Source organism: Micrasema longulum, unplaced genomic scaffold (genome assembly GCF_059751315.1).
Source record: "Micrasema longulum isolate JH-2025_06_02 unplaced genomic scaffold, ASM5975131v1 h1tg000219l, whole genome shotgun sequence".
Taxonomy (NCBI): domain Eukaryota; kingdom Metazoa; phylum Arthropoda; class Insecta; order Trichoptera; family Brachycentridae; genus Micrasema; species Micrasema longulum.
The window spans coordinates 228,227-300,315 of record NW_028277424.1 but is presented as its reverse complement, the minus strand read 5'-3'; the positions used below and the strand labels follow the sequence as shown (position 1 = coordinate 300,315).

Here is a 72,089-nt window from a genome sequence, read left to right as displayed (position 1 = left end):
ACATACCGATGAAGATAGGCGTTCATAATCGCGGCCCTGGGCCCGATTACAATGGGAAAATAACAGTCATCTTCAATTTTATCTACAAAGTAATATTAAGTTTTCTGTGTGAAAAATAGAATGCGCAAATATTTTTTTTTCTCCTTTAACATATTCCATCACAGGCTACCGATGAATATTTTTTAAAAATATACAAATATGCACAATTTTGTCCATAAATTTTGATTTATAACTCTGTGAACTTTCCATTTTAATCGGGGCCCTGGGGTGCTATTCTGAACCACTCTCGTGGCACGAGAAAACGAGTATTTTGTATGTAAATACTCGAGATAATACAGCCACGAAAGCGTTTGGAATACCAGCCTTGGACCGCGATTACAAACGCTATCTTCATCTGTACAGAAAAAAATGATGTATGCACATATTATATTTATCATACAGAAAACTTAATTTTATTTTGTAGATAATATTAAAGATAAATGTCAACTTCCTATTGTATTACGGGCCCTAGGGTGCTATCCTGAATCTTCTCTACCTTCTATAATGACTAATTTAATGATGTTTATTTTTTGCATGCGTTTACAATTTGCTTCATATATTGCCACACTGATGATTAAGTCAAATAAATATGTAAACTGAAAAAAAACTCGATGGTTTTCATTTAGAACATTGTTGCAACCTTAAGCAGGTAATTACGCAAAACACTTAATTAGGTTGAATTGACCAAACTGTATTAGTTTTTTTCCATTTTTTAAACAGTTTTACACATCATTTGACGTTTAATCATCGTCGTGGGCAATGTATGAAGCGAAGTGTACCCACATGAAAAAAAAAATCTAGTTTATTTCACAATTCCACTTCGGCTCAGTGCATATTAAAATCTGAAAGAATTAAAAAACAATATACCTCTGGGAATTGACATTAATACATAGACATACCCTGAACCCTAAAAAATTATGACAATTAACTCATGCCCAAACGCTCAGTCATGCGCAACGCGTAGTATTTAACGTATTTAGTCGTTCTTCGACCGCCAGTTAGGCAGGAGGTTTAGAATCGAAACAAAAATGCCTACTTGTGTCATGAAAACGTGTAAAAAAAAAAATCTTTCGGATAAACATCGTAAAAAAAGGATTGTGTGACTTTTCATTGGTAAATATTTGTTCATGAGTAATTAATTAACAAAGCTTAAAACAATTCATATTCAAATATAAATATTATTTTTGTAAACGTTAAACTACGCCTAGCGGCGCAATTGCGAAGCTCTTCTTAGTTACAGTGATGCACTGGATAGAAACACGTTTTCAAAATATAATAAAAGTGAATTAATACTATCTTTTCGTACCCAAAAGTCTTGTGAAAAGATATAAATGGGTCGAAATCATAAAGAATTTAAGGAAAGAACCTGATTGGGATCCACCAAAAACGAATGTTGATAATGTTAAAATACAAAGTTTTTAAGTAGGAAAAAGACGAATTCAACCCCTTAAGAGTTATTAAGATAAACAAATAACAGAGATGGAGAGAGGGCAATATGGATAACTAGACATTAACAGGGATTATGACCTGTCATTGGCTGGTTTAAATTGATACCTTGTACACTGTATAACAGTTACCTTTTTTCTTATGTTTGGGCATCCGTATTAATTCAATTGGTCGATTTTAGTGGAGTACACTAAAATCAATAGAAGGAAGAAATATGGATGTTCAAACATAGGTAAAATGGTGAATGTTAGTTTGTAAAGTAGCCACTTAAACCAGCCAATAAGCATAAAGATATTAACATTACTTGGTTGCGAATTCGCTATGAAAAAAACTACCGGCTATGATGACTCACACTGTCAGAATTTTTTATTTAAAAAAAAGGAAAATTCTCCGAAGTCATTTACACAATTTTCAACCATAAACCGATTCCTAGAGGGCCCCGTTCCCCATGCTAGAAAAAATTGTCTTATTTTAAAAAGCTGTTATTACAACCAAAATACGTATACATAGTTATTTATGAAATGTTTTCCGAAGCTAAAACACGGGTAGATAATACCAATTTACGACAATTATACCTACAGATGTATGAGGGATATAAATAAAGCAATGACTATGTTTTAATACTTTATTTTCAAAACAACTTAAAAATTATTCCGTGTGCCTTGGAAGGTCAGACAGTGCTGGAGATCGTTTTTCAATTGTTAATAGGAGTGCTGGAACTTCGATACTAGAGTCGTCTTTAACTGGTCAGTTCAATGGTGTTCTTCAAGGTGAATCTTTACTCCTGGAAAAGGACTCAAATCTGGTGAATTAGTAGGCCGAGGAAACGCAAGGATATTTTTGCTTACCAAAAACACATCCCTCCCGTTTTTCTCTAGATCCTAATAAAAAAAAAAAACAGGAGCTGAAGTTGAACTCTTTGCTGATCATTCTGTCAATTAAATCATTTGAATAAATCCGTAGCACGTGACAACAAAATAAATTATTTTAATTAAATTACAAATTTAAAAGCTTCAATTAAATTAACTTAACAATAGAATCACCATGTAAAGCGCCCTTGAGGTATTTTATTACGAAAATGGCGCTATATAAGTTATCCACAATAAATAAATAAATAAATAAATAAATGAAAGTTCAGTACTATGGGAAATTGTATATAAATAATATTTTCTTACACGCGGTAAAAATAAGAGCATTTAATTGTAATTCGAAGCCTCTCTGAAATGTATGAAAAATTTATAAAAATAATTTTAATAAAAACTACTTTAAATGACGTCACAAGTTCATCTAAATTTTTAAATCAACCAATGATAGATTTCCAGTTTCCAGGAAACCAACCCACCGATCAGGTGAACTCCCCGAAGAGAACTAGTGACGTCAAGCACTGAGTAATTAAAAAACTTTTGTCGGCCTGGTGGTGTAATGGTCAGCGTATTTGCCTACGACGCAGAGGTCTCAGGTTCGATTCCTGGCATGGTTAATTTGAAATATTTATTTGAAAGGGTGTTTTCACACTAGAATATTTAATAGTCCCTGGACTGGTACCTTAGGTGTAGGACTGATCATCTTACCTTTATATGACAAAAATGATTAAGATACGCTGTGATTAGAGTACCAATGCAGTGCCTTACGCACCATTAGGTGCGGAAAGGGAATGATGACAAAACTTCGACTTAGTCTATTAACAAATCCAAAAAAAAAACTGCTGAAATGCCTTACACCACCTGAAAACCTGGACCCTTGACAACACACCGTCTCCATAGATCTGTAGAAGTTTTTAAAAAGTTTCAGTGTCATCGTGCCAAAGTCTGAAACAAAACTTGATAGCACACCTTTTTGAAGATGTTTAATGTTCAAAACACATAAGAAAGAACCAAGAAAATAATAGCTACAGGCCATTGCATGTTACTAGCATTCAAACTCAATCCTGACGGCGCATGAAATGTTAACCTTCATCCCTTTCAAATGGAAAACCACCAGTTTTGCCAGATCAAACATAATTGTGAACTTTTTTTACAAACCTCGTTAACCTATATCGGCACACATGAAATTGTATTTCTATATATCATACTTTGGAAGACTCAATAACTCGTTAATTAGGAGAAAAATACCTAAACAAATTGATTGCACTCGTGCTGGCCAGCAACATTAGGTAAAATGAAAAGTCTGGCATGATGTTTTTGTTATTTTTTTGTTTATTTTTCTGTAAACATTAGTGTAAGGTGTGCCAATCACTTGGTGGAGGGGGCACTGGCATTGGAGCTCTTGGACTCACGGAGAGACGCAGAGCGGCGACGCTGTTTAAGTTGTTGTTGACGTTTGGCCTGTAACGAGAAAAATTGGTATTTAGTTTCAGCAAAACTACAGTATAAAAGATTAAGACTTGTAAGATGTAAATATTTTATTGACAGAAGTCTTAAATAACTAAATGCTCTCATTTTTACTTTTTTTTTTCAGGTCACAAACAGTAAAAAATACCACAATGTATAAAATAAAAATTAATAATACTAAACACCTTTCTCCAATTATATGTGAACACCAATAATCACAAAACAAAAATTAAAAATGTTAAATAGGCCAAAATTAAATTTACAATATGTATATATAATTAAATGCAATTTAAAATAATTTTAATTCAAAATAGATGTAATTTAACTAAAATATTAATAATTTATAAACTGTAATAATAATGTTTGTAAGGCATTTTGTATTTGAAGGATTTGGCACATTCATTACATTTTTTCGATTTTAAAAATATTAATGCCATTTTTTTTTCCTGAATGAGTTCAATAAACCGGAATATTAAAGACCAACTAAATATGGCCCACTGTCTTATAAATTGTAGGAAATAAATATGGGGTCAACTGGCAAAAAAAGTCAAAATGCGACAATTGACGCAACAAAATCATTTTTGTCAGTTCAGTCGAAGTATGCAGACATTTTTGTTTCTTTTTTTGGAAAACAATAAGGAATACTGGCAGAAAAATTTTCATGATAAATACTTTTACTAATTTTCTATGATTTCATTAAAAATATTTCATATTTATTAAATCAATATTGTTTTTTTTATTGAATAAAAAAAATTACACATACTTAAATTAATAAAAGAGCAGGAAAATTAAAATTTGCTTGAAGTAATTTTTCCCCTAAATATTGGAAAAATGTATTTATAGGGAATCATTTTTTTTTACTATGGTACTACGGAATTTCAGCTGTTATATACATCTTGGAAAAGGTGTTTTATGTAACTATTTACACCATATTTTTTTCACATTAGGTTTATAACTTCAATTAATATTTCAATTGCCACATTTTTACACTTTCTGCATCGTAATTTATTGATATAAAGACTTTATTCTTCTTAACCATGCGTCAACTGCCTGTCACAATTTAGTTAAATGTCAATATGACATTTTTGTTCAAAAAAACGAATAAATTTACAAAGATATAATGAAAAACTAACCACAAAGGACATCGGAATGTTACTAAGAATGTATTTGCTTGAAAAATGTATCAAAATACAATGGAAAATTACTGCACCTACCTTCAATTTAGTTTGAGATAATAATTTACTTTTTTTAAACTTGCTTTTATTCTCCATTTTGAGAAACACAGCAGCGCGGGGCTCGGTGTTTTTTGACACATCAAAAGATTTTCAAAACATTGATTGGGGGCAACATTTGAATGAGAATGTGTGGGAAAAAAAATAGGACCTGAATATTTCAGCGTAAAAAGTGTGAAAACATTTCAAAACAAAATGAGATTTTACTGTATTACATTCATTAAAAACCTATTTTATTAAATACATCATTAAAGCGTCTCTCAAATGTGGTTTTAATTCTTCTTTTTGCTTTCCTGTAAAATTCGTTATTTGTTAATGAGCCTGTACTTGCCACGCAGCCTTCGTTTATTTAGTGTCTTTTTGTTATAGTGTGTGGGTATAATCAATATCTATGTGGGTATAAAAATCTGACAGTATATTTCATCTGTGAATCTGAATTTTAGTATCTTAAAGTAAAACTCTTAATATTATTTAAGAAAAGAATGCATCAGCATGCAATAAAAATTCTAATACCTACACACTAATGAAAATTGGAAATATTTGGCATCGAAATACACATTTCACATTTTCCTCGTTATGTGACAGAACCAACGTGTATGTTATGTAGCTACAAACAATACCACAAGTTCACTGATGAATCGTGTGGGGTAAGAATGAGCCATTAATCTAACAGTTTAATTCATACATTGCTCTTGATTTAGTGCAAATGCGTGGTTAAACTGTAAACTAAATAAAAAATGTTTACAATAGTAATATTTTTGCATAAATATTGTACATAATCAATTCTATTAAAATGAAATAAGCATAGCTGTTCAAAAAATTCTAAAACTACTGCCTGCAAAAGCTCTAATGAAATGAAATAAAATAGGGAAAATGAGAAAACGTGATTAATATTATTATTACCTTGGCTTCCTTGGTCCTCTTGGCGATAAGTTTAACATATTCAGCGTGGGACTCCTTGCGGTGCTGAGCGCGCTTCTTCTTCAGGGCGAGACGGTGACGCTTGCGTTGCAACACTACGGGTGTTACCAGGCGCTGGATCTTGGGGGCCTACATTTACAATTATTATTACTAACTTGTAACTTTTCATTTGAAATGTTTACTCTTATGTCTTGTTAATTTGACTATGACTGTTACTAAACTGAAATTTTCTATTCATACTACACTGAAGCTCAATAGTTTAGCAATATGACTGTAGGCCTCAAAAAATATCACACATTAAATAATTATTAAAGTGTGGGGTAAGCAAGAGCCATTTTATCTAGCAGCTGATATTCAGATATTAGGATACAAAAACCCTAATCCTTGGTTAAAAACTGCATCAATTTTGGGAAAACTCTTGTACAATGTTTTTCTAATGCCTTCATCTTCAGAATATAACCTGAGAATGTTTCAATTGACCCTTTACAGGACACATATTTTGTTTTGATTTACGTCTTCCAAACCTAATAAAATATGTTCTTTTTGAAGATAATAAAAATATTGAATTTGAAAATCAGAGTGGTAGACTGATCTACCAGTGCACGCCATTACGATAGTCTTGTGACATGAAACTAAAACTTATTAGCGTATTTTTCGGACCATAAAATGCACTTTTTTTGTCTGAAAATTAAACAAAAAATGGGGTGCGTCTTATCGTCCGCAAAATACAGTAATTATAAAAAATATAGACCTCAATTCTAGTGTTATATTTATGTAACATTTTGTTCTATGTGTCCTATAAAGGGTTAAAGGGATATAGTATAAAGCCACAGTTTAAAAGGGTAGAATTCCCCTCCCCCGACCAATCATATAGTTCCATTTAGACACAAAACTAATTGATACAAATGATATATTTTCAATGATTTTATTTAGAAGACCTAAAAACCTGTATAGACATTAAAAAAAAAATATGTGAAAATGCTTGAAAACACAATTATGTATTTTTTCCAAAGTTATTATTTACAGTAATTTAACATAGGATATTTATTTGTATGGTGTTCTCCTATTTACCTGCTAGACAGCTGTGTTACGCATTATAATAATAATAATAATATCCCCAAAATTTTTAGAATTATTTTATAAAATTCATTTTATAAATTTATTAAATGAATTTTTTTTTTTAAAAGAAAATATTTGCGTTCTTATGATTTACCCAAATATTTAATTTTGAGGGCCATTTTCAACGAGTTGTAAATAACTCACTATTAGAAAATGATAATCAAGTTGGAGTAGAGTGGGATTCGAACCACGGACCTTTGATCCGTGAGTCTGAGACACTAACCACAGGCCACAACCCGGATTCAATAATATTTGACATTAAATTTAAAAATCACTATGACTATATTCACACCAGAACTCAAATATGTTTTGGTGACGACCACAAAACCATTTGCTACTGGCAAAAAAAGCACTGAAAAATATCCCGCTTATTCAAACTAGTATATTGTAAAAAGTACTCTTATTCTGAAGAATGAGGGTCGGTGCTATATAAGCTCCTGACATTACTGCGACCTGTGTAGGTAGATTTATCGCGACGGGTCCCCATAAATCAGTTCTCACCCCCCAAGCCCTGGTCTTTAAGGAGTGGAGGGTAAATATCCTCATATTACTAAATCTCCCCCTCCAAGCAGGATATATTAGTTAGGGAGCGAGCACTCCATCCTCAGGATAAACCAGTGGCCCGCCGAGGATGCGACGTCATTTGTGATATAAAGCATCACATTCACTTACATGTATAGGTGTTTCATTATCATGTAATAGTACTCAATAAAACATAAATATCCTGTTAAATTAAACATCTTCAGAGTATCTTGAAATGTACCTTAAACCTCTTGGGCTTGCCCTCTTTGACGGGCAGAGCCCTCTTGATGACGTACCGCCGGACATCGTCCTCCTTAGACAGGTTGAAGAGCTTGCGGATGCGGGAAGCCCTCTTGGGCCCCAGGCGACGGGGCACTGTGCTGTCAGTGAGGCCGGGGATCTCCTGGTCTCCCTTGCGCACCACTACCAGGGCAAGGACAGAGAGGTTGGCGTCCACGATACACCCCCTGACAGACTTGCGCTTGCGCTCGCCAGTGCGGCGAGGTCTGTAGCAGGAGTGGCCTTTGGCCAACAGCAAGCGCACACGAACTGTAATCGCAAATTGAACTCCATTATTAAACACTCCTCAATCTCCAGGCTCTAAATTTAGAGTTCTCACACAAAAACTATTAATTATTGATCTTACAAAATATATAACTCTTCAAAAATATAGGCTCCTGCAATGGTAGACGAAACATTGGAAAAAATCCAACTTACACGGGATCACCAAAAAAAGATACATATTGATAACAGTGACCGTGAAAACCTATGCACCTATCTATGTTTTTTTTTTAATATACTTTTTTACAGAATACTGTGTGGAACGTATCTATTATATAAAAAGAGGTTCCAGTATGCAAAAGTAATTAATAATTCATGTGCAAGTAGATTACATTATAAAAAAAATAACTTGTTTCTAATACACAAAACGAATAATTAATCTAGATTTAACACCTTTGCGGACACTTTTTTTCTAATAGGATCCACTCATATGGACATAATAATTGTGGCTTAAATCTATAAGAGCCAATGTCGTAAATCGCAACACAAGAATTTTCAGCCATTTTTGTGGCGTTATAGTAAACTGTTGAACGAGTATTGATAAAAAGAACATTACCATATATATATTTATGGTAATATGTATAAAATAGATAAACATATTTTTTTTAACTGCCCTATCCATACGAACATACGTAATATGTCCGCAATATTATTGCCCGAACGCAACAAACAGTATCCCATATATCCGGGTAAAGTATGCCTGCAACCACAAAAACGTCCGTGATCGGTCAAAGTCCTACTCGCCCTATGCATACGAATACATTATGCGGCAAGTTTAGAATTTCAACTCATTTCGAGGTCAGTCAATATTAGCGGATGTGTTTTTGTTTTGTTTGTATGAAGAAGGAATCGGTAAAAAGTAATAATTTACAAGCCTCTACGTATTTAGTTATTTACCTTGAAAGTGTAATGAAAAAATGACAGAAGGAAAGGTGTTGGGTGTTCATTAATGAACACCAAAAGCGCTGGCTAACTCATTTGAATTACATTTGGTACAAAATATATTTGAAAAAATATTAAATAGAATATTATAACAAAAAATTATCCGGCGACATCTTATGTTAAGAATCTCTGACTCATAATGAGTCTATTGTTTAAAAATGTTGTCTAGTACATTGAAAATAAGTATTGATATTGGGAAATAAACCTGACAATTTATACCTAATTTTTTAATAATAACCCTGAGGAAAAAACCCGATGATTTTTAACCTACTTTTTGAATAATAACCCAAAGGTAGGGCGGTTAATTGACATCGACTCTCTACAAAGAAATGGTAATTAAAAAAAATATCTGACATTGGCCAAACATATCTTAACTTTCTTATTTTTTTTAAATATATCACTTCCGATTGGACCGTAGCTGATGGTTCGTGGACTATAGCAGTCTTTTCACTACCAATGTCTTTTAGACTGACTGTGTCAGGAAGAAAATGACGGCCATAGCCGGCATAACCACGAAAGTGTTAAAATATTTCACATCGATCTTTTCTAGAATCGAACACTGGAGAATCCGGATAAAGATTTGTAATACGAACATTCTAAATTATTTAACAGAATAAATTATCAAGTACAAACGATAGAAATAAAAAACAAAAATAATACATTTTCAGATAATAATACAACCAATAACCAAAATATATTCAGAAAATAATAGCAAGAAGCGAGAACTTTCATTGTGAGTTTAGAAACATACCAGTATGAAATATTTTAATTGTCATCTCCAAGAAAACAATCGCTAATAATCAGCACTGTAATTGTGCAACCAATTAACTATTGCTAGGGAAATGTTTGTGTGACAGAAAAATTGTATTCTATTCTTGGGATTATGTTAGTTCCAGCAATGTATTAGTTTGAACGCAGTTTAAATCACTACACCAATGCACTTCTGATCTTATTTGAATTGATTATATCAATTCAGGAGACATTTTAAAATATAATTTACTCAGCTCAGTTGAGAAAGTACAAATTAATGTCGATACTAAATTTATTGTGAATTTGAAGTAGCTATTTATTTTGCATGACAAATCACGGTAATATAAATTAGCACGGACACAAAACATAATTTTAATGGTAAAACATGATGAATAACTAACCGGTTGACAGGACTCCCTGCTTCATGGGAAATCCTTGCTTGTCATTTCCACCAGAAATACGCAGAACATAGTTTTTCCATTCATCGCCAAGTGCATCGGCCTGAATTTCGGCTCCAAGACGTTTCTCATAGAAGATACGCAACTTGTGTTCATCGACAACTTCAAAGAGTTTTTGACAACCCGTTGCCGGGTATGAAACGTTGAGCTAAAATAAAGAACGGAACAATATTATACAAAATCCAATCAAAAATATGAATATATCACACACTCGGGCGAAAAATAACAGTGACATCGGCCTCATGTCACTTCTAACCACAATATTAGAGAACACTCCACAATTTCATCAACGTATACAGAAGCCATCGGCACACGAAAAAATATATTATCACTCCAAATACACCGCAAAAGATTCTAATAAATGAATCGGTCGATTATTTAAACTGAAATCATTTAACTATTCGATTAAACCCTAAAATAATTATACCTTCATGTCTGCGACGGCCAATTCAGATGGTCGGACATGTAAAAGAGCGTGTTCATGCACGCTACGAAAGAACTCTTAGTGAAATTGTTCGCAAATGGCACATAACTCTTACTGAACAAAGTACCTACTTTATTTTATTTTATCAACACCATAACCAGCAACGACTAGATGATAACTATTTTTATTATTATTTCATTTTTAGAAATACAGCAAATATTAAAATAAAAATTTGAACATTAATTCATCATCATCATCGTTCCCTTTCCGCGTCTAATGGTGCATAGAGAACTGCATTGGTACACCAATCGCAGCGTATCTTGATCATTTCTGTTACATGAAGGTAAGATGATCAGTCTTACGCTTCAGGTACCAGTCCAGGGACTATGAAATATTCTAGTGAGAAAACACCCTTTTAAATAAATATTTCACATCAACCATGCCGGGAATCGAACCCGAGACCTCTTGCATGCCAGACTAACGCGCTGACCATTACACCACGAGGCCGACATTAATTATAAAACAAAAACCTTCTGGAATACATATGAAATGTCGGATAACTTTTTTGAGAAGCAAATGTGGAGGCGGCCTCCGTGGTGTAGTGGCCAAGACGCTTGACTCACGCACGGAAGGTTACGGGTTCGATTCCCGATGAGAACACAAAAATTAAAATGTTATTTTTCTAAAGGCTGGGTATTTTGTAATGTAATTCACCACTGTAATTGGGCCTCCTGGCCTGTTGTGGCGCAAAAACAAATAAATAAATAAAAAGTCTAGACATTTACAACGTTTATTTATTAACGGATATTGTCCATGTATACAATTTATAGGGTTTAAATAATACAATAAAAAAATAGTTTAAAACATAAAAAAAATAAGAAAAGAAGCATTGACAAACATAAGGGACATTAAGACAAGATCTGGACTATTTATTTAGTGCTTTTTATGTCGTTGTAAACTCAAACCAAAAAAGTCCAGATCTTGTCTTGAGTTAACATTACGACAAAGACGGGTCATTGGAGAATTAAGGCCATAGTTTGTTTTATGCTGATTGATGAACAGTGCTTCATTGTTTCTCAACCTACGAGTCGGAATATTGAATTTTTCTTGTCCCAGTAATGATGGAACATCGATTATACCATTTAGTATGCCAAACATATATATGGAATCAATATTAGTTCTACGTTTTTGTAGACTAGAAATATTGAACATTGACTATATTTCAGCATAAAAATAATACTTTTCGAAGCAAGCGATGTTGGACTGATTCAATGTGATTTATGCAATTGACATAGAATGGAGACCAGACCATGGAGGCATATTCAAGAAGAGGGCGAACAGTTGAGCAATAAAGAGTTTTGATTGTACGGACATAAGTAAAATCAGAGAATATTCTGTTAATGAAGCCATGTAATTTCAGTGATTTATTTACTGTATTATCTTTATGCTCGTTGTATGTTAGTTTATAGTCCAAAACAACTCCTAAATCTCTGATGGACTTAACTACATCAATTTTGGAGTTTTCTATTAGGTACTCGAAAGAAATCGGATGTTTTGTTCTATGAAATGACATAATTTAGCATATTTTAATATTTAGTTCATATTTATTGACTTTACAACATTGGTTAAAAGAGTTAGTATCTGATTGAAGAAGAAAACAGTCTTGTAAAGTTTGAATTATTTTGAGAATTTTGTTGTCGTCCGCAAATGACCTGTCTCATAATTCTATTTCATTCTGAGTATGTTTGAAAATTTCTACTTTTGTTGATTTTTGTAAAATGGGTACATTATTTATTGATGTGGGTGAGATTCAACCAAATTATTTTACATTTTTATTAGTGTTTCATTTTAAACTAAGCATTGGTAACTCAATTTTGAAACTGTTCAAAAATACGGTTCGAACACTTTAACATTTCCCTTACTAAGCATCCAAAAATTACACATGATCCGAACGGGGGGACCAAACAACCCCAGTGCCTACTTGTATATGGCATCAGGAAAATAAAACGTTGGAAGTGTTTATGACCGTGCAATAATTTATTAATGTTTTCACGTACAAATATTTTTCTCATTCGTGTATTTTATTCATTTTTGTTAGTTTTCTGAATGCTAATGTACATAAAGTGAAATTGACCAAATCGGTCTATGGGAGATTCGAATCCCCCCCTTTGGTCCGGCTAGGTTAAGGTGATTCTAAAGGAAAATATGAAACTAATTATTCATAGGTGGCGCTTTTATCATTTTTTATTGAAAAATTTCATTTTTACATTTATTTTCAATGGATGTTTTACAAAACTTGGTTTGCAGAAACTTTAAACTACCTACATTGATTGTAACAAATACCATAACAATATAATTTAGGCTCTTTTCACAAAATGGTGTACAAAACAAAAAATAAGATAATTCATTTTTTGTTTTGTACACCATTTTGTGAAAATGACCTAAATTATATTGTTATGATATTTGTTACAATCAATATAGTGTAAAGTTTACACAAACCAATTTTTGTAAAATATCCATTGAAAATAAACGTAAAAAAAGAATTTTTCAATAATAAATTATAAAAGCGCCACCTATGAATAATTAGTTTCATAATTTCGTTTAGAATCACCTTAAGCTGCTGAGCTGCAGCTCAAACATCTAATAGGCAGCTCACAGCGGTTCATTGTGAGTTTTGTTTGAATTGTACGTGTACACGACACTTCAGGTCAGCTAAGTCAGCGCATTAGCGGTGATTCGGTAATCCATAAACTTATTTAAGCCTGTATTGTATCGTATAGCTCACTGTTATAGCCGTTTAGCGCCTGAGCTCGCGACTTGCGACAGTCGCATAAAATAATTTGAGCTGACTTGCTAGCCGGTTCAAAACTTCTGCTTAAGTACTCAAGTCAAGTAGTATGACTTAATTATTTTTTAGCTGACCTACAGGTCAAAAAATATTTTTGAGTTACCCATGCCTATTTTAAACCAGTAAGTTTTATATTATAATCTTTTGAGTTTGTAGGTAAGTATTGATTTTTTAATCCTCTTACTGATTTAAATACTCTGATAGTTAGGAGAAAACTATTCCCCTGGGAAGTATTGAAGGGACAAGGTCGCAAGGTCGCATGGACGTGAACCGACAAGATGGAGCAGCCTAGTCACTGAATTATCACTGACGAGTGCCTACACAAGACCGTTCCAGATGGAGGGAGACTACCCACAGACGAGCCATGCCTGGAGTCAGGCGTAATAAGGCACGAATTGAAGTAACTGGTTTAAAATCTATCATATAATAGTGTAAATCGAAAATAAACTTCTCTAGAACACTATCAGCCAATGGTACTTTGAAGAGGTTTTCATACAGAATGCATTATTAGTAACTCTAGCCTTCCAGACCCTCAACAATATTGCTGACTGCCCGTACCTCGGTATGTTATGAGCTGTTTGTACCAGACAAATATATCAGAGGCCGACATTATAATTTGCTTACAATACCTAATATTAGAACAGACATAATGGCAAACCACACCAGGACTCAAAAGTATGGGTATCTTTTATGAGATTTAATGAGAAATTACTTAATAAATGCAAACTTAGAGCACTTTCTTTTTTTAATTTTTTGAAAGAGCTGTAAAGGCATTCAAAATACAGGACCCAATGTAAAAGGGACACCTATATAGTCACAGAAAAATTAGTATCACAGTTCAAAGTAGAAGTATCAGCGCCTTGCCGAGAAATACAGTTTAAAAATCTTTGCCAAAAGGAATTACATATGAATAAAATAAAATGTATTGACGTTAAAAACTATTTATTTACAACTATGTATATGCGTGTATTTTTTTTTTCACATACGGAATAATTAATTTTGACTTCTTTGTGACAGCAATCCTGGAACTCTATATAAAAACCTTCCATCATCATCATAAAAGCAGTCATTTACTTTATATGTTACTCCTTTCTTATAGGCTTTCTTAGGTATACGTATTCTTTCGGGATATGGTTGAATTTGATCGGCTTTTTCAACACCATGTTTAACTTGTGTTTCAGATCGTGTGACATGTACAGAAGTATTTGGAACCTCAGGTATTACAGCGTTGGAATTAAAGTGATCTTTTTTGTAGTAAGGAGAGATGATTAATTTCTCTTGAAGAGAAATCTCCATGTTGTTTTCGGCACCTTGAGTAATTTTAGATCTAAGATCATCTAGTGTTATTGGTTGAGAAGTTATGTTTGATTTCATTCTTATAACATCTGTACTAACATCGGATGACAACCCTTCAATTTGTAATTGATTATTTGAAGTTTTATCACCTTCTGTGATTTGAATGGGCTCTGTTGAATTCTCATAGCGTGTTAAAATACTGCTGTATTCATTAAAACCTGTATTTTGGGATGAGAGTACTTTTGTCTCTTCTATATTAGACTTGTGTCTTGGAGGAATAACCCTTTTGGAAAATTTTAATATGTGAGCTTTTAGTTCTGGAGTGATCCCTTCGAGTGAGTTTTCTTTTAACTCTTTCCAATTTCTTAAAGCAGATGCATCATGGCGGTCAATACGGGATTGGGAAGCAGGTTTCCATACTACTTTCAGGAGTTTCTGAAAAATTAAAAATACACATTTTAATTAAGTAATCATTCTTTTTTCATAATACAAAAATCTATAGGAAGTAATAAACATAAAGCATTATTTTAAACCAAGAAAATAAATTAATTTAACAATATTCAATATCACAAATCAAACTGTCTACTCTAAGAAGGGCTAAACCGATAATTGGTTTGCCAGCCTACCGGATCAATTTATAAAAGACATGAATATGTACTGTTTTTTAAATATTTTTTTATATTGATCAGGTTCAGTTTAGTTATAAAAAGTTTTTTTAAATTAACTTATATAGTAAAGGACTAAATTAAGTAAAAAAAAAAAAACGTTTTTTTTATTATTAAGCTGAACCCAACCTATCCTAACCTAACCCGGCGGGTTTTAGTTCAGCCGTTTCCAAAGGCCTAGCTTTTAACCAGCCAACACGTTGAGCTATCTTACTTCATTGAACAAACGGCCACCGTGGCGTAGTGGTCAAGATGCTTAATTCACTCGATTCCCGGAGAGAACACAAAAAAATAAATGTGATTTTTCTCAGCCTGGGTGTTCTGTGATGTAATTCACCACTGTAATTGGGCATCCTGGCCTGTTGTGGTGCAAAAGAAATAGAAATAGAAATAACGGCCTAGCCACTGAGTTGAATGCCGGCATTTAATGAACAGTTTAGCCACCCAGTTGAGTAGCCGATTGAACTATTCAGCAGCGACATATTATACACAATTCAAAATATGTGCACTCAAACATATACATATCGAATCAACGTGTGGTTATCTTTAATGTACTGTAAACTATGGTTATCATTCTAGGATTAAAAAGTCTTAAAAAAAAATCTTAGTTAAAAAGATACATTAAAAATAAAGAATTAATCAAACCTTGGCCCCATTCAATGTTGTAGGAAAGCTATCAGCAATTATTTCTGGAGTCCATTCTTCTGGATTTTTTCTATTCAAGTAACGAATATGTTCTTTTTCACTCCATGATAAAAAGTTTGGAACTTCTTCCTTAAAATATTTCTGTTTTACAATTTGTAATTTGGTCAACTCATCACGGGCGGCTAGTTCTTTGGTAGCTCTGCGGTATGCAGAACCGACCTGCAATATGAGTATAAAATTTGAATATTCGAACATAGCTTACATATATTATTAAAAAGGCATCAAACATTGTACAATGTTTCCTGGTGCTTCTATAATCAGCACACATTTTGTCTGTGATGTTTTTCTTTTAAAAGATATTTCAGACTGAACCGCTCTGCTAAATAAGAAGTTTATTTTGGGGTTGAGGTGGTAGTAACAATAGTTTCCAGTAATTAAGTTGATCTCTTTATTATTTTTAAATAAACTTACATTAAAAAAATCTGATTCAGAGTTCTCAAAAAAATCCATGTCAGGAGTTGTATCCATTTCTACAGAGTCATTCTTCATAGCTGTCAATCTGTGTTGTACTCCAGGATTAGATGAGATATTTGGTCTCCTCCGAATGCTCCGAATTTGTTGAGTTCTTCCATCTCGGGATGCCCTTGGCAATCTGTATAATGTAGCACAAGTATTGACAGATCGCCGAAACGATAGTAACATTTTTTGGCTGAAATAATAATACAACCGTTAATTTAGTTAACAAGAAATATAGAAATCCAGGCATTTTCAGAAATTGTTGTTTTGTTTTTTTCTATTATAGTATATTTTATTCATATCATAATTTCTTTTTTTTTTTTTTTTGCACCACAATAGGCCAGGAGGCCCAATTACAGTGGTGAATTACATTACAAAACATCCAGGCTTGAGAAAAATCACATTTTATTTTTTTGTGTTCTCACCGGAAATCGAACCCGGAACCTTCCGTGCGCGAGTCAAGCGTCTTGACCACTACACCACGGAGGCCGCCAGTATATATTTAAAAAACACATGTATAATAATATAAAAAATGTTAAGAGCAAGAAAACCTATCATTGAAAAAACTCTGTCAGAGACGAGAAAAAAAAGTGCCTAAAGTAACAATATTCAACATAAAGTAAGCTCTTCCAACAAGTAATCAATACATCATTGATAGGTTTAAGTCATCACTTGACAGAGTAAATCATTTAACTACGTATTTATTTTGTGTAAAATCATTGAATTTCAATTAATATGCTGACTGATTTCAGAACAAGTTCCTTTGTCAAGGTTTAAAAATAAACTAAATATTATAAATGTTACTAAAGCTGGACAATTGTATTTTCAATATGCATTCGATAGATGTAATATAATGATGAAAATCTTTATTTCAATAAACATTCCTTTTTCCTTTACTCTCTTTACAGAGTGCCTAGACTTGTAGATATTTAAAGTACTTAATTTAGTTTAAATTTATTTTAACATAGAGGGAAAACATTTTTGAAAAGGTAATATGGAAGTCTAGGCATTTACAGGGCTTATGACGTGTCATTGGCTGGTTTAAGAGGCCACTTTACAAACGTGTAACATTCACCATTCTGCCCATGTTTGAACATCCAAATTTCCTCTACTCCCTAGGGAAGAAATCCAGTCAGTCTGCAAGCATTTGGACATACTCAAACACTGTTGAATTAACTACCTGGTAAAAGAAGAAGTATAAAAATTGGAAAATTGTTTTCAGGCGTTGCCTAGTAGGTGATTTGGTTCAGCTGGATGAATCTCACCCACGTGATAAAGGTTTCAGCTCTTTTACTTCACAAAAGTCAACAGATGGAAGAGTTGAGGAAATGTGGATGTTCAAACATGGGCAGAATGGTGAATGTTACACAGTGTGTAAAGTGGCCACTTAAACCAGCTAATGACCGGTCATAAGCCCTGTAAATGCCTAGACTTCCATATTCCCTTCTCAAAAATGTTTTCCATGTATAATGAAATAAATTTAAATATGAATAACTCCCTAGGGAGGAAATCCAGCCAGTCTGCAAGCATTTGGACATACTCAAACATTGTTGTACCTAATTTAGATTTACGGCGAAATCAATTTCTTTTCATGTTCCCAACCGTGTCACCAGAAGTCTGAAAATCTGCTATTTATCAAATCTTCTAAGAGCAACTTTTGTATTTATGCCCTAATGTCCAGAATGTGTAGATTAGTCAATCCGTCACACAACTTGGAATTCTTCGGGATAGATCTTCCGGCTTTTCATAGATCTCTTCGCCACTAAAACAGTGTGGGATGAAGATGGGTTGGCATAGTTTAGCTCGAAGTCTTACATGTTTATCGTCTTTATGAATATATTGTATACCATTATTTTATTGCCCTTGTTTGTCTTTGTTATATAGTTTTACATTCTTTTTGTTCAGTTTCTTGTATATATGTTTCTTCAAGTTATAATTGCCTTAGGCCGTATATTTAATAAACAAATATATAGCTAAATAAAATTTGCTCCGTAAAGCCTTTAGACAGATCAATTCTGTTCCATTTTACAGGAATGTACAATAATGTCCATAAATTATAAACATATAAAACCAAGCCTTTTCAGTTTAACAAATTTTCAGATTACTGAAATTTCAAAGAAAGAAAACAAGCTTTTTGTTTATACAAATATTAAATTATTTTTTTAAATAATTAACTTCTTAATTGTAAATAACAAGTGTTATAAAGAAGGTAAGTATCTAATTGTTGAATGTGTATTTGAAATTTTAAATTCAATTTAAATCTGAAACTGTTTGTTGATGATCACTTTCTACAACGTAGTGATATGCTTTATCACGCAATTAGTAAAAAGCCATAAGCTGGTTAGATTCCATATTGTTTTCCTGATGGTTCTGATTATTATCAGTTAATAACTGGTTTGAATTACATCGACTAACTATTATTTAAAATCATATAAAAAAAATTCAACTTCTCAAAAATCATGTATTTTAAATACAATAATCGTATTCAAATATTACTCGCAGTGTTACGGCCTGCTCCACTGAGCCTGATGCGGTAGACAGCCGTCGTAACGTCGACTAGAGAGTGGTTTCCTAGTGAAACGGTGTTAAATGGTGTTGATAGGGTTTCCTAGGACAGCGGTGCCCGTATTTTAACGGCCGTAGTGAACGGTGATGCGGTGGATAACCGTCGTAACGGTGACTAGAGTGTGGTTTCCTAGGAAAACGGTGTTATCAACACCATTTAACACCGTTTCACTAGGAAACCACTCTCTAGTCGACGTTACGACGGCTGTCTACCGCATCACCGTTCACTACGGCCGTTAAAATACGGGCACCGCTGTCCTAGGAAACCCTAGCTTAACGCGCGGCGCTTTAAAGGGGCGTTTTACTTAGAATTAATAAATCAGTTCAGGCTCTGGTCTCTAAACGGTAAACATCGCGTTTTATTCCGTCTCTCCACCCTGTGTGTGACCCTCCCAGTAATCGAACCCAAGACCTCAAGCATGGTAGGCGAACACGTCACTACGAGGTGAACTTTATCCACTCAATTTCCAATTTCAGGATTTTTACCCGAGAGTAGCCACCGAGTCGAAAACACTAGTTCAGGATTCTGGTTCTATTTCAAACACAGAACTGTATTCTTCATCCGGCCGAACTCAGACTTACAGAAACACAACTTTATATTTTACAAAACTAATTTTAAAATTTGATAAAATCGAAATAATATACTTTTTCAAAAACATTTTGTGAGTTGTCATTTCTTTTTTGATAATTTGCCTTAGTAAACGCACCTTAAGAATAAATGAAAATAAAATAAAGTTTTACAAAGTTCTTGGGAAAACAAACACGGCGAAACTAACCTTAAAATTTCCAGGAGCACATATGCGAAACGCGAATGTCAAGTCAAATGTCAAAATTCAAAATGCCTTTTTCATAGACTACTACCGACGCGGATTATGGGTTGAAAAATAATAGTTAACCCTTTGACTGCGGGTCTCGAACAAAGGGGCTTGTTATCGTGTCACCCGCTGACCCATAACTATAATAAATAGACACGTTATTCTTTTACTAATATAAAATCATACTTACCAAATATTGGGTTACCATTAGCAATTTGAAATATAGAGGTAGCGACCACACAAATTCAAACATAAGTGAGAAAAAGAAATATAGTCCAGACGTCGGGTAGTTTTGCCTAGAAATAATTCAAGGCGTTTAAATAACTAGAATGTTAGATAGAGCTGGGAGTTGCTAATAACATATTCTGTTCGAGACCTTGAATTCTTAGTAGAAGTTTTTAAAAAAATGCAAAATATGCTCAAAAAAATTTTTTTTAACAAATATACATTTAAAAAGGCTGTACCTAATGCTGTTAAAAGTATCAATAGATCTACATATTCCCCAACAATAATTACTTACTAAAAAAAATATGAATCTTCAAATGCTGTGTTGACAATTAATTTATCGGCATCCCGCACAATTTTTATTATATTTCAGTGTGGTTAGGGGTTTTTTGATACAATGTCACAGAGCAATTTAATATTTCACATGAGATATTATTAAATTAGATATTACCTTGGAGTAATAAATAATCTAATAAAGTCACACAAATGGAGAAAAACTATTATTTGATTATTGACCACGAACTTAGCTACATATTACAGCAACAAAATGAGCCGTAGGTACTTGCGTTGAGAATTGCGAACGCAAAGCGAAACCGTCCATTACACGTTTGTTGTTAAACTAAAAACCAAACTCAAACCAAACCAAAAAGTTGGAACGCTTTTTTTCTATGCAATAGAGCTTCTCTAGGGAACTATTTCTCTGAGGATATTACAGTGGGGAGTAGCAGTTTATGCAGTTTATCAAGAGGCATCTGAATAATCACAAAAAGGTCAGTCCAATCACTTCATTTCCTAATAACTGTCCATTTGCGCTGTGACAATTTTAAAATTCAATTTAATCTGATGCCGTGAATCAGCATACGCTTCGCCAAAGTGTTTTATAATTATAGAAAATATAATTAAAAAGAAAACATTTTTCATTTTTTTATTTATAAATCATATAACACAAAGTATTTTACAAATATAATACGTTGAACTACATTTCCAGGAGTTACAACAACTCAAAAAATATAAAAACCTTTTATTAAAAAAAAAAATTGTAATTATGATTTTTTTTATGAAATAATTGTAAATGTAACCGCGAGACAAAATGATGATAGGTGGACACACAAAATAATAGGGTGCCGACCATGGACAAACAAAGGGTGAATTTGAATGTTCGCAAAAAAGATGAGCCGATGACATTGCCTCGATAGCCGGTAGAACATAGATGAAAAAAGCAAGAAATAGAAATACATTGGAAATTTTTGGAAGGGGTCTTAATCCAGCAGTGGAGAAAACAAGACCGAAGATGATGATTGTATTTGTAAATTAAAATAAAGACACACCTGTTTTGTTTTGTTGCTGGGCAATTAATATTTTTTTCATCACACGATGGTTTTTTTCGCTAAGCGTCTTTGATCATCAACACAGGATCATGGAGCGGTAGACTATTTACTACTTGAAATACTATGTGGTTGTAATGTGTCTAAAACAAATTTACGTCTTATGTATTATGTAGCAACTAGCAACAGTGACTGACTCACATCAAATTTAATATGAAAAATGTTTCAAGTTTATTCAGAATTACTTGGATAAACAATTTTGGTTACCTACTCATTTACAATAACTTTAATATACTACTAATTTATTTTTACCTATTATTGAAACGAAAAAAACACTTTTGTATCTTTGGTATTGTGATGGTTATTATCTATGGAAGATAACGTAGAAAGAAGAAACATGGCGGATGTGTAAATTGTTCGTTGTTGCTTCTTGGCTAAAACTAATATCGGTGATTGTTATCAAAATACAATAATTAAATTTAGATTCAATAATTTCTTAATAAAATGGCAGAGGCTGTGGTTGAAAACAGAACTCTACCGGTCCGGTTCTTTTGTCACAAATGCAGTATTGAATTAGAATATGTTTCACAGGTATTTAATAAAATCAATATCCAATATATTTTACCTAAATTTGAGACGAACGACATGGCGGTTAATGTTCTTGTCACCCCACGTATCTGTGATCATTTTATCCTGCCGCATATTCCTTTATGCAAACCAGATATGCTACGCAATTTCGACAAAACATGACGATTTCAATTGACGTAACCTTGTGAAATTTGTCTATTTATTGCGGTACCTTAATCAATCCTTAATCGTGTGTTTTCAATATAATCTGGACGCGGTTCGACTTTGATTATTGCATTATTTGACAGTCACCTGCTTTATCAGCAAGAGAAAACTGAGAAAAATAATATACTTGATGGGTGTATTTTTAGAATCCTATTAGGTTCACGATTATCCGTATTACGTTTTCATTTTGTTGCCCATTTATTTGGCATAATAACATCGTATTTGGCTCTTTGACATTTCAAAAATGATCGCAAATTATTCATTTGGCTCTTCGATTCTGTAATTAGTATCGGAGTTGTTATCCTGTTGAGTTGAAGCAAAAATGGTGTTTGCTTTCGGAATAATTGACGTGAGCGAAAAGCTTATAAAAAAGGTGAAATCTTACTCATACCTCGTGTTTTATTGATTTCTTCATCTCTGCAATGATTAAAAATAATATTTATTGATATTTGCTCAAAACGAAAAAAAAAACAGTAAATAAATTGTCCATTAAAATTTGTCATCTTTAAAATGTTAAATTTTCAGTATTTAATCAATACACCCTTCTACCCATGAATCTTCGTGGTGAAGTTGTTATTACAATTACTGTAAAGTACCCACGATATTTATTATTCTTTAAATGAAATAGGTGCTATCATAATCTAAGTGTCTTTATGCCTTAATGTTATGTTGCATATTACTTATAAATTATGAAACAGAATTATATTAAATGCGTAGTTATGATTCTCGAGTAAATAAAAAAAATGTACTTGGTAACTGTTACTTATTTTATTTTATTTTTATTTTGAATCTTTAACACATCAACATATTATATTATGTGTGCTCTAATAATAACAATGTACATATATTAAGTTTATAAGTTGTTAAACACATATTTCTTAACCTTCCGTTTGATTTTTTTTTTTTCATAAATGATTTGTCCCATATCATAATATTTTTTACTGCCTTATATAAAATAGAATTTTGGACTTCGCTATTTTTCTAAATGGAAGTCTGATTTTTACATTTTCTTTGGTATTGTGATCATGTTTACTGTTTCTCGTTTATCGTCTGACTAACTTGCAAAACTCCAATCTCAAAAAAAAAAAATTTACAGGAGGGTGAAAAAACAGTATAATTTCAACAAATTATCCTGTTTTTTCACCCTCCTGTAAAAAATTTATTTCTGGAGATTGGAGTCTTGCAAGTTAGTCAGACGTTATGTTTATTATTGACCGCTGAGTACTTTCTCCATTAATGGGCATCTCAAACTAGTATCTATTATTCAATTTTTTATTAATATTCCATGTTTAACTGTTTATTTTATATTTTCAACCCTTTAGATTATTATTCTTGCTTACCCCTACAGAGAGACAGATGTGATGAATAGTTTGATAGTTGTTTAGTGCATTTATCGGTGAATCTATTATATGCTAATAGAGTTAATAAAATTTTGTTTTAAACCATTTCATTTGAATTGATTTCAGGACTACACATGTCCCATATGTTTTGGTGGATTTATAGAACAGTTAGAAGACACGGATGCCACTCGGGAATCTTCAGCTGCGAGAACTAATAATGCGCCTCCTAATCGTGGCCTCGGGTTTGAGGACCCCTTACTTAGTGGATTAGACTTTCCCGATGATGAATTCTTAGAACAGGTATAATACATAACTCATTTATGAGTATACTTCATATCCCCGTATCATTTGTTCACTGTTACTTATTATTTTTGCACAAAATTTATTTTTAAGGTTGTAATGCTTTTTGGCGGTATGAGTGGAATATGGTAGAAAGTCATCTAATTAACATTAATAACTATATGTATTAAGTACTAAAATATTTAAAAAAGTTAGTTTTCAACAGTTTTAATAAATATTTTAGTACATACACACAGAAAAAGAAACAACATCAATATTTAAAAAGGTTGTTAATTATTGAAAACTGGACAAAACACTAAAATATTTTAGTTTTCAGACTGAATCACGGTTTTATTTCATCTCCCCTCAACATTTTTGAAAATACAGATAGTCCCTTCTGTCACCTGACTACAGATTTCAATAAGTTTTTTAAAATAATACAAAAATACTTTTTCCATATTGTATCGATATAAATTAATTAATTTACACACATATTGCTAGTTCGATTTTTGTATTTTTTTCTCACGTATTTTTCAAAAGTAAAATTATATAAATAACACTGTAAATTTAATTAGTTGGTTGGAAGAAATTTCCATTTGGCAATAAGCCCGCCAATGTACGTGTTTTCAAAACTTTAATAAAATAAAAAAGAAATATAGATTCTTTTGACGGTATAAGCTTTTATGACGTACAAGATTTATTGGTGGAAGGCAAATGGGCGAAGTAGATTTGCTGGTAATGGCTTCAAATGTTCAAATCGATTTTGAGGAAAAGAAAAGTGACAAAGATTGTAAATGAAAAGAATCATCACAAAGATTGTAAATGAAAAGAATTGACTTCATAGAAATTACAGGGCCCAAGCCTAGCAAAAATCTAGATTATTATTTTTTTAAATGCAAACCCATCCGCTGAAAGAAGCTGAAAATTAAAAAAAGAGCTATAAAATTGCCTGTTTCTGTACCAGAAAACTTATGACTTTTTAGGAATAGCAAGCAAACCAAAATCACAGACTTTAAAATATTCAAAGAGCAAAGACGATATTATCATTTAACCAGAAAACATTTATCGAGCAGCGATGAGAGATAAAATCATTAAATAAGATTTAACAGATTAAAAAATGTAGTTTTTAGACACTGAAATACTATATTTTTTTTGTAAAATTTTTAATAACAAAAAACTGATTTGAATTTTTTGGAACCTAGCCTCCTTTTTTGTATTGGTTCTGAGTCTCATATAACACGGCATTTTATAGAAACCAATCTACCGTGTTATAGGAGAGTTACCTGTATTTATTTTTTAAATAATGATTACTTATGTAGTGAAAATCTTTAAAACAAATAAGCATACGTAAAGAAACGTTACAATTAGAACACCAACAGATTGATTCTTTCTGTATTCTCTTTTTCGACGCTTACTTCCGCACTATCCTATCAAATTATCTACATCAACACACTACTTTCCTACAAACTGTGTATCTTATCTTCATTAACACTACTACTTTCGTACAAACTGTGTATCTTCTCTTCAACCAAATATTGTGTTATTATTTTTTATGAAATAATTGTAATAATAGCAGAAAATTGTTAAAAATATGTGTCTAATCAGCACAAAATTCCACTAGACTAGTGATGCGCAAAAGCACGACTAAAGTATGCCAACATAATACCTAAATGTGTATTGTAAATACGTATAGTACACTAAAAAAATAAACGATAACTACCGGCCGCCTGTTGGAAGGATAATTTAAGAAATGATTTACTGAAATATTTATCATACCCAGGCTTTTGTCACTACAATAAAATACCTACTACAATCCCACTATAATTTAATATATTTATAATGTTTTTTTATTGCATCTTACTACTACTATTACCACCATCATGACATTTCACGTAGGGGTAGGCAGAGAGAATGTACCGCCACACACGTCTATCCCGGCATACATTCCTAGCTTCTTCCACATTCATACATCTTGTCCTACATGCACTTCGGTTCTGTCTGCTTTTGACATGACCAGACTTAAGATTTTGGTTTATCTGATCATGCCACATCTTCCTCGGTTGTCCTCGTCTCACGTTACTGTTCATTTTTGCCAAATATATTTGTTTTACCATTCTTTCGTCGTCCATTCGTTCTATTTGTCAAACCATGCATGTTTCTTTTTATATTTAATTTGCCATGTATGTTTTAATGATGTTTTTGTTATACGAGTATGCAGTAAATATGGTAATATTGACTGTAAAAAAAGTTTTTTTTACATATATTCGTCCCAACTCAACACAGGACTTTGGTTCCATGGAGTTGGGACTTCTCTCAATAATTAATTTATTTTATTTATTATATTACAACAGAGATGAAGAATATTTTCGATAAGGAATATGAAAGTCTAGGCATTTACACAGCTTATGACCGGTCATTTTCTGGTGTAAGTTGCCACTTTAGACACTGTGTAACATTCACCATTCTGCTTATCTTTGAACATCCATATTTCTTAAAATCTGATGAATCTGATTTTGTGAGGTTAAAGATCCGAAACCTTTATTGATGCTGGTGATATTCATCTCGAATTATTTCACCTGCATACTAGGTGAAATCCAGTCTTTGTCTACAAAAATTTGGACAAACTAAAAATTTTGTCGATTAATCCAGCTAGTTCAAGAAGCATAAAAATATTTTCAAGTGCTACCTACTATGTCGGTGAAATAATTCATTAAATAAGTAAACGTTGTTATGCAAAGAAATCTTATCTCAATTAGTGTCTAGATAAACATATTTTTTTGTCTTGATAAAGATCTTATTGGTAGTGGTTTACGATATTTAAAAAACTGTTTGTTCCTTTGATAGCTGTTGATAAAATGTAAACAAAAAACATATGCATTTATAAATAAATATGTAGATTTAGTTCGTGTTAATCGCTATATTTCGCTTGTAAATTATTGCAGTTGTAATTGTAGTCACAAATGTTTTTTTTTTTTTTAATCTATAAACTAACCTGTTCTATCGGTCATAAGTCAAGTGGAAAGTATTTTAACTTTTTTTAAAAAACGTTTTAGATGTATCACAATACCTCAAGCGATGCGACGTCTGTTTGATGGCTGTTGGAATTTGACAGTAAAAAATTAGTCACTCAGTTCATACAAATTTTGCACGGCAAAATAAATTGAAATTACTTTATCTTTATATGATTGACAGAATAAATACACACATTTTTTTTTTTTTAATTGACTTTATAATCTTCTTCATCAGTATTGAGGAACAATTTTGAAGTTAACTCTCTCTTCCAGGTTATGTGTAGCTAGTATACATTGCATCTAACAACTTTAATATCTATAAACATAATGAATACTGAGTTAAAATTTTCAATATTCCTCTGTTATAAATTTACATATCGGTTAAAATAATTTATTTTTACATAATAAATTCTTATTGGGCACAGAAAAAGCATTAAATATCAGAAATCTGAGATAAATCACCAATAAAATTGATGTGTGGCTAGTCGCAGTGTATGAACTAAAAAAGTACATTTTTCTGATTTAAAATCTCAATTTTGCATGTGTAATGAGTCATTATACATTAACTAGTCATTAGTAATGTACACAACGCAGGGATATTTTTAGCACAGTAAGGAAAGGGTTTATATCCTTGTAAGACTTTTAATTCTGCCTACAGCTTATATATTTTTTAGCATTTTTACATCACATATGGAAATAATAGTTTGTTTGTAGTTCTTTTTCTTAGCGTATATATTTAAAAAATATTTGAACACTCTATTGTATGTCAGTAGTTACGCCCACAGTATATCTTGTTTGCGTCCTTCATAGAACTAGTTTTTTTCCATGCTAGGCGGATGAAGAGTACAGTTCTGTGTGTGAAATAGAACCAAAACCCTGGACAAGTGTTTTCGGCTCGATGGCTGTTCTCAGGTAAAAATCCTGAATAAGAAAATCGAGTGGCGATAAGTCCGTCTCGTTGTGTAGTGGTTTGCGCATTTGCCTACCATTCTTGGGGTCCTGGGTTCGATCCCTGGCAGGTCGAAAATGTAAAGGTTGTTTAAATTGCAATATACCATTGATCCTGGACTGGCGCCTGAAGTGTAGGACTGATATATCACCTTTTTTGTACTTAGTAGCATAAAAAATATTTACAATTTTAAATTCCCGCAAAAACGCTTCATTGCATTGGCAACGCCCTTAACACGTCACAATTCGGTTATATTTTGACCATCATTTGTGACCGTTTAAATATTTTTTTATTTATATAGGCAGGCAGCCTTTGCTGATGGCGCCTATATGTCGTGTTCGGATATTTATCTGCATTCTTTTTATTTAAAAAAAGCATCCAAACAGTTTTTGAACTGGTTGACCAAAAAGGAATGGACAACTAGGCTTGGAAATTTATTCCAGCCTGAAACTACCCTGCATGGAAAAAAGTTTTTCTTCGTATTGAGGTGGAATTAGGTACGATAGAGCTTCCAGTTATGACTCCCGTAAATTTGTGTTAGGATATAATTGATACATCTTATGCAGGGGGCAGTCACAGTAATTATTGAGTATCTTATAAGTTTCTATCAAATCCCTTCTCTTCCGTCGCTCTTCCAATGATGTAAGTCCTGGTGCTTTTAATCTACCGTGGTAAGGCATCCTTTTTGAGTAATTTGGGGATTTTTGTAGCACATCTTTGGACTTTTTCCAGTAGCTCGATGTCTTTAGTGAAGTAGGGACTCCATACTTGATATCCATAATCCAATAAAGATAGACCGTCGTATATTATTCTTCAGGTCACGAATCTTGATGTCACGATTGTCAAGGCTAATCATGTCGCATTTTTGTGAAGGCGTATTTTTTTACAATTTTACTTTAAAAATTACACAATATCCAAATTGATTTTGAAAATACAATTAATTTTCTTTCTCCATTTCACATATATTTATCACTATTTGTAGTATGTGATATTTCCCTGTTAGACTTTCTCTTTTAATTCAATTTAAATATTCTAATATACTCGTACCTACAATATGTTTAACAACAGTTTGTTTAGGTAGGAAGAAATTGGCTTAAGGCAATATACCCGCACTTATATGTATATAAACTGTGTATGTATATAAAGTGTTTAAATAATACATCCATATTAGATTTTAATGGTGTATTTTTGTAAGTAATTTTTCTTTTCAGAGGGTAAATAATATTGATTGGACACACTGGCGACCGCCGTGGAACTATCGAGATGCAAATACACCAAGAGTCAGTTTTATATTTAAATGCATTGTTGTATTAGTTCCTCTGTGAATGATCCCCACTAACCCGACACATTATCTATTGAATTATTTCAATCGAGTTATTCCTGCAGATTTTGCAATTCTTCTTGTTTTTCTTGCTGTTAGTTTGGTACCAAAAACTGGATATCGTTTTATGGACTACTAATTTTGTGGACATTTAATTTTAGCTGTTGTTCTTCAAGCTGATATTGTCATTGCCAATTTAAATGTCTATGTGTATCATACAATTAAATTAGGACAGCGGCAAATCAAAATTATAAAGCAGTGAATTGTTCAACAATGTTTGAGTATGTCCAATGCTTGCAGAGCGGCTGGATTTCCTCCTTAGGGAGTTATTTACTTTGAGAAGACTAGGCCTAGACTTCCATATTCCCTTCTCAAAAATGTTTTCCCTCTCTGTTGAAATAAATTTAAACAGTGAATTGTTATTCATATCCATCAAGTTGATTTTACACTCTTAAACAATCGGTACACTAGAATATTTCATAGTCCCTGGACTGGCACTTGAGGCATAAGACTGCGCTGCGTTTGGTGTACCAATGCAGTGTCCTCTGAACCATTAGATGCGGAAAGTGAATGATGATAAAGATTCAATATTAGTTCAAGTATTCTGATGGTTAGTTATTTGAGTGACTTTTTAACAAAGCTTAAATAAAAATGATTTAAATTTAAAATTCACAATTCTTTGATAACTGCTTCAAGTGATCACACACTAAACGTTCATTATTGTATTATTATTTTTGGTATATCAGTAATGCTTAAGTTTGTCGCATTAGTTTTGAACCATTAATCAACCTGTCCTTTCCTTTAACTTAAAATGTTGTGTGAGCTTTATTTATTGCATACTTCTCATATTCTGTGTAAAGACAAACTTATTCAATAAATTATTTTCTTAAATTTGTAATGCATGCCCGCTCTTATTTATTTATTATGGATAACTTATATAGCGCCATTTTCGTAATAAAATACCCCAAGGGCGCTTTACATGGTGATTCTATTGTTAAATTAATTTAATTGAAGCTTTTAAATTTGTAATTTAATTAAAACAATTTATTTTGTTGTCACGTGCTACGGATTTATTCAAATGATTTAGAGAACAAGTGGGTTTTAAGTTTTTTCCGAAACATCACTTCACTTTCACAGCCTCGCACCTCTGCTGGGAGAGCATTCCATGCCATAGGGCCTGCGACCGCAAATGCGCGTTCACTAAATTTAGTGCGCTGTTTGCGTAGAGGTATAATAACTTTTCCTCTCGCCGTAGACGTAGCTGATCTAAGCGTGAGACGCCTGTCAGCTAGTTCATCTGGAATGCATAGTTCCTTATTATCAAATGACCAAATTTAAGGTTTTGATTTATGTTATCTTCCTATCTAGAACAAATTATAAACCGTGGACATTGGTTTACGGTTCCTCTTGCTGCGTCTTTTGAGAGTATGTATCTTTAAAGATCTAAGAAGGTATTTTTAATCCAAAGATATTTTTAAGGCCTTTTAATGCCTTTTTTTCCCCTTTAATTTGCACTGATGTTATTATAATGATAATTAGTTTTTCCTAATTAATGACATTCTGATACATAAACATCACATCTTTTAATATTTTTTTTTATTATTTTTTTTTTATTTTTTTATTTAAATCTTAAAGTAGGGCACACATATCATACATATTGTTATGTGTGTTCTAATAATAACATTACAAATATATTTAATTTATAAATTGTTTATCACATATGTCTTGACCATTATTTTAAATTTTGATATGTTTTTTTCTTCATAAATATTTTTTTCCATTTCGTAATACTTTTTAATTGCTTTAAATAAAATTGAATTTTGTGACTTTGCCTTTTTCCTAAATGGAAGTCTAATTTTGTTCTTTTCTCTAGTATTGTGATCGTGTTCATGCTGGTTCCGATCAATTTTTTTCCAAAATTCTGTTTTTTTATTAGAGTTTATAATTTTATGAACAAATATCATTGTATTGTAAAATATTCTTTGTTTATATGTTAATAATTTCATTTCATTTACCATCGACTTTACCCTCGTGTATCTGTTTTTTTTCAAAATGATTCTAAAGGCTTTATTTTGTAATACAGTTAGTTTATCTATGTTTTCTTTGTTTGATAAAAATAAAATGCTACTACAGTAGTTAATATTTGTTTGATTTAAATGGTTTATAATAGAATTTATGGAAAGTGTTTATTGAAATTTCATATTAACGCAATTTTTTTTTACCTTTCTCCTTAAATTTCTCTGGAATGCATATTTTGTTGTCGATTTAACCACCTCATAAAAAATGTATACATTTTATATTATAATCTATCTGTGCCTCGATTGTGAATAATTTCAAAGGTTTATTAATTATTTATTTCCTCCCTAAATATAATATGCCTACATAGTTATTAAAAATCCCTTCTTTTTAATTCTTCACGATCGAGGAATTGAGACAGGTTGTGGTTCTGTGGGGTGGGTAATGTCGTAGACTTCTGATGAGGAGGTCTGAGGTTCGAACCCCACTCTACCATAATTTGTTCCCTTTTTTAACACAATTATTTAGGACTAAAAGAAAATATCCTCGAAATTTGAAATATTTTGGTAAATCATAAGAGCAGATATGTTTTTTTTTTTAAATAATAAAATAAATAAATGTGTGCATTGTTCTTTTACCATGAACCTTTTCATTATTTTTACCAAATGTTTTTTTTCCAGGACAATCCACCAGGACAAGACTTAAGTTTCGTTATGTATAATAATGAAATAAGGTATAAACCTTTTAATACTATTTTAATTATCACTTTATTCTGAATACATGAAGATGCATACTTTGTAATTTAATTTAATGCTGTACCCAGCGTTGTAGCTAGGGGCTGGCCAGACGGGCGGCTGCCAGGGGGGCAACTCTCAGTGGGGCGCACTTTGCAGACCCCCAGCCTTCTTTTCTCTTTTTCTTCTACTAAATGATTGAAGCTTTTTTGAACAATCGTAACTTTCAAGTAAAAATAGGCAACAACTTATCTACAGAACATAACGTACTTAGTGGCGTTCCACAGGGTTCAGTCCTTGGCCCGATCCTTTTCATCCTGTCATTAATGATCTCAAAACAGTCGTAAAATCTCAATCGAGTTTCGTTGCAGATGACACCGAACTGTTTGCAAACCCCCTTCTTTACTCTGGACAACTAATTTAGGATTTGGGCCACATCAATGAATGGACAAAGTCTAAAGATGTTCTACAAAAATCCCCAAATTACTCAAAAGGATGCCTTACCACGGTAGATTAAAAGCCCTAAGACTTACATCGTTGGAAGAACGACGGAAGAGAGGGAATTGATGGAAACTTATAAGATACTCAATAATTACTATGACTCCCCCCTGCATAAGATGTATCAATTATATCCTAACACAAATCTACGGGAGTCATAACTGGAAGCTCTATCGTACCTAATTCCACCTCAATACGAAGAAAAACTTTTTTTCCATGCAGGGTAGTTTCAGACTGAAATAAATTGCCAAGCCTAGTTGTCCATTCCTTTTTGGTCAACCAGTTCAAAAACTGTTTGGATGCTTTTTTTAAATAAAAAGAACGCAGACAAAAAGCAGTACACGAGATATTGGCGCATCAGCAAAGACTGCCTGCCTATAACCAATAATAATAATAATAATAAGATATAACAGAAAAGGGCTCAGACTATCTCCCTGTCTAATACCATTACTTGCTGGAATTTCCTTGGATAATTCATTATCAACTTTAATTTTTGTTTTGCAGTTGATATATAGATCTTAATTAGTCTTTACTATTGTATTGAATATTTCTCTCTCTAGTAGTGCTATTATAACTTCTTTGAGCAACACCCTGTCTAATGCCATAGTCAAGTCCACAAAATGTGGCACTTTATTTTATTATATTGCCTTTTCATTTATTTGTCTTCGAATGAAAAATGTATCTGTGGAAGATCGATTTCCTCTAAAACCCTATTGCTCCTCTATTTGGTAATCTTTTTCTTAAGTCTCGTTTTAAGTATACTTGTAAATAATTTATGGGTTGTACACGGTGAAGAAATTCCTCTATAGTTTTCAGGATTTTTCTTCTGTCCTTTTTAAATATAGATGTAGTTATACTCATTCTATATACCTCGGGATAATGCCTGCTGCTAATATTTTGTTAAATAATTTGTGTATTTCTTTGCCTGAGTATTTGATCAGTTCATTTGGGATATTTTCGATTCTGGGAGCCTTCCTATGTTTCAATTGATTTATGCGTGTTAATGTTTCTATTTCATTTGATGTTTCTTCTGCAATTATTTCAATTATCTAATTCTTATTTAGTTAACCGGGTTCATTAGCATAGAGCTCTTCAAAATAGGTTTCCTCACTTATTGATATTTTGCTTGTCTGTGTATATTCATTAATTGGCTACCTTTGGTTCCTAAGCATTTTTCACACTTTTCTTTGGGCACCATACAGATCGTATTCCATGTCTTTCGAGAATCTATCCCAAAATTCTCTTTTGATTTTCTTGATCATCAGCTATGAGTTCATTCCTTTTGGTCTTATATTTATGATGTTTGTGGTGATGGATTACTTTTGTATTCAAGATAACTTTGTTTTTTATCATCAGCTAGGATTTTTACTTTCTCAGTAAACCAAAGCTTAGGTTCGGCCTGCGAGGTGATGTTAATAGTTCTTTTCCCCCTAAGGCAGCATAATTTATATTGGGTTTCAACAAACTCTAAAAAATATCAATCTATTTTATTTATTCCTTTATAAATTTTTATATTAATTTTTAAAAATTATAAATAATGTTCCTATACCTTAGTCTGTTTACGAATTCTACTGAAATTCACACTTGAATATTCTTGTATTCCAGTCCGCTGAATATGAACGGCGCCGAGTCTCGGTTCCTGCAGATGATGCAGCAGCTTACAGGTGCTGTGCCGGGCAGCACGGGGGCCAACTCCCCCCTGCTGCTGGTGGGCGGAGCCCCCATGGACCTGCTTCTGTCTGGGGAGGGCCTGGACAGTGTCATGTCGCAGTTGCTGTGGCAGGTGGAGTCGGACGGGCCCCCACCTCTGGCCGCAGAGGCCATCGCCAACCTGCCTGAGGTGGCCGTCACACAGCAGCAGGAGCAACAGAGTATGCAGTGTTCCGTGTGCTGGGAGGCTTTTGTTAAAGGTAGTCAATTATTTATAATCGGGTTGTGGTCCCGTGGCTAGTGTTTCGGACTCACGGCTCAAAGGTCCGTGGTTCGAATCCAACTCTAGCCCAACTTGATTCCCATTTTCTAATAGTGAGTTATTTACAACTCATTGAAAATGGCCATCATTATGAAATATTTGGGTAAATCATAAAAGCCCAAACATTTTTTTTAAACCAAAAAAACAAAATAAACCCTTAGATGCCCAGAGGGCTCTTACAATTCTTCTTTTAGTGCCATGCCCGTGTTCGGGCGTTGACTCCCTCAAAAAATATTTTTAAAATGGTGTTTCATTTCCGAATCGATTGGAAGCAAGTACAGATATATTATTTGCACATTTCTCTATACATCAACGTCATAACATTCATTACTGCTGTTAACTTGAACTAATATTGGTTAAAATGAAATTGCAATGCTCGTCATTTAAAGATAGATGGCGAGCGTTTTATTAGAAGAAAACTTGACCACAAGGCCCCAGTTGCTTATGTTCCTTAGCCAGGAAAGCTTCTTTATACCCAGCCATCATTTTCCTTCAATTTTTGGCTCTATTACAATTTATAAAACTTTGTATTTAAGGACCCTGGGCCCCGATTCCAATGGGAAGTTAATATTTATGTTCAATTTTATCTACAAAAAAAAATGTACAGAATAATGAAATATTCATAATATATGAAAAATATATGATGAAAAGCATATACAGTTGGCCTTGTGGTGTAATGGTCAGCGCGTTTGCCTACCATGCAAGAGGTCTCGGGTTCGATTCCTGACATGGTTGATATGAAATATTTATTTAAAAGAGTTTTTACACTAAAATATTTCATAGTCCCTGGACTGGTACCTGAAGCGTAAAACTGACTGCAATCGGTCACCAACACAGTGCTCTATGCACCATTAGGTGCGGAAAGGGAATGATGATGATGTTGATATAGAGCAACAGTTGTATAATTATAATTTTAACTACATTCAGTGATTTTGTAAACAAAAAAAGTAACGATGTAAAAAAGCAAAGAAAAAAAAGTAAAACCCCATTAAAAAGATGGAGAATGATCTTTCAGCAGATAGAACAGCCGATTTATTGCAACAGGAGTGGTGCGCAGTAAGTCCAATAGCTCTGCATACTTATTTGCAGTCAAGTTGAAATAGGATGATATATATTTGATGATTTTTCCATACAACGGAGTCCTGGTCCCGTCCCTGATGTATGGGAGCGAAGTATGGACTTGGAAAAACAGGGATGAAAGTAGGCTGAATGCTGTCGAAATGCGACCTCTCAGGCGAATGTGTGGTAAAACTATGTACGATAGATGCACAAATGTTGAGATCCGTACATTATGTAAGGCTGAGACAAGCATTATCGACAAAATCAAGAAAGGAGCTCTGCGCTGGTTCGGACACGTAGAAGGAATGGACAGCGAGAGAACGGCTAAGAATATTTACAATGCGAATGTTGATGGATGCAGAAATAGAGGAAGACCGAGAAAGACATGGCATGACCGAATCCAACAAATACTTAAAGATGGACATGTCAAAAGTCGGAATAATCGGCGCGCGTGCATGAGAAGATGTATGAATGTAGAGGAAGCGAGATCTGTATGCAAAGATAGAGTGTTGCGGCGTTCTATCCTCTCTGCCTACCCTTACGGTGAAACGGCGTGATGGTTTGTTGTTGTTGTTGTTGTTGTTTTTCCATTGATGACTTCTTGCATTGTCCGTCTCAAAGTACTCTTTATTCATTACCACAAAGTGAAATGAAGATATCAACTAAAAGTAGACATTTTTGTAAAAATTTATGTGTAGTGTGATTTCCAGATGAGAAAGTTCGCGAGCTGTCTTGCGGGCACCTGTACCACCAGGGGTGTATCACCCCTTGGTTGACCTTACACGCGACATGCCCCATCTGTAGGAAGAGTTTGGCCCCACCAGCTGCCAGGCAACCGGCGGCGACACCCACAGCCGACCTAGGTATACTCATACGCCTTAATTAATACCACTAGTATTTTTTTTTTCATATATGGAAAGAAACATCAAAATTACACCGTCTGTGAGGTCACGAGTTCAAGTTGGCGAGTTTTTCTTACATTTTAAAATAGAACCACGTTCAATCCTAAATATAAATGTTTTGTACCCGCGAAGCATTAAAACACGGAAGATGTAGAAAAACATGGCTATCCCGGAAAAAAAATCTGTTGCCGGTTGCTAGAAAAACAGCGATGCTATAACTGCTTAGGTACTGTAAACACATGTTCACTTGAAACTGTGATGTTTCGAAGTAGTTAATTTGTATTAATTTTTTTATAGATTTTTGAGGAACTTTACTATAATTTTTACCACGCGTAAGAAAAAATTTGAAGACCTTATTTGAAAATCCTCAAATGTCACCAGCGATCAATTTTTTTCCATACATTCTGATTCAAATATCACCCCAATTAACGTTTCTTTCGTTTTTCATAACCCCGGTTTTACAATGAAAATTTTACAAAACTCATTCGATCTGTCAAAAGATGTAGAGCCGCGCGCCGCCGTGTTTGCCCAAAGTGGTGAATAAAATCAAGGTAAAAAAGATGTAAATTGCTGTCTCAAACTAAATTCAAAGTAGGTTCAGTGTAATTGATCATTTTGTTTAAGTGTCTAATTTTGATGTTTTACTAAATTGTGACAAAGATGCAGAAAGTTTAAAAATTTGGTAATAGAAATATTATTTGAAGTTATAAACATAATTAGAAAAGAAAATTGTTTGAACAGTTATCATAAAAGTGTGAACAGTTTTGCCGCAATGTAAATGACAGTTGAAATTATTTGGTGCCATATTAAAAAAAGTGATACCATATCAATAAAATTTTGCAATATTTATGGAAAAAATCATTGTATGCACTTTATGCAAATTTTTATTTTCGTGTTTTTAAGGTTAAATACCTACATAAAATTATTTTAACAAGTTTTTTTTTTAAATTCAATAAAAGAAAACATTGTGGTGGTAATGAAATCATAGGTAAATATGAATAATCCCCAATTATGACTATGAATTAAATACGAAATAAAAAAACATTGCGACATTTGCTGTTTTTAGTAAATATTTGGACCTTTGTAGTTTTTAGTGCAAACTATGAAGAAATTATGTAGCATGAATGGTTGAAATAAAAATAGCAGTTGTTCATAAATTTGTATAGTAGTGAAAGCTCCATATTTAGATTTGTCAAAATATTCCATGTAAAAAATAACACTGCTAAAAACTTTAACGGGAGTGTCCAGAACACCTTTTGAACTATCCAATAATGAGTGATAGTGGTGTTATATAGTGGTAGAAATGCTAATTAACTGATATTTTCTGTTCATTTAAACAAATTGATGTGGACAATTGTTGTTTTCACAAAAACACCATATTTTGAACAGTGAACGTACCCTATATATATATATTTTTTTTTTTTTTAATGTTTAGAAAAAACGATTGTATGGACTCATATACTGAGCATAATAACATTTTGGACAGTCTATGTTTTTAGAACGAGGTCTTAATTTTTTATATTTCTCTATTTATTTCACATAAAACTTTTAAATTTTTCTATTCTATATGAACACCTCACTGGGCATTACCCGTGTCAAGGCATTCATTTACATTGTTTTTGTATTATCTTCTAGTTACAGTAATTGATATCTATAATTAAATATCAACGTATTACAACAAAGTGAAGAACATTTTAGAGAAGGGAAATATAATAATATATGCGCATAGATGTACACATACATTTATAAATAAATAGTAAAAACAGTAATAATAATAAGTTCCTCATTATGAAATTGTGCCAGCTAACCACCAACTCAATAAATTGTGCCAGTTAACCACCAACACAATAAATAAATAACGTTTGTTTGTTTCTAGCCGCCCTCCCAGGTTTATCTTTCTTATTCCGAGCATGCGGCGTCCCGTTTCCTCAACCTTCCACGGCTTCTACCGCAGCTGGGGGACAAGCAGGCACCGCCTCTGTCCCCACCTCCACCACGGCTCCCAGCACCCCCGCTGCCCCCGTGGGTCTCGCGGCCTGGTCACCCTCCGCGGACACAGCCTCGAGGATCCGACCGGTGGCGGGCGTCCTGTCTCTCTTTCGCTCCATCTCATCACCGCCGACAACATCCACGAATAACACGGAACAGCGCCCGAGGCCGCCTCCTCCTCCATCCAACTACGACATGGACCTGGAATTTGACTAAACACACAAAAAACTAATCAAAACTTTCCACTTTTCTCTAAAAATTGTAAAATAGTACATCTACAATATCTCTTATTTCATTGCGGAAGTCATTTTTAGCATGGCACGTTTGTTTATAAACATTTCGCGGTGCTAGAAATCTTCTCCAAGCTGTTTTGTTTGTGCGAAGGTTATTTGAAGAAGTTATTTGATTCCTAGTCTAACTATGTTATTGAATGGGTAATCGGAATACAGAACAAAAATATTTAATTCAGTTTTCAAAATGATCTGTTTCTGTGAAAGACATCCACAAGTGATTGTGATTTCTAAAAGGTTGTATACGTTTTTTGATTTCACTGTTACGCATCCAAATTGTGTTATATAAATTAGTAACTGCATAAATATTAAATAAGCAATATATTTATTTTATTTATAAAGCATTATGATTCTCTGTTCCTAACAAAATCTCTTAACCGAGTTGTTATGATTTTGTAGAGATCTCTCGTGTTAAGTCTCAGAATGAATCTGCGCTTTATAATAATTATTAAAAGTGCCTCTTGAAGGCGTCAGAAGGAGTTCGATTTCTTAAAGCAGAGATCAGTCGCTGTGAGTTGTAATAATGTGTAGCTCGCAGTAGAACCTTCCGAGCATCGTAACTGGTTAAATAATTGGACGAGAATGGAAAGCTGAAATAAGAAAATGTTTTAACAAATTGTTTAAATAATTAGGTTACGTATCCAGGATGTTGAAATTTATGTACAAAATGAAGTATGTTCCTGGAATTTATTCTAGGTGTAATATAAAAGTCAGATTTATATTATTATGTATGTATATATAAATTAGTGAGGTGACGGGCTCTAGCCAAATTGTGAGGTTCCATGCTGTTGTATGTATTTATCTTGGCCAATTTAGTCTATTCACAAGCTACAACACAAGACATTAGTTAGAATCTGGAAAATGGACTTTGTGGAGTAAAATTATGTTCACTCACCCAGTTTATGTTCGTTAATGTAGATATCTTATTCTGTACTATTTGTACTAACTATTGCTTATTTGGCTGCAATGTGATACCCTACACTAGATTACAATTAAAATTTTCTTTCTGGTATAATGTTATTTGATACTGCTGCGATTTATCTAAAAATGTAAATAAAATAAATTATTATTCAAATCATGTTAGAAGTAATACTAGGCAAGTATGCATAGTTTCACAGGTAGATACCATCGATTTGTAAAATAAAATTATACCCTCCATGTATTAAAATATAACTTCCATTGATGTATTTATAGCCTGTTTTCTAAGTGCGGATATGTTTGTTGATTTTAGTACTAAAAAACATTTAACATCGTTTCGCTTGTACTATCCTAGAGTTGACCTTATTAGTAATGAAAGAAAATAAAATTATTCTTTTAGTTTTCTAATTCCCCGCTGAAAATGTACTGATAAATTATTAATTCATTTTTTACACGCATAGTTGATATTTTGTGATCAACGTGCAAATGTGATAATTATTACTAAACACTGATAAAGGTGTTCTATAGAACGAAATATCAAAGGAAATTATAAATATTAAAAAAATGTTTTGGTCTGTTTTTTTTTCTCTTAAATCTGTTACACCATCATTTGTCTGTTTTTGTTTGTAACAGAACAAAGAATCTGCGAATAAATAATTCTTCAATCCTTAAAATAACATGCGTATATGTATTTACATTCCAACATTTTAGCTTCAACAAATGTAACGAATCCAATCTTTACGCATGTGTATAAACTTACATAATTTAATTTTCTCCTTTTATGTAATAAAAAAGTTAAATGACCTGTCGAATATTTTTATGTTATAAATATAATATTTTAACTGAATACTGTGTAAATTTATTGTTCATCGATTTGAAACTAATTTATTGAATCTGTTAAAACCTCAGAGTAATAATGCGCCAAGCTATAGAGGAGCCGAAACGTAGGAGAACCATTCTATGAGTATTAAGTACTAAGTTAGCTACAGTTCGCAGCAAAGTAATGGGCCGTACTCAGGTCGAGAATTACCAAATCGAATTAATTTTATCCATTGTCATCTTTAGAAATGCTAAAAAATAGTACCTACGTATTAACACATATTTTTCACTTGAATTAAAATTAACATTATTTTACTTTTCATTTTTAATCATTCTAATCATTACAGAAAACTGAAAATAATTGTATAAATAGGCGTTTTAGGTTTTAGGATATTATATGGTTGGATGCCTAGTGTGGCCCTGACATATTTCCCGTAATCAACTGTTATTATCAACAGTAAACATACCTTAATTCACTAATTTATTGCCTAAATTGAGAAAAAATAGTGTCTCAAGTAAATATGTTGATATAAGGAAAGTTTTTAGGAACATAATACACATGTCAGGATAATAAATGCCAAAAATAAATGTAAATCACAAAGGAAAATATTCTAAATCAATTACCTGTGAAAACTGACTCCTTTAACACCTTTGACACTCCTACCGCTGCAACCGAACATACTGCAATTCTCCATTGTCGATTTTTATTTATTATAACGTTAATGTCCAAGTTATTTACAATCAAAGTGACAAAGGCGTCCGTTAGGACCATTACGCGTCTGTTGTCAAACAAAACAAAATGGCCGCCATCAGAGTGAAGTTGTCGTTAACCAACAACGTTTCCGTTCGTTGAAACATAGCGATAGGGCTTCTCTATGGCTTGGCGCATATTACTCTAAGGTTAAAGCCGAGGTTCAAATATTTTATTAAAAATTAGTTTTTTATCTTTGTATTAATGGTCCAGAAACAATAAAATATTTCAGTATAGAACCACCTTTAAAACCAATATTTCATGTCTACCCTGCCAGGAATCGAACCCAGGACCTCGAGTATGGTATGCGAAGGCTCCAACCGCTACACTGCGAGGCGGGCCTTTCTCCACTCGATTATTTTTTTCTGAATTAATACTGGAGATTAGACATCGAGTCAGAAGCACTCATGCAGGGTTCTTATTCTATTTCTCACAAAGATTCTTCATCCACAGAATAATCACTTCTTGTCTTTGCATATGGACTTCACTTTGTCTACATCCATACGTTTTCTAATGTGCGATTATTCCGATTTTTGACTTATCCATATTTCACAGCTAAGCAAGGAGTATATTTGCTGTCACCCGCACATGGCAGCATATTTTCAAACACTGAAAATCACCCATGAGATTTTTTAAATGCCTACTTATAAGATGCAAAGTCATTTATCCGTATATCTTTTAGTTATCTTCTCAAATACTTGGAACTTCAATAATCAAATAAGATTTTATACGTACACTGAGAAATTACATCAATAAACATTAATAAACTTGTGTTTATGCATGCGTTGATAGAACACTGCACGGAAACACCTAGGCAAAATTATTAGTATTTAAGTTCTTGAACATAAGTTTTCTATGCATTTATTTATATAGCTTAAAAATCTAACTTATTATTCTTTCAAAATTCGTCTAATATTATCTCCTAATCTTTTATATAATTTTTTTCAAATTTCAAGATGTGTGAGAAGCAAAATCATAAAGAAACTCATATATAATGATTTTTAGTTCCTATATGTGTATGTATATTGTATAATAATAATAGTTAGTCTATCATTGTTTAATATCCGAGTTTTACATTTCGAATATCGCCTTCAACATAAATGGATTCATCCTCACTTTAAAATATGAATCAAAATATAGTCTCTCCAATCTGCTCATCACTTAAAAATCGGTTTGACATATTGAGATATTGAAAGAGTTTTACCTACCATTAAAACTCGTATTATGTTGCCTCTCTTATCCAGAATATGTTTATGTGAGATAGCATCTCCTTTCCGGCCGGCGTTTCCTAGTTCCTACCCGCCTCTTAATTCCGTCCCCTTTTTCTATGGCAACCCTTTTTGTCTCTCATGTGGTATTACAGCTGTCACTGGCAGGGAATCTATTCCTTTGTTTCAATTGTGTCTCACCAGGCAGGAGTTGATCATATTCTGGATAAGAGAGGCAACATAATACGAGTTTTAATGGTAGGTAAAACTCTTTCATTATGTAGTGCCGTCTCTTATCCAGAATATGTTTATGTGAGAAGTGTTTGTTATCGCCTGGTGACAGCGGTGATGTCAATTGTGATATACTGTTTAGAGGAGTATTAATACTGGATGATACTGGCTAGGAGTCGAGATATCATCTCCAGATATAAATCATAAGCGCACACAGTGGTGATGTCAGTTGTGTAATATACCATTTAGAACATAATACCAGATGATACTGGCCAAGAGCCGAGATCTCATCTGCAGACACATAGATCATGAGCACACACAGCGTTGATGTCAATGTGACACTGGGTGGTCTGTACACCTGGCCGGAAGCCAAGATATTACCTCCAGGTATACATTTAGATCACTAACCACGATGAGTTCAGTAATACTCGGTAACATTTCAACTCTATACACAGTAACAATTAACATTAAATACATGTTTATGCAACTCACAAGATATAGTGAATAACTGGCATAACGGGTCCGAGAGATTGTCTCTGCTTGTCATCAGTTAATAGGCCTGAAAAGGCTAGTAAGAGATTTTGAACATGTGCGATTATGATCGGCAACATTATGTCTTATCTCTTTGCAGTAAAACTTTGAGAAGGTATTTTCACTTTGCCAATTCCCCCTTTCCAGGATTTCATTAATAGGATATTGTTGAATCCAGTTTAAGGAAGCCACAGCTGACCTAGTACTACCAGCGGATGCCGAAATACCCGCTTCTTTCAGGAGGGATTTGACCCAGCCGCCGATGATAGTGGGTGAAGCTGGTTTTGCAGTACCACAAGTAGAAACAAAAAGGTTACTTCCTTCCTCTCTTCGGTCTTTACCCAGGGTATATACTTTCCTAAGCCAGAACACAGGATCTATAGCTTCTACATTAATCTTCAAAAGCTTCCAACCTGACAGTCTGTGTAGAGACGAGTCAGTTTTTGATCCAAACACTGGCCATAGGATAATGTGGTCAGAGGCATCAACAAAATAATCTGGCGCACACCTTAAAAGTGTAAGATCGTGAACTCTTCGCCCAGATGCGAGTAATAAAATTAAAGCACATCTACGTGATGCTTCAAACAGGGTTATATCTGTTGGTGGATTATTCTCTAGCCAACTGCATACAATCCTGGGATCCCAAATTGGTGGTTTATGTGACTTAAGAGTGGTTTTAGCTATGCCCTTCATGACTTGTTTCACCATCGGGTGGCCACTAAGCTGGCTGTTCCTGTTAGGAATGCTAAGCATGGAAACAGCTGATATGTGAAGGGAAATAGAGCTGGGAGCAAGACCTACTTTTACTTTCAAGTATGCTAGAAATCGGGCCAACTGGTTTCCAGATGGGTTTTTGAGGTCAACATTATATGTGTTGGACCATTTTCGCCATCTATTCCATGCTACTGAATAAGCTTTAAGAGTGGAGTCCCTCCAACTAGATGTTAAAAGTAACTTTTCCGCTGGAGACCACTCAGTTAAAGATTCTTCCCACCCCCAATCAGCCAAACATCCAGATGGATGTCGTGGATTCTCGGCGGATGGTAACCTGTGGAAGTATCCACGAGGTTGTTCACGAGATCGTTCACTGCTAGAGCAGGTCTCATGGCCCTCGCTCGGATGTCTGGGAGCCAGAACACTTTGGGCCACTTGGGCGCTATGAGCATGTACATCCCTGTCGATTCTCTCAAGTGTGCTAGGACTCGAGGAATCAAGCATGGGGGGGGGGAATATCCAAGCCAATGGGTAAGTCCAGAATCTGCTGAAGGCATTGTGGAACAGAGCATTCGGGTCTTTGGTATCCATCGAAACATATTGCTCCACCACGTGAGCTGTTTCCGAGGCAAATAGATCTATTACCGGAGTTCCCCATTTCCTGAAGATAGGTTCCGTTGCCTGAGGCAAAAGAGACCATTCCGGTAGCTTCATGCCCCGAGACAGATGGTCTGCGAGGCCGTTGTATCGACCCGGGAGGTGTTGAACTTCCAGAGTGATACTGTGCTGATCTATTATGCTCAATATTTGATAAGTAAGAAGAAGCAACGTCACTGACCTTGTGCCTCCTTCGTTTCGAAGATACGCTAGAACCGTCTTGTTGTCCGACTGAACAAGTACTGAAGAATGCTTCAAAGTCTTGCTCAGGTACTTGAATGCTTTCAAAATGGCAAACATCTCCTGACGGTTGCTGTGCCACTGCGCTTGTTCCTCCGTCCAAAGACCCAAGAGATGAACGTCGTCCATTTGAGCTCCCCATCCTGTTCCTGCGGCATCTGTTGCCAGAAAGTGCACTGGTCGAGGATTGTGTACCAAAGAATTGGCGACGAGATTTTCTACCCACCAGGATACTTCCTTTATCACTGGATTGGACAATGGAACCTTCCTTCGGAGAGGAAGCCTCAACATTGAATGGATCTGAAATTGCATTTGGCGACAGTGAAGGCGGCCTCTGGGGGTCACATAACTGGCAAAGTTTAGCGATCCGAGAATGCTTTGGGCTTGTCGCAGAAACCACATCTTTTTTCCCAGTAAAAACTGCAACGTTCTGCGAAGCTTTTCCTGTTTTTCTGTGGATAGGTACTTGAGATTCTGGTTCATGTTCCAAACAATCCCCAAATACTCCAGACATTGCACTGGAATCAGGACGCACTTGTCTACATTGATCTTCCATCCGAGAGATGTTAGAAGATTGATCGCCTCAACAGGCATTATGTTTGAATTTCTAATTTTTCTCTGGTCTGATGAGCCAGGAGAAAATCGTCTAGGTAAACAACAACCCGAAGGCCTTTTTTCCTTAGGATTTCTGCAATCCAGTTGGAAATCTTAGCGAATGCATGCGGAGCGCTGGCCAGTCCGAATGGCAGGCAGGTCATTTGCAGACACTGACGATTGTAGAACAAGCGGAGAAATCTTCGGTGTGTCGGAGCCACCGGAATGTGAAAATAAGCCTGAGAGAGATCGATTTTTGTCATCCAGTCTCCTGGTTGAAGGAAGCCTGGTATTTTGTGATGAGTGATGAGAGAGAAATGTCTCGTCATCACATGTAAATTCAGGGCTTTTAAGTTGAAAATAGGGCGGTCGGAACCGTCGCCCTTTTTCACAAGAAACATTTGCGACAGGAATCCCGCAGATTTGTCTGTCGGTTCTAGAACACCCGACTGTAACATGTTCTTTATTTGAAGAGACATATCGTCGGACGTCTTTGTTTCGTAAGATATTAGCTGATAATTCTTTGGGCTTACCAACGGGGGCTTTGAAAGAAAGGGGATGCGATAGCCGCGTATCATTTTCAGAATGACCTTGGGAGCATTTAAGTCCTGCCAATTCTGAATTTTTCCCGCTAACTGCCCGGCCCGAAAGCTGTCACTTGTAATAGGCTCGACGACGCGAGGTCTGCCCTCGCGCCGGTTGCCTGTGCTGGAGCTTTCTTCTCTGTCCTCCTGAGGTTGACGGTTGGGGGTCCCGCCCAGGGTCAGCCCTCTGAGCACGAAAGGGCTTATCTTTCGGGACCGCAACCGTGCATTTTCCAGAAACTTGCTTCGGAAAAGCGAATTCTCCATCTCGGTTACCGGAATGGGACGAGACCAGTTGACCGGTCGAGATGGAAGGCATCCTGAAGCACTTGCTGACTCCCCCGAGCCTCTGCAGCTCGGAAGAGAAAGCTGCTTCCTCGAACAGGAAGGACGCACTGGGGGGAATTTTAGGCGAGGGGCTGGACATCGTGCTTATTTTTCACGAGTTTGAGAAAGCGGTTACGCCGCGTTTCTATCACCTCAGCCCTCTTACCGCAAGCCATCTGCAAAAGGTCGTCAGAGACGCGATTACAGAGATTCTGACCCCCAAAGAGATCTGAGATCTTCATCTGCAGAGTCTCAGGGGTTAGAGGCGTTTCCCCATCGTAGCCCCAGTTAATTAACTCTTGCAGTGAGGACTGCATGAGTTCTCTTTCCTTTAGAGCAGCGTGGGTGATGGCGGCCAGCGCTCGCTCTACGGAGGCTAACTGGGGCGACGTAGGGTCCAAGGCTGCCAGCTCCGAGTTGATCTCCAACTCCTTGAACCCTGGATCCGCGATGTAGTCCTTCATGACTTTTGAGTAGCGCACGTTGCACCACTCCGCGGATCCGAAGCGTTGGACGCGTTTCAGCGTACTGAGGATGGCAGTGGGCGGCCGGGGTATCTTTGGTTCCACCAGCTCGGTTGTAGGGGAAGGCATTCTGAACCCTGAAGACTGGGGAACCATTTCAACGTCCTCAGTAACGCCGATAATCGAAGGAGTGCGCGAGGCGGCACTCCTATCTCTAAAAATAAAATTTTGGAGATTGTCCAATTGCTTGGACAACCTCTTAATCATCTTTCGAGATGATCGCGTCCTCTGCTTCCTTTGTCCTCCTTTGTTCTTAGACGACGCGCTGGAAGCGGCGTCGCTCGAACCACTTGACATTCCATCACTATAGGCACTTGAGGCAGAGCGCGATCGATTTCGCCGCTTTTCTCCGACAACCGGCGGTTTTTCGACATTTTTGGAGGACATTTCTATTGGGACGGTTTAAATTGTTTAATTTTTTGTATACAACTTTTTGAAAATATTTCAAAAAAAAAACACAAACAAAACAAGACGCAACAGGTAGGTGGTAACGCGACGGAAATTCGACGTCAATTGAAACAAAGGAATAGATTCCCTGCCAGTGACAGCTGTAATACCAACATGAGAGACAAAAAGGGTTGCCATAGAAAAAGGGGACGGAATTAAGAGGCGGGTAGGAACTAGGAAACGCCGGCCGGAAAGGAGATGCTATCTCACATAAACATATTCTGGATAAGAGACGGCACTACATAATATGATTATTATTTTTTAAAACATGTATCAGGTCTATAACTTAAAAACCGGAATTTGACACTAGATGTCAACACTTGTGTATGCGCTGTAGCAAATCGTTGACATACATGTCATTTTGAAGCTCTATCCATAAGCTGTCAAAATCAGTCAACATTGTTTGATTTGCTTGTCATCATTTTGCGCGTCATATTTTTTTCAATCGTGAAAAATTTTGAAAATTGGCAAAAAAACAGCATTTGCGGGAAGTTTTGCGGAGTCACTTTTTTCGAAAGAAAACTGCAGCAAAAAGTCATCGTTCGCTCGTGTAATTATATGCCAACATGCTCTTGCGAAATCACAGTGTTTCAAGTGGTTTCAACGGTTTAAAAGTGGCGATTTAGATATCAAAGACAAAAAGCGGCCTGGACAGCCGAAAAAGTTTGAAGATAAAGACCAGAAGGGAGTTGTGTATTATGAGCTTCTAAAACTGGGTGAAACCATTACTGGAGAGCTGTACCGACAACAACTGATTCGTTTAAAGAGTGCACTGAAGAAAGGCTCAGCCACATGTTGCTCAACCCGTTAAAAAATATTTGGAAAATAGCGGATGGGAAGTTCTGCCCCACCCGCCGTATAGTCCAGACTCCGCGCCTTCTGAATTCCATTTGTTTAATTCGATGCAGAATGTACTTTCCGGAAAATGCTTCACTTCATTCCAAGGGATCAAAACTTGCCTCAATTCGTTCTTTGACTCAAAAGATGACCGGTTTTTTTGGGATGCCATCCAAAAATTGCCACAAATATTGGGAAATGTTCTAACTTCCGATGGACAATATTTTGAATAACAGAATTGTACAACATTTTCTTTAATAAATGCTCAAATTTCCTAAAAATAAACCGGTTTTTAAGTTATAGACCTAATATATTTTTTAAAAACAAACCACTAACTAAACAAAATCAACTATTTAAAGTTATTAATTTAGTAGTTATTATTTAAACTCGTTATTATTATAAATAAAATGGTTTTATCATTACAAAAATAACACTAGGTACTTAGTAACACAATCAATGCACAGTTCAATGCAGATAAGGTAATATGACACGCGAGATACAGGACAAGGTAACTGCTGAGAAGGAATTTAAAAAAATGTTCGGTCATTTTTGTCATCCACTTTGGTTGAAATCTTATATAATAGAAATCAATATAAAACTTGTAATTATTCTGAAATGTCACTTATCAACAAATCTTCAGGGAATATTTGAATACAAACTTTTTAGCCATCTATCGTGCATAATATATTGAGTTTTTCTACTGACATTTCTTAGTGGAACTGCATTTTAATTATAATAATAAAAATATGTATTTAGCTTTATTCCACTTTTATTTATAAATGTTTACCAGTGACCGGGTTTCGTCGTGACCGACATCGTCAGACTGGTCCAGTGATCTGATCTAGTCTGACGATGTCGGTCACGACGGAACCCGGTCACTGGTAAAAATTTATAAATAAAAGTGGAATAAAACTATATACGTATTTTTATTATTATAATCTATCGTGCACTTATCAGCCTGTAAAGTCAAAAATGTCTAAAGACAGTTGCCGCACGTGGGGCTCTATTTTTCAGGCTGCCTATTGACAGTTCCCGCTGGGATTTGGTTAAGTATAAAATTATTAATTCATTTAGTGGTTTCTCTCATTAGGAGGTGCTAGAAATAAAGGTGAATCCTGGAATCCTATTGCTGTGACTACAAATGTACTGAAAATAAGGATTTGCTCGATGGAATTCTGCTCTCCCGATCTATTTATGAACTAACTGTTATATAGACTGAGGTGATAAGACTGTCAAAACCAGTCAATCCCAAAAATCTGAAGTCTTTCAAAGAAGAATTTTTTTTTTAAAGTAATAATCCATTCTCGATTAAAGTTTTTTTATTTATTTTTTATTTATTTACAATTTTAAAAAACCCGTTAGGGTTACATTAGAAATTTAATATTGTCTAGTCATTTTATGTCTCGTCTAGTCTAGTTAGTTCAGTCATCATGTGCTTTTTCAGATTGATTTTAAATTTGTCTCCATTAAAAGTTTTCAAGTAGTAAGGTAGGTCGTTGTAGTGTTTAAGTCCATTATGTAGTATTTTTGACTGTCATGTGTTTGTCTTTGCTTTTTCAATATGATAGTGTTTTTGTTGTCTGGTGTTATATTTGTGTATGTCAGCATTTTTGACTAATATTATGTCGTCGTCTTGTATGTTTCCCAGTGTTATTTTGTGCACAATTTTGTTTTTACAATGTGCTGATTTAAAAATATGCCACAAGACTTCTGGAATGGTTACAGGTAAATCGAGGAGGTTTTTAATGCTCTGACGAGAGCAAAATATTGTAAAGAAAAATTCAATTCTATACGACCACCAGTTCGCCATGAAGTTATCTTATTTTCAATGATAGTGATCTGATAAAAACTGCTTGTTTCAATCGTACCCTTCAATTTGAATAATAAGTTCACCGTTGACAAAGGGGGCATTGTCGTCCTAGACATAATATACAGGTAGAAAACATTTCTTCTTTCGGTGCCAAGGCACCCGACAAGTCAGGTCCCCAACATTGGCGATCACTGCAGTGAAAGCATTTAAGTGCCGTACTACTTTTACATTCCGCAGCCAGGATGACCGCTTACTGATGTACTCGCTATAGTGATTCCTGGGAAAATATGAGCAAAGTGGTTTCCCGTTGCCTTCACTGGTGAATTTTTCTGTCGGGGTTACCTTTCCTTAGTCGGTCGGTTCTGGTTTGGAAGCGCTAGAAACTCGCTTTTCATCCTCTCCTTGTCTGCTGTGATCACACCGTTATGAGTGTGATCCCACTGCCCAGGGTATGCGACGTGGACGCTAACGAGTTTGACTAGTCAGTAGTGTTGCCGGTGGAATGAAACTGGGCGTTCGCAGCATTTCAAAGAATCTCACCCTCCAGCAAGTTGTGACTCACTGCGACCCTACTGACAGTTTGAACCCCTACAAACAACATAATTAATATTTGTCCTCTCTAAAAAAAAGGCAAAATAAAGGTATAAAAAATACAGTACATGGCGTATGAATAAGTACCCATTATTTATTTTTAAGGATTTTTTTTTCATTGCACCTATACTAAGTTAACCTATTATACGGTTGGTTGTGTATTAATTACACTATTCTCTTAATAGAGCTGGAAAAAAAATATTATTTTTGGTACATACCTAAACGGTATTCTGAAATCATTTATATCAAAAACGCGTACAGCGAAATAAAAACACTAAGGCGTAATTAATCCGGATACTATGTAAACACAAATGAATACCTAATAATTTATAGTACCACAAAATAGCGGTGCATTTCTTTTACGCTTTACAAAAGCAAAATTAGTCCTCAGTTCAAATACTAGAGAAGGATATTACACAAAAAAATATCTGTAAATATATATTTTCTATAAATCTGAACCCGGGACATTTAAAAAATGTCTTCTGAATTGAAATATTGCGACACCTAAATAATAACTATAATATTTATTTCTCTTTTTGAAACTTATTTAAAAACAAACAAAAAATCTTGCCGGAAATTAAGTTCGGAACATAAGCATAGTATTTAAACGCTCTGTTATAATATTGTTGTCATAATTATAATAATGTCATAATATTTAAACGTTTGGAACATAAGCATAATATTTAATCACTACACCGCTAAGTGGATATTATTATCTCATTGGCACCAAATTATTTTTGCGGATAATTTAAAGATCTGAAAGTATCTATGCTATGCGTCTGTCAGTTCAATAATTTTTGTAAATCGTTTCCCGCGTAAACATCGCTTTTTATGGCCAAATACCTACGCAGTGTTCTCCATTGAGAGTTCGGAACAGATGGCGCCGCGGTCACCTGCCCGGGTCCCTTTAAATAAAAAATAAGTAAATAAATTAATGAATGCGTCTGCGTCGGCCAAACAATGATCCGTCCACCAGCTGCGTGTATCGCTTGTATGCACCCATTAAACGCACTAAGAGGTTATACGAAGTATTGGGATAACAAAAAGCGGGAAAAAAGTATTAAAAAATAAATTATGTTCCCTTTTTAGGAAAGAGAATATTCCTCATATTTAATTTTATAATTGCCATGAAAAAACTGTGCCATTTTGGATTGAAATTTGCGAATGATTCGCACCCTCTCCGCCTAGAGTGTCACAAGTCTAAATGCGTTAAAATAAGAAAAACGACTTTTTTACCACATCATCATTCCCTTTCCGCACCGAATGGTGCATAGGGCACTAGATTGATACACCAATCGCAGCATATCTCGATCAATTTTGTTACATGAAGGTAAGGTGATCAGTCTTACGCTTCAGGTACCAGTCCAGGGTCTATGAAATATTCTAGTGTGAAAACACGGTGCCGGGAATCGAACCCGAGACCTCTTGCATGGTAGGCAAACGCGCTGAACATCACACCTCGAGGCTGACTAACCACAGATCAATATAAAACAATTTACCTAATCAATGTAATTATACTGTTATTAAATAACAACAATTATTATTTATTAAATAATATATCTTTAATTGTTAATTATCACACTTAATAAACATGTTAAGATTATAAATAAACACACAATTGGGATTTTAATGAACTTTTTAGTTATGGTATTTTAGTACTTACTACATTCAAAATTCTATTATAGTACAAGTGGATTATTTAATGCTGGCTCGTAAGCAAAACTTACACAAACGCATTGTGTAGTATCTGTGAATAAGCGAATGGTATGACATCGCGCGGCATACGCATTATGAAAATAATCGCTGTCTCTCTCGCGCTCAGACGCGCTTATGAGCGTGACATAGACTACTATTGTTTTGTTAGTTGCTAATAATATTGTAATAAAATTTACGGAATTTTGCTGAAATATATATTTTTTCTTTTAATATAATAATGTATAGGTCGATTATCTAGTGATGGCGTGGTCGCAAAAGTTACGCAAACACATTTTTAGTGCACAGAATATTGCTTCAAAAAACTTTAATATTTTATTTTAGTCAAATGTGCTATGTTCTTTGAAATCCCTTTTGGATTAGAGCAAAACAGGAACAATCAGTTAAGAACATGTCATTTATTTATTTAATAACGTATCGCTCTCAAAAAAAATTGCTGAAAATGGCGGCAGAAAACTAGCCTTTTAATTATTTAGCTCGTCAAAAATTCATACTCAAAATATGTTTGTAAATCAAAAATGTACTTGTGTAAAAATAAATTAGTTTATTTCATTTTCTTAACCATTTTATTTTTTTTCATATACACAACCTCTATCTTATCCAACATGGATTTAAAAAAAAGATAGCACATTTAATTTTAATTTGATGTAGCCTTTTTAAAATCAACATCCTTTAGATTTAGATTTTAAATGCGTTTTTGTAAGTTTTGCGAACGCGCCAGCTCTAATCAATCGACCAGTATAAACGCTGACCCTTTTTGGTGACAAATTTTGAGTTATTGTTTTTTTTTAAATATACTATTTTTAGATAGATTTTTAGAAATTTATTTTACGGGTTTTAAAAAGTTATCTGTGTGACCAATATTCCAAAGTAAATATATTTTAAATCATTTGTATTACATTTAAATTTTTAGTAATATTATACGTTATGTATCATTAATTATTTTATGTTAAGTATAATTTATTTTTCGTCGGCCTCGTGGTGTAATGGTCAGCGCGTTAGACTGATCACCTTACCTTCTTGTAACAAAATTGATCGAGATATGCTGCGATTGGTGTACCAATGCAGTGCCCTATGCACCATTAGGTTCGGAAAGGGAACGATGATGATGATGATAATTTTTATGTGACAACATTTACAATAACAATATTATGTGGAAGCCTTTAATTGAACTTGGCGATGAATGTGTGTTAATGAGTTATATTATATACCTATTATTAATCATAGTGCGTTCACACAAACTTATTTATTGCGCAGACACAGCTTGTCTAAAATAAATTTTATTTATTTCGCACCGGGCAGATTAAAAAATCTGCCCGGTGCGAGCGGGTATCTTATCTTGTAAGACATTGGACCCTTCCGTATTAAAAATATAATGTCTGCAGTCCAGGGGGATGAAAAATAGAGTTCTGTAGGTGAGTGAAATATAACCGAATGTTGAAACGGGTTGTGGTCCCGTGGCTAGCGTCTCGGACTCACGGCTTAAAAGCCCGTGGTCCGAATCCCACTCTTCCCCAACTTGATTCCCATTCGCTTACCATGCTTGAGGTTCGATTCCTGGCAGGGTCGACGTGAAATGTCCTTATCTTTTAAAGTGTATAATGTACTTTTATAAACTTTATACGTGCAAGTTTTATGTCCCCGTTCTTTTGAACGTCTTCTTTTACATTAATTAGATTTATTAATATATGTATCTTATCGGCCTCGTGGTATAGTGGTCAGCGCATTCACCTACCATGTAAGAGATCCCGGGTTCAATTACCGACATGGTTGACATGAAATATTTATTTGAAAATGTGTTTTTACACTAGAATATTTCATAGTCCCTGGACTGGACCCTGAAGCGTAAAACTGATCATCTTATCTTCATGTAACAAAAAAATAGAGGTGCGCTGCGATTAGTGTACCAATGCAATGCCCTATTTTCACCATTAGATGCGGAAAGGGAATGAGTATGTATCTTTTGATATAGGTATTTTTTAGTACAAATTCTTGATCAACTCTTCTTTTGACCAGTCTGTTCTTTGATTGGCTGGAAAATATTGCTTTTAGCAACAAGTCCGCCAATGCACTTATTATTTGTGCTTGAAGATTGAAATACTAAAAAAGTTTGTTGGCGGTAAAGGTGGTATTTTACTGTCCCTGGACTGGTACCTAAAGCGTAAGACTAATCACCTTACCTGTATATAACAGATGATCATGGTACGCTGCATTTGATTTTCCAATGCAGTGCCCTATACACCATCGGGTTCCGATAGGGGGTGTTGATTGTCTGTTGTTGTATTAATATGTATAAATAAACCGAGGAAACATTTAAGCCATTTTAATATAATATTTGAGTTTGTCCAAATGTTCGTAGACATTTTAATATAGGTAAGCTTTGCTAGATAGAGAAAAAAAAACTTTGCTGCTGTGTTCCCATTGGAATCTTTTCCTGAAATGGCTCCAAAGCATATGTTATATCGGACCTTTGAGTTAGAGAAAACACGTACAAAAGAAAATCCACCCTTAGATCAGCATTTGATTCAGGCAGAGGAAAACTTGTCCAAACTCCGGCGCAGCCCAAACACTACTTTTGGCGATCTTAAACTTGCCTAGTCAGTTCAGATTAAACTTAAATCATACTTTTATTTTTAACTATCACATTCTCAATTTTAAAATTATATTGATATGAAGTGTAACCAAAAAGTTGAGCTTAGGTCATAGGCCAGGAAGCAGAGTGTAATGCTCTGGCAACATGTACCTGGTCAGCACCATGTGAAAGAACTGATAAAAGGGTACTCGCAAAATTTTGCTTTTGACCTAATAAAGCTCAGCCGAAATCAAGTGAGGGTTATCTCTATAGCCTGCCCAGGGTATTGCAGATTGAACAAACACCTTGCTAGAATGAACCTTTCCGAAACTTCTAGATGTAGGTTCTGCAGTGCAGATGAAGGAAACACCAATACACATTATCTGTGAATGTGATACTTTGCATCATAAAAGGAGCCTCATCTTTGGGGAACCACTGGTTAAACCTGAGGATGTTAAAGACCTCGCCCCCTACCTAATAGCCCGATACTTTGCAGATCTCGGTTTGGAGGGGGGGATTTATCAAAATGGAAACTCTCGCCTTCTACACAGTAGCCAGGCTCTTTACAGACCTGGGCTTGGAGGGCGAGAACTATTCACGGGGACCCGTCACAATAGATCTTCACAGGTCGCAGTGACGTCAGGAGTTTGCATAGCACTGACCCCCACCACTAAGAACAATAATAAGAACCAAAAGGATGCTATGTAAGTTTTTATTTATAAGTGCAAAATTTATTTTAAAGCGCCATTGGGGTGATTTTAACAAAACCTACACTATAAATTAGACATTTTTTATTCTGTTACATGGCCAGTTAGGTATTTATACACATGTATATCGTATAATGCTAGCATTATTGAATCATTTTGTTCTTAGCGGCTGCGTCTTGATTTCATTTTCTTTAAACCCAAAAAGTCCTCTTTATTCCGGAACATTAACGAACACTTTAATTTAAATAATAGTACTTATGGAAGTATGTTATGAACGGGACATGCATGCAACACCCATGTTTGACCGCGCGCCAAGGAAAGGTGTTGTGCGCGCAGCTGTTATCACACCTGCCATTTTTTACCGCCACAAATAAGAGAATTTTATTGCTGTTTTTTATCCGTCTTGGCGCGGGCCTCACGAGCCGCGGGCCACTGTACCCTGTACCTGATAATTGAGTCCTAATTTTAATCATTTTGATTGAGGTTGTCCGATCTATATTTATATCCAAGGTTCGATTCCCCGTGATGCTCAACATGATTCTGGTACTTACAGCAGCAGTATTATTATTGTCAGCAAAACATCAAATTATATTTACGAAAATATTAATTAATTCAAATTATATAAAACTAATGTACATTCACTTAAATATTATATGTTTTTAAAAATTAGTTTCAGTTATTGAGGTTCAAAACATAAACATATTGGTGAATGTAATACAGTGATTACTTAAACCAGCCAATAAACCGTATAGGTCATACACCCTTTAAATAATTCGTTACCACCATATGGTACATTGGGCAGTACATTGGACAACCGAATTCAGCGTATCTCGATAATGTATTACATGAAATTAAGGTGATGAGTCTTGCGCTTCCGGTGCCAGTCCAGAGGCGGTAAAATATTGCAGTGTGAAAACATATCTAAAAACGTTTCTCGAACCCTGTTAAGAATCGAGCCTGGGACCTCGAGCATGGTAGGCGAACATACCAACCACTTCACTACATGGCGGACTTTATCTGAGAGTAGCCATCGAATCTGAAACACTTTTTCAAGGTTTTATTTTATTTCACACACGGAACTGTATTCTTCATCCGCCCGATGCAGAACAAATTTATATAACAGAGAAGATTCCAAAATAGACATACAAAACATAAAAACAAAAAAAAAACAGAAAAAAGATGAATCATAGAGTAAAAGTTTTTCCGTAATAATTTAATGAATAAATCACAAATATCTAAATTTGTTGCAACGGAGAGGGAAAATATTTATGAGAAAGGACCTGTCATTGACTGGTTTAAGTGACCACTTTACACACTTTGTAACTTTAACCATTCTGCCTATGTTTAAACATCCACATTTTCTCAACTCTACCATCTGTTGACTTTTGTGAAGTAAATGAGCTGAAACCTTTATCTTGTGGGTAAGATTCATCCGGCTTAACCAATTCACCTACTAGGCAACGCCTGAATACAATTTTTCAATTTTTATATTTTTTATTTTACCAGTTAGTTAATTCAACAATGATTTGAGTATGTCCAAATATTTGCAGACTGGCTGGATTTCCTGCCCAGAATATTCCCTTCTAAATAACTCCTTAGGGAGTAAATCCAGCAAGTCTGCAAACATTTGGGCGTACTCAAAACATTGTTGATATCACAAATATTTTATTTCGTTAAAATAAAAAAAAAAACAATGTATGAATTGTTTTTGTTTATAGTAATTTATCATTTTTGGAAAAATATGTACATACGAACAAATAAAATATATGTCTACAAATAAGACGCGAAAATATTTTGAAAATTGTATTTAAACATTAAGAAATAAGACAACTATCTTTTAACGAACTCATAACATAAATAATACGTAATTTTTTATACTTTTTTTTACTATTTGTGCACACGACATGCATGTCGTGTTCACATATAATGGATAAACAATAATCTAAACATAACAATTTGTGGTTATTATACCAATGTCGTATGTATTGTTTGTAAACCATAATAAATAAAATAAAACAAAATAAGACAATCTTAATAAAAAGACGATATTTTGATGACAAATTTGACGTAAATTCCTGTAAATCAAACCGATATTTTTGCTCAAACACCCTATTTTGGAGTTAATTAAGGGTTGATCGATTCTTCAGAAGCAACAAACGTCTCACGGTTCGCTGCGCTATAAAATTAAGGACACGTACGTTGGAGTTTGTTTTGAATACAAAATTGATTAATTTAATGAATAATATCCTTTGTGTTCCTGTTTATATAAAATGTCCTTTATAGACGTGCGTGTTTACTGCGGACTGAACATAGGACGAATCGGTTTATATCAAAATGAAGTATTTCAATGATTTATTAATTCATTATTATTAATGATCAAGATAATTTGTGTTTTGGTGAAAATTATTTATTTATTTAGTTATAAGGAATATCATACATCTTGTTTTAAAACATATACATATTACAACAAAATTAACTTTTAATATATCCCAAGGGAATTATTATAATTAAAGTAATGTAAACGGGACCATCAAACAAAAAAAAATATTGGCTACCAATTCGATAAAAGACAGAGAAGATAAATATATTAATGATCAGTTTTGAGTGAATATTTTTTAACATATCACAAAAGAGATGAAGAACATTTAAGAGAAGGGAATTTGGAAGTCAAGGCATTTATAGGGCTTATGACCTGCCATTGGCTGGATTAAGTGCTCATTTTACCTACTATGTAACGTTCAACATTTTGCCCATGTTTAAAAATGCATATTTCTGAAATTTATTTTTTGTAGTTAAAGCAAAAACCTTTATTTATGCGGGTGATATTTTTTTAAAGAGTGTTTTTTAAATTATTTTATTATCTATTAAACTAAGCCGAAATTTAAACAATATATTTTTGTGTATCGTATTATCAGCTCTATGCTTTTTTTAAAAATTACACCGCGTGTGACGTCACTAGTTCTCTTCGATCAGTTCTGCGGATTGGTGAATAGGTTTCCCATAAACCAAAAATCTATCGCAACACTATCATTGGTTGATTCGGAAGAACTAGTGACTTCGTTCAAAGTAAGCAGTTTTTATTAAAATACTTTTCATACATTTTCAAGAAACTTCGTCATACAATTTAATGCTCCAATTTTTACCGTGCTTAAGAAAACATTTTTTAAGACCAATTTCCAGTAACAATGAACTACCTTATTATTAATATGTTCTAAAAAATAATTAAATTTCTTCTTTATCTTCTTGTAGATCTGACGACCTGTCTCACTTAGACTACTAAGTCTCCCGTGAGGAGGCCTAACTATCCTACCATCGCTTAGGGGGTCTTACAGGTGGGCGCCGTCCGGAAGGCAAGTCTTTGGCTGATATGGATACCAGTCTACTGCTGCTCATTCTATTTATGTTGTCTCTCTAGAATCTTCTACAGGATCTGCTCTAGTGCTGCACTTTATCTTCGATTTCCAGTAATCGATCTGAGGACCCTCATCACTGTTCTTAGCAGGTTCTTCGTTCTCGTGGTAACGCTCGTGTTTCTACGGAATATGTAAAGATGGGCCTCACACTTGTCTTATATATTCTAACTTTGCTGTCAATTCGCATGATTTTATTTTTCCATATTATCTCTTTTAGACATCTTGACACTTGAGAGGCTTAGTTGACTTGATCTCACTTCATTGTACAAATCGTTATGGATAGATATATAAATTCCTAAATATCTAAAGCTTGCGACTTGTTCTATTGATTCCTTGTCAATAATCAGTTTACACCTTTAAGTTATCTTGCCATAATCAAACTTATTGTTTTCGAAAATGAAATAGACATATTGAACCTTTGTGACACAAGATGGAATTTGTATAACATTCGTTGTAAGTCGTCTTTAGATTCAGCCACTATTGCCGACATTAGTGATTAGATTATTGACATAGTGAAAAATATAGTAAAACACATGGTAAAAAACAAAGTAAAAAATGTAGTAAAAGACACAGTAGAAAACATATTTGAAACCCCCTTAAAATGCATAGTAAAAAGAAAAAAGATATTTAAAAAAAAAAACGTTCACACATACATATATATAAAAAAACGTAATAAAAACAGAGTAAAAAGTAACGAGGATCTCAAAAAATTCAATTAATAAATAAGTAAAAATATATCATTACAATTCAAATAATAACATGTGTTGGCCATTTAACAGCCACCATCAACCCCTCAGACTCTCTGCGACCAAAGTAAGTGTAATGTTGTCCTGTTGTTTTTAATTTAGGAATTATAATACCTGTCTCTAATCATTTGAAGTCTCGTACTTATCAAGACCAAAAACCTGGACAAGTGTTTTATCTCAGATAATTCTAAACACGGAGACGGAGATGCTTTCACCCCGTGGTGTATTGGTTGGCGAGTTTACATATCGTACTGAGGTCTCGAGTTCGAAACCTGTCAAGGAAGATATGAAGTTATAGATTGTGTCTTTCGGTGAAACTAATTTTGAAACATCTTATTTTAGGGAAACGCGTAGTTGATGTTATGTACATAAATTTACAAAAACACTATAAAAGTAAACAAATTAAATATATGTACCTAATGATTAGAAAAATTGTAATTTTCTCTTTGTAATAATATTCAGATATATCCATTCTCATATCTTTAAACCGTATATTTTATTTTATTTCATTTGGGAAATCAACAGTTAGTTCTACATACATATTTATAGTAAGCAAACAGATATAGTGTATAAACTCAGAACTAATAACAGATTTCCACAAAGTATACAAAGTTAGTAAAATAATATATTACATATTAAATAAATACATTTAAGTTTAAACATATAAAAATGTTATTCTCATGTACTCGCAAATATTTTTCAATAATCAAAGATTTTTTTATATTTTTAAGATCAGTAAGTTATTGTAAATTGGGCGGGATTAGGACAAGGATGCTTGAAGAGAGGATAAGGAGGGGAAGGGAGATGTACATATTTATTATTATAATGTCTACTCAAGTTACATAACGCATTTTTAGTGTAAATTTTAAATCTGACAGAGTGATGTTTGTGTAATCTATATCTTTAAATTTTGTATTGTACACTGAAAAAGTCCTGCGAAAAAAGCATTTTTAACATACGATGTTTTACTTATTGGTACGTAAAACAGATGGTACCGTCTACAAATCCTGGCTGGCACATGTATTGTTATTAAACTAAGTAGTTCTGTACAGTCAACTATTCCTGTCATAATTTTGTGAAACGGTAGTTGGTCCGCACATACTCTGCGGTATTGTAGAGAAGTGATCCCATGGTAGGTGGATATTGTAAGGTAAAGTCCTTCACACGGGTTACCCTAGTGAGGATACGTTATTTTTAATGATTATTTATATATAGTTGGATAATTTATATAGCGCCATTTTTGTGAAATCATCTCAAGGGCGCTGTACAATTAATAAATATCCCAGTACGTCTTGCAGCTACAGAGCGCACATACAGTTAGAAATTTAGCCCTCATTTACACATTTTAAAAATTGACAAATAAATTTAGTGTATTAATGATACTAAAAAAAAATAAAAATAATATGAATAATAAAAAGGAGTAAGATTACAACACGTCTTGCAGCTACTAAGCGCATAGACGATTGGAATTCTAGACCCCGTTTACAAAATTAAGGTATTTTAAAGTTGATATATGAAAGCTAGATAACCAATCATCGTGCAGTTACAAAGCGCTTGGACGAGTGAAATTCCAGCAAAGTTAGAATGATATCAATAAATTTACAAAAAATAGAGCATAGAAGTAAGTTTGTCAAGTGTTCATGCCAAGAAGTAAGCAATAAAAAACTAAATAAATAAAGCACTGTATCAACTCCATGGTTAACAAAGGGAGATAGATGTCCGAAGAGAATCTTTTGTAGACAGTATGTAGATACCGTCACCATGTGGTCCACTGGCTGCTGGAGAATTTCTGGAAACGCACTGTGTAGATTGGGAATTAGTTATAGTTATGAACATAATTTAAATAAATAGTGTAAAATACTGTGTTTTATTTTTCTAATATTAAGTTTTTTAAGTATTTTGGATTATATTAACTGATATGCATTGTCACAAAAATGTTTTCTTTTGTGTACCGTCCCAAATGAGTTTTTTTAAAACTCCTGGGAGAATAATATCTTGTTCATGTATTATGATTTATTAAAATAAATTATTTTGCAAAAAATGAATAAGAAAATATAATAAAAATTGCAGTTTTTCACCGAAATATCTCCATATATCTGGATTTGCACCTGCACTGTAAAACCGGTGTACATGATTAATATCCGGTGCATTTACTGTAGGTATAGTGCCATATGCGCTTTTGGGTTTGATTATGATGGTCAAAATATTCTTTAATATATTTTTATCAGTTTTAAATAAAAATTAAAGTATTTAATTGAATTATTTGATTTCTAAAAAGAATGATATATTTATTTGCGGAAATTTCTGATTTGAATAAAATCCGTCTCCCGATCAGAACACGTTTTGTAGGTTGACGATCGTTATGGCGGGAATCGCCATGGTGATGCATTTAGGGGTTGGTCTAGTGGGTGGTGGGAGGAGGGGGAGGTAACACGTGGTACAAGTTCAAGTGTACTACTAACAAGTCAACGCACTGCATTTCAACTCTGATTTGTATTGGTATTTTGTGTGTTTTATTTACTTTTTGTATTTCTTTAAAAAAACAAACATAAAAAAAACAATATGATTCATTTATTGTCATACCATTGACTTGAAATTATAAAATTATATCAAATTGCTTTGACTGTCTAACTAGGGTTGTTTACCCCGTTCTAAGACATTAAAAAAATATGTAAAACATTGAGTAAATATCCATTCGAGAAACTATGTTAAATGCAGACTAAACAAACCCCGAAATCTCATATTTTTATTTATTTGTTTTTATTTGACACTTTATATACATATACAATATATATACATATAAGGGCGGGCATATTGCCTTAAGGCAATTTCTTCCTACCTACCCAAACCGTTCAGTTTGAGAAAATTATAAATACATGGACATATTGAATTTTACAATTTTATACAAAAATGAAAAACAAAGATTAGCAAAATAAAAATATTAAAAAAAAAAACACTTTACTATGAAGAGAGGAGAGGGGATGGGAAGTATAGAAGAATGATAAAGGAACAATTTAAATACTTAGATAGTGACATTTCAATCTTGACTTAAATGTAAATAAAGAAGGTCTCTAACATTAGTGGGTAGATTATTCCACAATCTAGCGGCTACTACTGTAAAAGAGGAGGCAAGATATTCACAAATATTCAAAATATTCACTGGTACTTATGTCAGGGTTCGATCTCATCCATAAGTCACATGCATCATTGTAAGCTAATTTTAAAGGCTTCATGAACGTGGGATTAAGCGACTGAAGCTTATGAGTTGTATGAGGGGGTGCTGATCATGTGTAAATGTGATTTTTTCTAGCAAACTCGATGACACCCAAGTCTTTTTGACTAGCGTGCCCATCAAGAATTAGCAGAACTGGGTTCTGTTCTGTTGGACTCGCATATTTTGTGATGTGATGCATCCACCTCAAAAATATGTTGACATTCATCCAGCCATTTGGCTAGGCTTCGGCTACGCTCTCGTGTAGAGCGTAAATCACGAGTCTGTCATTCAGTTCTGACCGTGGGAACACGAAAAGTGGTGGCACGAACTGACCCCCAGCGCTCATTGCAAAAAATAGTCACATTTTTCAACGCTCAACGGAAGTAAGTTTTCCGACTTGTCTTTGGTTTTTAGTAGCTACCACTTTTGCATGATTCTGGACATTGCAAACACCAGTCTCATGGCAGTTCCATATTTTATAGGGAATAGAATGAAGAACTCCACTGTTTTCTTTTTTTTTTTCTATTAGCGTACTATTTAACTAAACAAAAATATTTTAATTTTTTTTTTGTGCGTTATTTACAAAGATATGATTTTAAAAATTTACATTTATCAAATACCACTCCAAATGACTGTAATCAGTGTGTCACTTTTCAGTAGTGACGTCATGAAACGGTTGGCATTCTTACTTTCACTGACCGCGGTAAGTTGTATTTCTCCAGCCAATAACAAAACTGACAAGAATCTATGGAATATTGCTTTGATTACTTAATTTAGTTGATCGTAATTTGCTCATTTCTATGTTATGGTTGTTTTTACAAACGTTTCGATTTAGAAAAACCTAGTAAGTTGACATAACCTCTGGTTGAAATATCAACAAAGTATTATTTGCCGGATTTCAGGTCGTAGATCGTAATCGAATTATTCGAATTGTACTCTTTTTATTCTATAGTCAAAACGTTCCTTACAAGGTGCGGGGGCTTTAAAGCGGAAACCAGAAATACTACACGTAGATATAAAGAGTAACGTCATTATTTACGATTTTAAAATGAATACTACTTTTAACATTTTTTATTTATTTTTGCGTGCGTTTTTGAGATATTTCATCCTACTCCAAAATTTTTAAATATTCACGTGTACACGAAAACATTTTCAAATTCCGGGTTGGGCTGGAATTCCTCATTATACTTTTGTGTCAAGTCTTCAAGACTTTCAAAGAACCGCTCTACTTGAATTCCATTAAAACCCACAGCCGTCATTAAACGCGTTGGTCCGCAATGACAATTCGCCGTGTCTTTTCATTTATGAATAATGATAGTATTTTCCCGCAGACATCTTCTCCTAATTGAATTGGTGAGGTAATTGTAATTTGTCTGCAAGTTGGAAAGCCAGTTTAAGGGCATTAGCCTATTTGCCAAATCCTTGACATGTTCTGCCGACACTTCCTTGTGTTCAGGTGAGAATGTATTGTAGAAACCACCCATGACAGGCTGAATATGTACCTCTTTCTTGTTCTTTCAGTACTAATTCTATCATTTAATGTCGTTCTAGGTATCTTATACCTGACGCGCAATCATATCCTTACTTCATACTTTTTCTACGGCTCTATGCAAGTTGGCAGAATCCCTGGTGCCCTTCTTATTATTCTTTTCACCTTCATCACTTGGCATCATTTGTGCGGGTATACCCGTAGTATACCTAGTATGTAGGTATACCTACAAAGAAAATAAACCACTTAAAAATAAAGTCAAATAAAGTCGGAATAATCGGCGCTCGTGCATGAGAAGATGTATTAATGTAGAGAAAGCGAGATCTGTTTGCAAAGATAGCGCGATGTGGCGTTCTATCTTATCTGCCTATCCTACGGGGAAACGGTGTGATGGTTTATTTGTTTATATATATTGTTTGATTTTCGTTTTTTGTATATTTTTTTCACTTCAATTTTGATTTCACCTTTTTTTCTAAATGGAAGTTTGATTTTTTTGGTTTTGCTATTATGATCATGTTCTAGTTATTTTTTTTATTTTTTTTTAATTTGAAAATATATTTATAAACCCTTACGAATTATGACATTCATTTTACAAAAAAATAATAAAAACATTTTTCATTTGTACTCTGTTTAAATTAATAAATTTTTTGAAAAGTTTGTCTGAGTCTTTTGTTTAGTTTTGTCTGGTAGTTTATTGTATAATTTCAGTCCCTCGTTCATTAGTCTTGATCGTCCTTGTCTTGTTTTAGAAAGTTGAATATGGTATTTGTCTAATATTCTCGTATTATATCCATGTTGACTACAATTTTTTACAAGTTTTAGTTCTTCGTCTACAATTACATTAGTGGCTAATTTATAGATAAATTTTAATGATTCTAGTTGAAAGAGTTCAGTTATATTTAATTGCTTAGTTTGTTTAAAAAGTTTTCTAGTTGCAGTTAGATAGTGAAGGTCATATACTAACTTTAATATTTTATTTTGTTGTCTTTGTAGTCTGTTTACGTCATATTGATATCCTGCTCCCCATAGTAGTTGCGTACAACATATTTTGGTTTTTACATAGGCTTCATACATTAGAATTTTCTCAATTTTTGGAACAAAGTTTTTGATTTTTAAAAAAAGACTCGATAATGTCGCCACTTTGCTAATTAAATTGTTGATACGAATTGTCCATGTCAATTGTCTGTCTATTGTTAGTCCTAAGTATTTAACATGTTCAATTTCAGTAAGTCTATTGAATCAATAAATTAATTCTATTAAATCAATAAATAACACGTGTCTATTTCTGATTTTCAGAAAAATAATCTGAAACCACGTATCTTACCTATATTGCATATTTATTGGTTTCTTTAAAAATAGTAATTGGTTTTCTAAAAAAGTATTTTTCGGTTTTCTTTTCTTGCGTTAGCCATACTCTCCCATCCCTCTGTTTCTGGGGACATCTACCCCTGACAGTTATTGCTTTTCTTAAATCAAAAGGCCAGATTGGAAATGCTACAATATTGTGTTTACGAAAAGGGCCCTCGATCTTCCTCGTGAAATATTTGATCAAACAACTATGACTTATAAAAAATATATTATCCCAATACAAGATAATATTTAATAGGAGTCGTTGGGTTTATATACTTGCGACATAATAAAAAATATAATGGCCACTTTACAGACTGTAAAATTTATGCCTTAGAGTATGTATATACTCCAAGATTTATGCATTTTGATGAGAGTGAAATTCATCTGACTAAATTATTTCACATGCATAACATAGAAGTTGATGCACATTCTGGGTGAATTAAGAATACAGTTATGTGTATGGAATAGATCCGGAACCCTAAACGAGTTATTTGGACATATTGGCTGTCCTCAGATAGAGTGATTATGACTTGACTGGCTCTCAGGTAAAATCCTGAAAAGGGAAATCAAGTGGAAATAAGTCCGCCTCGTAGTGGTTGGCGCGTTTACTTACCATGCTTCAAGGACCTCAGGTCCAGGATTCGTTTCCTTAAAGGTCAACACAAAATATTTGTTTCAAACATAATTTTACACTGGTGTAATATTTAACTGTCTCTGGACTGGCACCTGAAGCGTAAGAGTATGATAACAATGATAACATTACCTTCATGAGTAATAGTGTTGGTGTGCAGTATGATGATGATATTTTTTGACAAAAAATGGAAATACTTCATAAAAAGTGATAAATATATAATGTTAAAACTTATATTTACATTTAAGTTACAAATTAAAAATATTTAGTACACTTCCACTTATTTGTTCGACCAATTAGCGCTTTCACCCCCTTTCACCCTTCCCAGACTGACTCAATAAGTAGAAGTGTGTCAAGTATTTTTAATTAGTATCTTATATGTGAATATACGTTATTACATCATTTCAATGGAATTCCATCAAAAATTTTCAATAAATAATTTAAATCCGATAAATATATTGTAGATTACAATATGTGCTATTTATTTTTTATTTATAATCATTAACGCTACATTTATTGTACATTTTTTTTAATACACCAAAAATAATTGAAATAATATCAGCAATATTTTCAGTCAACTCACATGCATATAGACAAGGGCTGGATTTTACCCTTTAGGAAATTATTAATATCAACATAAAAGACAGTCGCAGTGCAGGCCGTGACGCAGTTAGTTAGACGATTAACTGTGAAACTAACGTCGCGGGTTCGATTTTCGCCACTTGCAAGAAAGAAGTTTGTGTTTTTCTCAATTGGTTGGCGTATTGTAGTGTGTTTTTCATAACTTCTTTCAACAGGGAATAGACCAGAAATAACTAACATTGGAAATTGCGGGGTAGTTAATGGATATATTTATCTGGGCTCAATGATTGTAAACAGAGGAGGGTGCGTTCCTGAAATGGAGAGACAAAACGCCATGGCTCGTTTTGCGATGGAGAAATTGAAAAAAGTTTGGCAACAACGTAGTATCACCAAATCTACCAAAATAAAAATAATAAAAACCCTATTTTTTTCTATATTCATGTACACCGCAGAAACGTGGTTCCTGAGAGAAATAGAACTAAGAAAAATAGACGCTTTTAAAATGTGATGCGGGCGTCGAATGCTGCGGATACCATGGACAGAGCCCATAGGGACTAATGTCTCTATAATCCGAGAACTGAGTGTTAAACAGCGTCTTTCTTCCACTGTACAAATCTGTGTTCTCGGGTACTTCGGCCACGTTATGAGACGAAGAGATAATATTAAAAGATTAGTGGTACAAGGACAAGTAGAGGTAACTCGATCTCGCGGAAGAAGCCCTACCAGATGGACACACTTGGTGACAGAAGCCACTAGCGTCCCTCTTCAGGAGGCCTTAAGAAGCGCTGAAGATAGAAGCGGATGAAGGCGGATCGTAACTACGTACTCTCTCCTGCCAATGTGACCACAACATCTCTGCCAAGAGCAAACGACTAAGAACCTTGAAAAACAAACATTATTTATTTTTTACGTTGTTGGAGTAGATATATATTTTTGTACTGTATGATGCGTGTATTTGTTGTGATAGTACATGATCATAAAATAAAACTTTTAATACTTAATATTTAATTGGGGAATTGGTATTTCATTGTTATATATATTTCATCACATGTAAAAAATAAAAATAAAACTATGAAGAGAGTAAAAAGACTCGCATATCGAGGGTATTATTTTCAATGACCACAATTATTCATATTTATAATGTTCCAATTTACGTCGAGTTTTCAACCCAATTTACGCTGTGTTTATAACGTTTTAGTTTTCCAATTTCCCGGATACAATACAATGTAGCCTACAGACGTGTTCGAAAAAGTCAGTTGCATTTCTGAATAAATAATAATATTGCTAATTGCATCCCCATATTTGATTGAGGTTTACACAGAGAACTAGGGGTCTGGAATTCCAGACAGGCAGGCAGACGGACAGAACACAGGGGGTGCATTATATACACAAATAATTCACACAACCTTAACACGCTGTAACCCTCTACAGCATTTTACACTAATATATTTAAAAAAAATTATGTTTAATTGTTTATTTACTCCCATCGAGCCTTTGCATAAGAAATCAACCTTAAAAATACAATAAACAACAAAAGACACAAATAAAAATATTAAATAACCATGATAATAATTAATTTCATAGTCCCTGGACTGGCACTTGAAGCGTAAGACTGGTCATCTTACCTTCATGTAACAAACACATTATCAAGATAGGCTGTGTTTGGTGTACCGATGCGGTGCCTTATGCATCATTCGGTGCGGAAATTAGAAAAATGATGATGATGATAATAATTAGTGGAATCATCACTATAACCATGATAATGGTTGGTGGAATCTCTACTATAATAGTAAGTAGAATCATTACTATAACAATAATAATGATTTGTGGAATCATTACTTAAAAACGGTTTTGTGGCACTGAACTGAAACAAAAAATCACCAAAAGAAGTTTTCAGTGAGGATATTTTTTAAATATAAAAACAAAAAAATCCACTCATTTATTTTGACCAATCAGCGCTTCCACCCTCTAATGGGCATCTTCAGACTAGTGAATATTATACAGTGTAAGGATAATTTATATAAAACTAAATATTATCTTAAGTGTAGACACATTTAAAAATAAGTTGAAAAATATACAATACACAATATTTAAATGGAACAGAGTGAGACAAATTATTAAACATGTGTTGGCGGTATACTTTAAGAGAAGATTCTATTATACGAAAAATATTTATTGTTTTATTACAATGTGCAGGATCCAACGCCCCCTTGGGCTAGCTAATAAGGGTTTTTAAATTCTAACTGCTGATTTATTAAAATTATATCGCTATTATTTTTTATCCTATTTATTTCTAAAATTTCCAATCTAATTTTTGACCTTTATGTTCTATACGTAATTTTTTTATGTTTTTTGATTTGTCAAAATTATGTTTTAATTCGTTTAAATGTGATGCGTAGTTTGATGCGCTAATTGGTTAAAATAAATAAGTGGAAGTGTACCAAGTATTTTTTAAATTAATAATTTATATGTAAATATAAGTTATTACATCATTACAATGGAATTCCATAAAGAATTATCAATGAATAATTTAAATGAAACAAAATTCCAGTTAAAAACATTTCTTAATTTGAACATCAAAGTGTTAAAGGGAAAAAATATTTCTAAGGGGGTCTAGCAGATAACTAGACAGTTGGGGATATATTGGAAACGATTCAATTTTTATTTTATTTATTTATACATTAAATATTTTTATATCTATAAACGTGCATGTAATTTCAATTTCAATATTTTTATATATATTTATCAATGTACGTTTTAATATGCATCAAATAAAAAAATATTTCAATCAAGCATAATCATAATTCCATGTCCGCTTCCTAGTCGGAGCATTCCGTGTCCACAAAGAGCCTTCAGGCACCTCTGTCGGCTGCCAGCTCCTGTGAATCCTCCTAAATCAGGCTCACGTCGTGAACTGGCGACGAACAGTCAGCAGCGGACGTCCAGAACATTGAGAACCTGGTTCCTTGTAAAGTAAATAGTCAGGAGGCATTCGCAATACATGGCTCAGCCAACCGTATCGCCTTTTGATAGTTGTCACTTGGGTTTTATAAAAATAATCTGTATTTTTATTATCAATTTGTGAATCTATTTTGTTAAATGACAAAGTAAATGTAATATTCAAAGTATACCAATTACGTCGGTGGTCAAAATGTTGTTTTTTATATTTCCTATTATATTATTTACAAGTAACTGTACGACATATTTTTACTACTTTATAATTTTTTTTGTGGAGGTAGAAACGTTATTATCAATTAAGTATCTTTAAACCATTTGTAATTTTATATTTATTTTGTCAGACAATTTTTTTCAAAAAATTTAATATACAAATATAATATAAAAACTAAAAAAAACTATTATTCTTGTGTGTATTTAAAGAGTCCAAGTGCCGTTTATGAAATAATAAATTAATGAACTCCTTTTGGCTTTTACATGGAAATATTTAATAAATTTCAAATTATTAATATAATCTCCAAAATAAACGTACAAAGTAACACAGAACATACTAAGAAAAAAATTATAAATTCGTAAAAATAGTAAAATAATTAATATTTCAGTGCAAAAACATCGTTTTAAATAAATGTTTCATGTTAACTATGTCGGAAATCGAACCCAAGACCTTTTGCATGGTATGCAAACGCACTGACTTAGACTGCAAGCACGAGGTGGATAAATATTATATTATAGCAATTATTTTTATCATTTTCAACCAATTGACATATCATATTAATAATAATAATAAAAACAATCAAAGTTTATTAACAAAAATAACAATTACTTTATCTACTACATACACACTTAGGTAATAGACTTCTCTTGATCATGTCTAGTCTGCCTAACTAGGTACAACCTGTTTTAAGGCAGACATTTTTGTGCAAAAAATAATCAATAACATTACTACCTACTTGTTAATTTACTATACAGTTATACAATAATAATTTATTATTAAGGAATGTATTTTGAGTATATTTTCTGATTTTTCTCAACATATACCCAGTAACCAATTTTTTTATAAATTTATTAAAACGTACATTTAGATTTGACTTGCTTTGTTTCTTTGTTGTTCTCAATATGTGTTTTTTTTATATTAATATTATTTATATCCCGAATTGAGTTGTAACTCATGGAAATGTAATTCAATGTATTATACCTGTAAAATACTTTGTGTTATATGATTTATAAATAAAAAAATTAAAAAAAGATTTAAGTGGCCAATTTGCACTCTGTATCATTTTCATTAAACCTGCCCCAACTAGGATAATTATTTTCTAAAACGTAACTGATTATGAATTTTATAATTAATTCATTTATTTCAGTTATCAAAAAAATAAATTGAATACTAGTAATGTTTGTGTGTAAAGTGGCCACTTAAACCAGCCAATGACAGGTCATAAGCCTTGAAAATATCTGGTCTTCCAAATTCCCTTCTCAAAAATGTTAACTACCTCTTTTGTAATATATAATTCCCTGGTGGTGGAATCCAGCCCAAACATAAATATTTCGACAAACTCAAAACGTTGTTAATTCAATCCAACGTTATTTTAACTAATGAGACTCGCGTATATATTTTTAGTTAGAACTTGTAGCCGTTGGCGTTGTTGTATCGCCTTTCCCCTCACAGTGTAGGATAGCAACAGCATCTTAGCAACGTAGTTGTCATAGCAACTATTGAATATTCCAGACAGCCCAGGCCTATTTCTAGACATGGTAAACAGTCATATTCTTAGAAAATCGCGACCTTTCGGCGACCAAACTTTCGGAGAACCCGTTAGAAGGTTTCATTAGCTGGTTTAAGTACCCTTTTACACACTGTCTAACATTCACTATTCTGCTTATAATTGAACATCCATATTTAAATTCTTTCGTCAATTGATATTTGCAAAATTTAAAAGCTGGAATCTTTATTCAGCAGACAGAATGGGGAATGTCATGAGCCTTGCAAATGTTTAAACTTTTAAATTCGCTTCTCTAAAAATGTTTTTATTTATTTTTACGCTTTAGACTCATTTACAATAAATAAACATAAAAGAGCGGGCATATTGCCTTTGGGCGATTTCTTCCTACCTACTCAAACCGTTCAGTTTGAGAAAATT

At 33.8% G+C, this 72,089-nt stretch overlaps 4 protein-coding genes across 9 annotated transcripts; 1 reads left to right on the top strand and 3 right to left on the bottom strand.

Annotated features, from left to right (window-relative positions):
* Positions 1-3,657: 3,657 nt before the first annotated feature.
* RpS6 (ribosomal protein S6) lies at positions 3,658-10,795 on the bottom strand. Its single transcript, XM_088243610.1, has 5 exons — positions 10,748-10,795; positions 10,264-10,468; positions 7,851-8,158; positions 5,951-6,097; positions 3,658-3,809 (listed from the first exon to the last, which is right to left on the bottom strand). The coding sequence occupies exons 1-5, from the start codon at positions 10,751-10,753 to the stop codon at positions 3,717-3,719; spliced, it is 759 nt and encodes a 252-aa protein (XP_088099736.1). The 5' UTR covers positions 10,754-10,795; the 3' UTR covers positions 3,658-3,716.
* Positions 10,796-14,517: 3,722 nt separating this feature from the next.
* On the bottom strand, positions 14,518-22,565 carry LOC148283590 (uncharacterized). 4 transcript variants are annotated; one of them, XM_088243603.1, is made up of 4 exons: positions 22,270-22,565; positions 16,670-16,907; positions 16,199-16,417; positions 14,518-15,323 (listed from the first exon to the last, which is right to left on the bottom strand). In XM_088243603.1, exons 1-4 carry the CDS (start codon positions 22,344-22,346, stop codon positions 14,586-14,588), a joined length of 1,272 nt encoding a protein of 423 aa, XP_088099729.1. In that variant the 5' UTR covers positions 22,347-22,565; the 3' UTR covers positions 14,518-14,585. The 4 variants fall into 4 exon arrangements, with proteins under 4 accessions (XP_088099729.1, XP_088099732.1, XP_088099731.1 ...); XM_088243606.1 differs by lacking the exon at positions 22,270-22,565 and adding an exon at positions 19,766-20,100; XM_088243605.1 differs by lacking the exon at positions 22,270-22,565 and adding an exon at positions 19,987-20,100.
* Positions 21,993-40,561, top strand: LOC148283589 (E3 ubiquitin-protein ligase RNF115-like). Of its 3 annotated transcripts, none has more exons than XM_088243607.1 (7): positions 21,993-22,235; positions 23,903-24,076; positions 29,227-29,295; positions 32,033-32,085; positions 34,190-34,494; positions 36,326-36,478; positions 38,394-40,561. In XM_088243607.1, the coding sequence occupies exons 1-7, from the start codon at positions 22,149-22,151 to the stop codon at positions 38,720-38,722; spliced, it is 1,170 nt and encodes a 389-aa protein (XP_088099733.1). In that variant the 5' UTR covers positions 21,993-22,148; the 3' UTR covers positions 38,723-40,561. The 3 variants fall into 3 exon arrangements, with proteins under 3 accessions (XP_088099733.1, XP_088099735.1, XP_088099734.1); XM_088243608.1 differs by lacking the exon at positions 21,993-22,235 and adding an exon at positions 22,560-22,809; XM_088243609.1 differs by lacking the exon at positions 29,227-29,295.
* A 2,082-nt stretch (positions 40,562-42,643) lies between these two features.
* LOC148283588 (uncharacterized) lies at positions 42,644-47,281 on the bottom strand. Its single transcript, XM_088243601.1, has 3 exons — positions 46,537-47,281; positions 45,993-46,438; positions 42,644-45,165 (listed from the first exon to the last, which is right to left on the bottom strand). Exons 1-3 carry the CDS (start codon positions 47,279-47,281, stop codon positions 43,270-43,272), a joined length of 3,087 nt encoding a protein of 1,028 aa, XP_088099727.1. The 3' UTR covers positions 42,644-43,269.
* Between the last annotated feature and the right edge of the window lie 24,808 nt (positions 47,282-72,089).

Excerpts from the sequence above, each read along its gene's own strand:
- RpS6 (XM_088243610.1), bottom strand. Across the intron at positions 8,159-10,263 it reads GCAGGGAGTCCTGTCAACCG|TTCGTGTGCGCTTGCTGTTG; the intron begins GTTAGTTATTCA and ends TTGCGATTACAG. Across the intron at positions 3,810-5,950 it reads AGAGGACCAAGGAAGCCAAG|GCCAAACGTCAACAACAACT; the intron begins GTAATAATAATA and ends TTCTCGTTACAG.
- LOC148283589 (XM_088243607.1), top strand. The coding sequence starts at position 22,149 with ATGGCAGAGGCTGTGGTTGAAAACAGAACTCTACCGGTCCGGTTCTTT. Across the intron at positions 22,236-23,902 it reads AATTAGAATATGTTTCACAG|GACTACACATGTCCCATATG; the intron begins GTATTTAATAAA and ends AATTGATTTCAG. Across the intron at positions 24,077-29,226 it reads ATGATGAATTCTTAGAACAG|AGGGTAAATAATATTGATTG; the intron begins GTATAATACATA and ends TTTTCTTTTCAG.
- LOC148283590 (XM_088243603.1), bottom strand. The coding sequence starts at position 22,346 with ATGCGGCAGGATAAAATGATCACAGATACGTGGGGTGACAAGAACATT. Across the intron at positions 16,908-22,269 it reads GTCGTTCGTCTCAAATTTAG|CCAAAAAATGTTACTATCGT; the intron begins GTAAAATATATT and ends TTATTATTTCAG. Across the intron at positions 15,324-16,198 it reads CAACATTGAATGGGGCCAAG|AAACTCCTGAAAGTAGTATG; the intron begins GTTTGATTAATT and ends TTAATTTTTCAG.
- LOC148283588 (XM_088243601.1), bottom strand. The coding sequence starts at position 47,281 with ATGTCCTCCAAAAATGTCGAAAAACCGCCGGTTGTCGGAGAAAAGCGG. Across the intron at positions 46,439-46,536 it reads CCTTTTGCAGATGGCTTGCG|TGCGTCCTTCCTGTTCGAGG; the intron begins GTAAGAGGGCTG and ends AATTCCCCCCAG. Across the intron at positions 45,166-45,992 it reads TTCTTTCAAAGCCCCCGTTG|ATCCATTCAATGTTGAGGCT; the intron begins GTAAGCCCAAAG and ends ATGCAATTTCAG.